The sequence below is a fragment of the Saccopteryx leptura genome, chromosome 3 (assembly GCF_036850995.1).
Source record: "Saccopteryx leptura isolate mSacLep1 chromosome 3, mSacLep1_pri_phased_curated, whole genome shotgun sequence".
Classification (NCBI taxonomy): Eukaryota; Metazoa; Chordata; class Mammalia; order Chiroptera; family Emballonuridae; genus Saccopteryx; species Saccopteryx leptura.
In genome coordinates, this window is record NC_089505.1 from 168370502 (window position 1) to 168442590 (window position 72089).

A 72089-nucleotide genomic window follows, 5' to 3' on the forward strand; every position below is an offset into this window, starting at 1 on the left:
GTTGGCAGCACTGGAGAGGCATTCCTGTGACACCTGAAGGCTTCCGTGCTTGATTTCTTCACTTCTCAGAGCAGCCTCATAGAGGGTAGGAAGTTTTTGGATATTTTCATTGGTTTTTAAGTTTTGTCTCATGAATTAACAATTTGTGACAACTTCTCCCACCTCCATGTCGTTCGATAATTTTCTTCAAACTGACTATTAAGTTTAGTTACAGTGCTTTTTAATCAGGCCTCTGAGTCAGTTCTTCTTCTTCTTTTTTTTTTTTTTTTTTTTTTTTTTTTTTTACAGAGACAGAGAGAGTGTCAGAGAGAGGGATAGATAGGGACAGACAGACAGGAATGGAGAGAGATGAGAAGCATCAATCATTAGTTTTCGTTGCGACACCTTAGTTGTTCATTGATTGCTCTCTCATATGTACCTTGACTGCGGGCCTTCAGCAGACCAAGTAACCCCTTGCTCGAGCCAGTGACCTTGGGTCCAAGCTGGTGAGCTTTTGCTCAAACCAGATGAGCCTGCACTCAAGCTGGCGACCTCGGGGTCTCGAACCTGGGTCCTTCCTCATCCCTGTCCGACGCTCTATCCACTGCACCACTGCCTGGTCAGACCTGAGTCAGTTCTTGTGCCTCCTCTGCTGCAGCCAGATGCTGACAGCAATAATTTGGTGCCGGGTGGTAACTCTAAGATACAACAGACAGTGGATAAAGCGTCAACCTGGAATACTGAGGTTGCTGGTTTAAAACCCTAGGCTTGCCCAGTCAGTGTACATATGAGAAACAACTGCTTCTTGCTCCTCCCTACCCTTTCTCTTTCTCTTTCTCTCTCTAAAATCTATAAATAAAATCTTTTAAAAAAAAGAAGAAAAGATGCAACAGTGCCTGGAAGATATGCCAAAGGCCCTGAGGAGCCATGAGTCAGACTCAAGAGCCAGGGTGTGCCTCTGTGCCTGGTGAGGGGTTGTCCTGCTCCACCAAATGAAACTGACTTTTTTCCTTTATTTTTTAATTGAATTTATTGGGTGACATTGGTTAATAAAAACATATAGATGTCAGGTATACAATTCTATAATACATCATCTGTATATTGTATTGTGTGTTCACCACCCTTAAAACTGACTCTTATCCTAAGAGAGAGAGAAAAAAAATTAACACCTTCTCTCCCTAATCATTCTCCACCACAGGTACCTGTCCCATCCATCACCTAAAATACTATTTTGCATAAAAATTTCAATTATTTTAGTACAATGTCCAGTAAAGATTCTGCACTTTGAAGCTAGAAGACTCAACAGGATGATCTCTGTGTTTTCTTCCTGACCATAATTTTCCCAAATTTTGGAATATGTACAATTTAAGAGAAGTCTCTAAGGCAGACTTGGCCATGCAGTTGATGTGTGAAGAGCTGTGCAGTGGGATGACCTTTGACAGTGTTCTCAGGCTTGTCCTCTACCTCCTCTTGCTGCTCTTCTGTTCCACCAAGAACATTAGGAAGTTCTATCAGAAAGTTTGGGAGGGTGAACTCACTTGAGACATAGCAGTAGTTCCCCTCTCCTGAAGGTAATAAGGCTCGTTAGAGACCACTGGGGGGACCAGTGTTAAAAAGTGATATGTAGTCCTACTTGCTGGAAATGAGGAATAGTAAGGGCCTTTTGTGCTTCAAGGGTTGAAAAGGAAAAGTTGCCAGGCCTTCAGTGGTATGCTCCTTGTGGAGGGAAAACATACAGAAATGTGAGGTCTGTAGGGCTGGACAGCCTGATTAGATCTGTTGCAGCCCTCTTGGGTGACAGGATCTTTGGGAAAAGGTCACAGAAGGGATTAAAAATTAACACTAAGAGCTGCAATTCTGAGAACCTAAACAGGGGGCACTCTAGGCTGAGCTGAGCACAAGGTCGAGAGTCATTTTTGGAGGCAGACATGCCGCAGCCTGTGCGGGTGTCCTGGCAGCAGCATCTGAGGACTCGTGTGGGGACTCTTTCCCAGCCATGCAGCTGTGAGCAGCCATGCTTCTCTAGGGAGTGGGAGTCAGGCTGACCCCTCTTTTTGGATTATGGAAGCATTTGAGATTTTGGACAAGTCATAAGGACAGTGACAATCCCAAGATAGGAATGCTGGACTTCCTGCTAATCTCAGTTTGTTAAACCATGGGAATTTATATAACAGTACATGTCTTATGGGTTTGTGGAGCAATCCTACTGGTTATTAAATCCAGGATATGTATATATCTCAAAATTTTGAAAACTGAGAAGTTTTTACCACCAGGCCCAAATTGAAAGTTGGTGAAGGGGCTGACCCCATGCTTCTGTCTTGATGGCTCTGAGATTCACTGAGTCAAAAACAAACAGCGGAAGCCACTTGATGTGTATTCAGTGTGAATAATGAGAAAGAAAAATGGTCACTCTTGTGGAAGATGGTGCTAAAAAAAAGCAAAATGAAAGTCTAAGCTTAAGACAAGGCTTGCCCATAGTCATTTTGCATTTAATAAAAACATCCATTATACTTGCTCTTTGCCATGCACTATGCTAAGTACTAAAGAATGAAATAATATGGCAGACTTTATCCTTTTCCTCTGTTATAGAGATAAAGAATTCCATTAATCAAATAATCATTCAAATAGGTAACTAACTGTAGTTAGCATTGAGGACTAACTAATATCTGTTTTCAGGCTGATTAATTTTCAGCTAAGAGATGAAATAGATGAAACTCTATGTATAACTCTCAAGATAGGAAAGAGTTAAACCCTACACAGGGCCTTGCTGAGGCTGTCTCAGGGGAAAAGAGGGTCCCATTCATTAGTCCTTGGGCAATGAGTTGGTTCTTCCTTCACTGTCATTTCAGAGAATGTATGCTCCCTCTGGCATCCTGGCCCAGAAGGTCACTGCAAGCTTAGGGTCCACAAATGCAGGATTGTTCACTTTCTCTGGCTGGAGAACTGGGCCGGGGACCAAACTGGCCTGCAAACTCAAGTTTTCCCATTTCATTTCAAGGGCAGCCAACTTTGGGGCCATGAAAGTGGCTTATGGCAACACTGAGAGTGATGATGAAGGGAGCCAAAGTCAATGCCATCAACAGGTCATACTGCCTTCAGAATAATTTCCCAATCTTTGGAACAACCAGTGAGTGATCGTCAGTGATGCTGAAGGGAGGAGAGCTCGAGTCTTTGTCTAGGAAGATTGTATGTTGAATAATATGAAATAATAAGAGTATTTTCCTAGGGATCCTCAATCTAGTCTATTTTTTTTTTTTGTATTTTTCTGAAGTTGGAAACGGGGAGGCAGGCAGACAGACTCCCACATGTGCCCGACCGGGATCCACCTGGCATGCCCACCAGGGGGCAATGCTCTGCCCATCTGGGGCGTTGCTCTGTTGCGACCAGAGCCACTCTAGCACCTGAGGCAGAGGCCAGGGAGCCATCCTCAGCGCCCAGACCAACTTTGCTCCAATGGAGCCTCGGCTGCAGGAGGGGAAGAGAGAGACAGAGAGGAAGGAGAGGGGGAGGGGTGGAGAAGCAGATGGGCGCCTCTCCTGTGTGTCCTGGCCAGGAATCGAACCCGGGACTCCTGCATGCCAGGCCGACGCTCTACCACTGAGCCAACCGGCCAGGGCCAATCTAGTCTATTTTTGAGCAATATAGTTTTGTTTATTTCCTATAATTCTAGGGCATCTTATGACTTAATACAGAATTTTCTATTAATCAGTTAATCAATTCAACACATATTTTTTCTAGTTTACTTATGTACCAGCTGTAAGACCTTAGATTACAATCCATCCATTCTTCCTACTGTCCAACCAATAAACATTTATTTAGTGCCTAATGCAAATCAGACTGTGAGCTACATCCAGGGAGGAGAACCTAAACCGGAGTTTCCCAAATCTCATATCATTCATCTCTTTCCCAAGCTCACAGTGAAATTATATTTCACAGACACCCTTGGGCACCCATATTAGGTAGGGATCACATGACTGGGTTCTACTTAATAGGATTGGGTACAAGTGATGTATGTTACTCTCAGGGTTGGCCATAAAATTTTTGGTGCAATTATCCAGGTTCTCATTTTCCCTTCTGCAGTGAATCGAGATGTCAGCAATATATTCACTACTAAGAGGTGGTGTGGGATTTATTTGTGATACTCTAGCCTCGCTTTCCCTAATGTAAGTATACCTTGAGATATTGAGGGTTTGGTTCCAGACCTCCGCAATAAAGTGAGTATCGCAATAAAGCAAGTCATAATCTTTTGTGCTAGCAGAGAGTCTTGCCTTCAATTTGTAAAAAACACAACACCTATGAAGCACAATAAACTGAAGTACAATAAAACTAGATAGCCTATACTTACTCTCTAACTGGAGAGATGTCTAAGTTTAAGACTGAAAGAAAAGAAGAAATTATCTAAGTTAAGTCAGGTAATGTATTTTACGTTATCTTCTTCTCTAACTATAAATATATTAAAAATAGCCAGCTTACCAAACAAAATATCTTGGTCAAATACCTGAGTCTTGATTGAATCCCAGGTTTCTACTTGAATAATTAAGCATAGTGCTTGCATTCATTAAAGTAGAGATTGTAGAAATTTTCTGAAATATTCTGACTCACACTTTAGAAAGTTTTAACAAGACTGAAGGAGATAGCCTGACCAGGTGATGGCGCAGTGGATAGAGCGTCAGCCTGGGACACGGAGGACCCAGGTTCAAAACCCCAAGGACACCGGCTTGAGCATGGGCTCATCTGGTTTGAGCAAGGCTCACCAGCTTGAACCCAAGGTCACTGACTTGAGCAAGGGGTCACTCGCTCTGCTATAGCCCCAGGTCAAGGCACATATGAGAAAGCACTGAATGAACAACTAAGGTGCTGCAACAAAGAATTGATGCTTCTCATCTCCCTCCCTTCCTGTCTGTCTGTCCCTCTCTCTGTCTCTCTGTCTCTGTCACACACACACGAAAGTCTGAAGGGGTAAAGTTTTAGTTGAAGGAATTCCTTTCTTATCATAAGAATAGATCATTCTGTGCTAGACTACTTTAAGTTTACAGTTTCATATGTTCACTAGAGAAGAGCAGAGAGAGAATGTCAAGTTCATTCAAGTCCCAGAGCCTTGGGTCTGGGTCATTTTCCCCTTCCAGGAAGACTGTTGTCATTTGCTTCCTCAGAGAGTGCTTTGTTAACAGCTTGATATAAAGTAGTCATTCAGTTGTTCTCTATTAAATTTCTCTATTCTAATTCTCTCGGAAGTGTTCCCCACTATATGATAGTTTTCTGCTTTATTAATTTTGCTTGTTTTATTATTGGCTGTCTTCTCACTAGAATGAGGGAAAGAATGCTTTGTTCAACATTATCTCTAGCATAGTGAACAGAGGCTAGAACACAAGAGAAACTCCTTAAATGTTTATCAAATAAATGAATGGCACAGGGCCGAACAAGAGTAAAAAGCAAATGTTTCATTTTGAAAGAGATTTGCAAATATGCTAAATGGCCAAGCTTGGTATGTGCCTCAAATGAGAACTATAAGGAAGCCATATTTATCATTCTGCGTCGGAAAGAACTAATGTCAACTGGCATGTTTCTTGCATCCTTTGAAATAAAATTTTATGAAATGACGCATGAGAACAAGTTTATTCTTGGAGAATTCCTTCTTTAGACTTGACAAAGTCTTAGAGGTGTAAATAGTTTTGAATCTAATGTGATTCATATCCATTAAACCCCTGTTGCAACGTGTTTCAGGTCATTTGATTCCCAAGATGCAATTTTATTTATTTATTTATTTATTTTCTGTAGAGGCTGAAGGAAGCAAGATCTCTCTTTCAAAGAGACAGGAATTCTTGGGTTTAGGTGTCCTCTACCTGACCCAACTGCTCTGGAGCCTGAGGCTAGGCATTTCAGACCGGCATTATCAGGAAATCATAAGAACATGTAGGGGGACGGTTCTATGACTTAGTATCGCCCTCAAACAATCGACTAAAATCTCAGTTTTGAAAGTCATGTCTGAAATGAAGGTAAAGATGAAAGAGATGTGGCTACAATCTTGGAGCTAGATCTTCTAGCCAGAAAATAGGTCAAGAAAAAAACTGACAAACACAAACTGTGTGGAACTGAGCCCTACGAGAATTGGCTTTGCTGGTTCACCAAACAAGGAGGGCTCCTCAGGAAGCCGCATGCGTGGACTCATGTGAAGTCAAGTTGGGCTCACATAATAATAGCTTCAGTAACAGTTGCAACAACTAACATTTATCATTTACTTAGTCCAAGTGCTTTAAATGCATCGTCTCATTTAATTATTCATAATTTATGTCAGTGAGGGGGGGATTAGTAATTTCTATCTACAGGCCAGGGAACTGAGCTTAATGAACTTGCTTAACATTAAGTACAGACAGATTTTCCTGACTTTAAAATTCAAGGTTTTAACCACAATCTCACCAACCTTAGCATTTATTGTGAATGTTATGAAAATGGTGATGCTTCTAGAGTGGCAAAAAACAAACAAACAAACAAACAAAAAGCCATGGAATACAAAAGCATATAGATATATTTTATTTGCATTTTCTTATCATTCTGAGAATCAAAATGTTCAATTCAATTCAGGTGTACAAGTAGTATAGTGGAAAGAGCAAAACATGTCAAAGCCTCTATGTCCTGCCTTGTCCCTGCATAATTATTAGTATGACACCAGGTCCCCCCCTTTTCCCTCTCTGGCTCAGTTTCCTACTCTGTAATATGGGACTAATCCCTGCCTTATACTTCCCAGTCCTGAAAAAGCTCTCTGAAAGGCCTAACAAGGGAAAGATTCTAATTGAGGTTGGCTGAACAGTTTCCATCTATTTCAGCCTCCAGGATTTTTTTTCACTGCCCATTAAGTACACAAAAAAAATGAAATGCTACAATACAATCACAATATAATCAAAATCTTATATGCACCACAGAAAACCTAAACCGTTCTCTGTGGCCTATATTGTGCTTTCTCCCTTTAGAGAAAAATAAAAGGGAAAACCTTATAACCTATGCTGAGGAGGCAGCATGAGGTTGCATAGAAGAGGGGTGGGGACATGAGGTTCTCATGTCACAGCTGTTGCCAGAGGCAGCTGGCAGAGTGTGGCAGCCTATAAAACGCCAGGAGAGCACAGATTGTGCCTGTCTAGTACTTAAATTCCTTCAACATTTTTATCACCTACTATATAAATGACAAAGCTTCACAATAATATTTCTTCGGTGTTTTCTAGGCAAAAATCTTGGATTAACTCTTTACTCAGCCAAGATAAAGAGGGGTGTCTTGGTCTGGCTACAGGCCCCTGAGAGGTAGAGGTAAAGCAGGGAGGTAGGGCCCCGGACAATAGGCTGGGTCTGCGAACCAGGAGGACGATAGTGCCCAGAGATGCTAAGGGGCCTCAGGGTTGGCACTGAGGAGGCTCCATGGTTGGAGGGTAGAGCCAAGAGATAGTTCAAAACAACACTCTTCCTTCCTTCCATAAATGGTGATTGTGTGACACAAGCCCAGGCATTGTCCTGAGTACTGGAGATACAGGGATTTTTTAAAATAAGACTTTTGTAAAGTTTGGTTCAAGGCAGGCTTTCAAAGCAATCAGACTTGTGCTTAAATCCTGCCAATGTCACTAATAAGCTGTGACCCTGGGGAAGTTACTTGACTTTTTGAGCTCAGCTTCTTCAACTAGAGACTTCAGAGTTCTGACTGTAAAAATAAAGTTAGATTAGATAAGTGAAACATTTAGCACAGTCCCTAGTGTGCAGTGAGGTCACCCATGCAAAACTGTGGGCCCGATGAGGTAGGAGCAGTGCCTCAGATTCAATTTGGATCCTCAGTGCTTAACAGAGTACACAGAAGGTGCTAAAAAATTGTCTGTTGAAGATTTGACGGTTAATGAAGGAGTCATACTGGAGGCCAGGAAGCAAGCTAGGGGTCTGGAACAGGAAAAAGGAGTCAAAATGTCAAGAACTAGAAAAAGCCGAAACAGGATGTAGAAACAGAACGTTCATAGGATCTAAGGTTACTGAGGAGCAGATGGTCTCTTCTTCTCTCTGCAGGAGGTGGAGCATGCACGGCAAGAATGGAATGCAGGCCCGGGGCATGCTGGGTCTCGCTCCCAGACCAGCCCCTTAGGCTACTCTTTGCTCTCACAGATATATTCTGTCCCCTTTCTAGCAACCATTGCTGGTTATAATAATAATAAACATGACTAACTAGTAGAACAAACAGTTCAGTTTTTACATAGTTGCCCATTGCAAGAGCTAGGGACAGAAAGATGGGCTCTTGAAATCATATTCCCAAACCAGAGCTGTGGCTGCTCAAACTTCCCTTCCACCCCCTCTAGCCCCACCTCCCAGATAGTGTGGTAGGGTGACCACAAGTCCTGGATGCCCAAGCTTAAGCTTGTGCCCCAATGCAATCAACAGAGAAGATATTCTTACACTTTAGTGTATGCACCCATTACCTGAAAATTTTGTTAAAATGCAGATTATGATTTAGTAAGGCTGGATGAGGCCTAAGATTCTGTATTTCTCCCATCCAAGTACTAACCCAGGCGGAAGATTCTGTATTTCTTACAAGTTCTCATGTGAGACTGATGCTATTTGTCTGAGGCCCACACTTTCAGTAGCAAAGATCTACGATCAGTTCTAAAACATAACTGTGTAGCAGCATCGCCTTGCTTGGTTGTTTAAGTTTCAAACTCCGAGGCCACAGTCAGCTATCTGGTGTGCCCAACGCCTTAGAAAGTCTTGCTCTGAAACAGTTCTCCTTGAGGAATTTGCGCTTACCCTTCTTTCTTTCTTTCTTTCTTTCTTTCTTTCTTTCTTTCTTTCTTTCTTTCTTTCTTTCTTTCTTTCTTTCTTTCCTTCTTTCTCTTTCTTTCTTTCTTTCTTTCTTTCTTTCTTTCTTTCTTTCTTTCTTTCTTTCTTTCTTTTTTCTTTTCAATTTCGTTTTCTTTCTTTTTTCTTTTCTCTTTCTTTCTTTCTTTCTTTCTTTCTTTCTTTCTTCCTTTTTCTTTTTCTCTCTTTTCCTTTTTCCTCTCTCCTTCCCTCCGTCCCTTCCTTCTTTCCTCCTTCTCTCCTTTCTTCTTTTTTCGCTCTTCTTTCTTTTTTAAAGTGAGAGGAAGGGAGCTAAAGAGACAGACTCTTCATGCGTCCCAACTGGGATCTACCCGGCAACCCCTGTCTGGGGCCAACACTCAGACCAATGAATCTATCCTCAGCACCCTGGGCCTGATACTCAAACAATTGAACCACTGGCTTCAGGAGAGAAAGAGAGAGATAAGGGAGAGAGGGAGAGGGAGAGAAGCAGATGGTCTCTTCTTCTCTGTGCATTGACTGGAAATTGAACCCGGGACATCCATTCATTGGGCCGATGCTCTTTCCACTGACCCAACCAGCCAGGGCCCCGCTTACCTTTTCCACCAAACCTTTTCTTTGGGTTAAGAGAATACAAACAGAAAAATCAACCTGTTAACCTCACTAAAGACATACCTTGTCTACACAGAGGGGAAGGCATCAGAGGATCTGGCAGGGTATTTTTGTTTGGCTTGTTATTGTTGTTGTTGGTTTTTCCTTTTTACTGAATTTATGAGGGTGACACTGGTTCACAAAATTATACAGCGACCTAGCAGTTTTGACAGGGTGAGGGTGGGGGTGGAGGGAGGTAGCAGCTCTCCCAGGTCCAAGAAGCCAAGAGTGTTTCCTTCAGACATCCAAGGGCTTAGTTTTGAGGTGCGTGTGAGGTTTCATGGGAGTTGGTCAATACAAACACACTTTGGAGATATTGCGGGGTGAGTTCCTGAACACTGCAGTAAAGAAGGTGGTAATCTTTTTGCTGGTGGAAGGTCTTACCTTCAATTTGTTAAAAAATGCAACATCAGTGAACCACAATAAAGCAAAGCACAGCCTGACCAGGCAGTGGCACAGTGGATAGAGTGTCGGACTGGAATGTGGAGGACTCAGGTTCAAGACCCCGAGGTCGCCAGCTTGAGCATGGGCTCATCTGGTTTGAGCAAAGCTCACCAGCTTGGACTCAAGGTTGCTGGCTCAAGCAAGGGGTTCCTCGGTCTGCTGAGGGCCCATGGTCAAGGCACATATGAGAAAGCATTCAATGAACAACTAAGGTGTTACAACAAAAAACTGGTGATTGATGCTTCTCATCTCTCTCCATTTCTGTCTGTCCCTATCTATCCCTCTCTCTGACTCTCTTTCTGAAAAAAAAAAAGCAAAGCACAAATGAAGTCTGCCTGTATACTGTGGGCCAAGAACTGAAGGGGGCACTATGGGGGGGTGGGGAAAAGAGGTGGAAAGGAGCAACCTCTGGCTTTAAGGAATTTAAAATTAAGGGATAAGATTTCAGATTCTTTCAAAGCCCCAACCAAACACATGCAAAAGAAATCAAACAGAACTTCAGGGTGCTAAAAAGAAAAGGCAGGGAACTGAACTGCCTGGGGTTAAAAGAGAGAAATTTAAGGTAGACATGAATCTCACACTGGTTTTACAGGAGATAATCCAGGGGAATTAGTAGGAGTGGATGGAAAAGGCCACTGAGTTGAGGGACTGAAAGGTCGAGGGACTGAAGGGGGAAGGAACAAGCTCTAGGAGTTGCCTCCCTTAAGAGCCATGGGATTTTTGAAATCGAAAAGAAATACCTCAATTTGTCAAGGGCCCACAGGGCACTCTCCTCCAAATCTCTGATGGTCAGACCTGGGACAACCACCAGACCACATCCTGCCCTGTAGCACCAGGTTGTGCCCTCAACACATCCTGCTTGGACTTAGAGACCTCCCCATGGGTGTTATTTTGATCACTCCTGCCCAGAAGTAAAATAACACCCAACTAGAGAACAGTCAAGTGCAAACTGTTCCAACCTACTTCACACCTCCCTGTCCTTATTCCCAACCATCCTGGAGTGGCAGAAGTGAAAGGTGGAAAAAAATTGATTTTCCACACACTTCAGAGCAGCGTCAAGTGAAAGGCACAATCAGGCTTTTGAGGGAGAGAAGGGCAGGGGAAAGAGCTGCCTTGCTTTAAGACAAAGCTGAGTGAACAACTGAGTCTCTGCCTCATTGACTAAGGAGAATGAGGGATTCATGCCAGGTTGCCTTGAAATGATTAGAGAAAAGCAACTTTTGTAAGTCATGGCCCTCTGCGTGCTATGGGGACACTGGCAAGGCAGTGAGACACGCATGCACCCCGCAGGCAGAAAAAGCATGAACCGAGAGACAATTTCAGCTTAGGTTCTGGCTCTGGCTCCCGCTCCCGCTCCCGCTCCAGGGTCGAGGGTGGAGTTGCCCAACGCCTCAGGGCAGCCTTTGGGAGACTGGGACTGCCAGGGAAGGGGACTGGTTGACTCTGCAGGCCTCGGGATTTACTGTTTTGCAACACCTCCAAGTGCTCTAAAAAGGCAGTGCCAGCTCCGCCCACTTCCACAATCACATGGGTCTAAGTTAGCTAATCCGCAGTGGCCACTGCAGAGTCCTATGCCAAGTCAAAGAGGACGGGCAAACTGCTCTGTTTGGTAGGAAGGCACAAAAAATAAGTCAGGAGGTAGCAGTAGGGAACTGAGAACAACATCTGTCCGTTTGTCAACAAGGCTTCATTGGCTGGTTGCCCTGAGCTCAGCATGGCAGCTGAACTTGGCTCCCACTGCATAACAATGGGCTTTGGGGAGTAGATGTTGAATAACTTCGCAGAGTTGAGTGTACTGAAGACTCTCCCCTCCAGCCACTACACGAACCTGAAGTAGGTGGAGACATCCTTGTTAATGGCGATATTCGATTTCTCTTCAGTGTTGATGGACGGAGCCAAGCCAGAGGTTATGATTTAGCAGAAATAAACGTAAAGTTTCTTACATTCAAGTGGTCTGGGAAAATCCATACTAATTACATGGTATAAACCGGCTGTGCTCATGTACTAACTTGAGTGGCAGTTGAGTACAGCTGTGGAGAGATCTCTAGGGACCAGAGTGATCAGGGAAAGTTTTGTGGAAGAGGGAGAACTGGAGTTGGGTGCTGATGGATGGGCAGGCTATGACCAGGCAAAGTAGAGTGGGAAGGCATTCCAGGAGGGAGGAGGCAATATAACCAAAGACCCTGAGATGAGCATGGTGGGTTACGGGGCTTCAGGAGGGTGAGGCTTTTTGGAATTTAGCAGGTGCTCCATAGATCATGGGACAGAAGAGAGCACAGGCAGCTAGAGTTTAGAGAGGAGCTCATTGCAGGAACCCACAGAGCCTAGGAGGGTCTCAGCTGTCAGGATCTTCTCTTGAGATTCATTCTCAGCTCCTTTTGGGGTTTAGAGAGTGCTTTCATCAGAGTTCCAAGCACTTCAGTTGCTTTTCAGCTCCCCCTTGCCGAATCCCTGAGGAAGGGAGGCAAAGAAGTCTGTGCTACTCCTCTGAGTTTCTAAAATCCAGATGGACCTTGAGAGAGAAATATAGGTTTTTTTTTCTTTTTCTTCTTTTTTATTTTTTAAGGGAGAGAGAAAGAGAGAGAGAGAGAGAGAGAGAGAGAGAGAGAGAGGGAGAGAGAGGAGAGACAGAGATGAGAAGCATCAACTCATAGTTGCGGCACCTTAGTTGTTCATTGATTGCATCTCATACATGCCTTGACTGGGGGGCTCCAGATGAGCCAGTGACTCCTTGCTCAAGCCAGCGACCTTTGGACTCAAGTCAGAGACTTTAGGGTTTGAACCTGGGTCCTCAGTGTCCTGGGTTGACGCACTCTCCACTGTGCCACCACTTGGTCAGGCTGAGAAATAGAGGTACTTTTGTGAACTTGAAATCTTTTAGTGCCTGACCAGGTGGTGGCACAGTGGATAGAGCGTCAGACTGGGATGCATAAATCTTTTAGGCATGGAGTCAAGAAAGTGGGAGGATATACTGAGGATTACCCTAAAGAAGCAGAAGGACTGGCTGTGGGGACAGGAAAAAGGTTCTTACGACAGGGAGCATGGTGTGGAGAGAAGAGAGATGGCAAGAGAGTCTCAGACCACAGCTGGAACATTGCTGTCCTGTGACATCCTGGGTATCAGCAATACCTTCTCCTTTTCTGGAAGAGACATCAGAGCTCATTTTGAAAAGACAGCATCAGGATCTGTCCAAAGAACAGGGCAGAAAAAAACAAGAATGTTTGCTTGCACAATTTCATTTCAACTTTATACAGGACATTCTATTCAGTAAAATTGGCAGGAAAAAAAAACATTAAAGACAGACAGATTGGAGAGGAAGAAGTAAAACTGTCCTTATTTGCAGATAACATAATTTTGTATGTAGTAAAGCCTAAGAAATCTACAAAAGTGTACTAGACCCAATAAGCAAATTTTATAGAATTACCTGCAGGGTACACATTATTAATGACCAAGAAACAATTCCATTCATAATAGTATAAAAAATGCTTAGGAATACTTTTAACAAAAGAAGTACAAGATCTATAACTGAAAACTTTAAAATATTGCTGAGATAGATTAAAGAAGATGTAAACAAATGCAGAAATTCCAAGTTCATGGATTAGAAGATTCAATATTGTTAACATAGAAATTGTCCCCAAATTGATCTATCATTTAAACATTTTGTATCAAAATTTCAGCAGGCTTTTTTGTTTTTTGTAGGACTTGACAAACTAATTCTAAAATTTATATAAAAATGCAAAGGGCTTAGAGAAATAAAAATTATTTTGAAAAATAATGATTATTATAAAGCTACAATAAACAGTATGGTATTGACCTAAATATATACATATGGATCAATGGGACAGGATAAACTCCAGCAATAAAGCCTTACATTTATGGTCAATTGTTTTGTTTTATTTTTGCAAATGTGCAAAGGCAATTCAAAAGCCTTTTCAATAAGTGATGCTGGAACAATTGAATATCTGTATGCAAAAAACAAAAACAAAAACAAAAACCACTTATATTCTTTTCTTACAACATTGACTCAAAATAAATCAGTTACCCAAACTTAAGAGCTAAAACTAAAACTTTTAGAAGAAAACATATGAGAAAGGCTTTGTGAACATGGCTTAGGTAAAGATTTCTTAGGTACAACACCAAAAACATAACCCTTTAAAGAAAAATATTGATAACTTGGACTTCATCAAAATTAAAAATTTTGACTTTTCAGAGATACTATTGAAAAACTGAAAAGGCAAGCCACACAGACAGTGAGAAAATATTTGCAAATTATATATCTGATAAAGGACTTGTATCCAAAATATGTTAAGAACTCTTACAATTCATAAGAATAAAATAATTTTTTTAATGAGCAAAAGATGTTAATAAGCCTTTCTCTCAAGTAGATATGCATGATCAATAAGATGCTCAACATCATTAGTCATAAGGAAATACAAATTAAAACTACAATGAACTACTACTACCCACACTAGAATGGCTATAACAACAGACTGACAATATCAAGCATTGGCAAGGATATAGAGAAATTTGAACTCTCATACATTGCCTTTGGGAATATAAAATGGTATAGTTAATTTGGATAATGGTTTGGTAGTTTCTCAAAATGTTAAGTATATATTTACCATCTGGTCCAGCCATTTCACTTCCAAATATTTACCCAGGGAAAATTATCTGTATCTACATAAACATTTACATGCAAATGTTTACAGCTGCATTATTTATAATAGCCATTAAGGTAGCAGAATATGCTATTTCAAAATATGCCGCTTTGGCATACGAATTATTTTGAGTAACAGAAGACACTGGAGAAGCTCTGAAAACATGATAGAAGTTAACTTTGTGTCAGGGAAATTATAGATGTAAATAAAGAAAATCTCCATTTTTGAGGGTGTCTTCCTTTCTTTACTAGGAAGAGAAGGATGACTCTAAATCACAAGAGAATCATATCAATGGAGAAGGCACTGATTTAAAACTGCATAATAAACTTCTCTTTATTTATCCTGATTTTCCTAGTAACTTCTTATAAATGCCCCACCCACACCCACACACACACACACAAAACTTTGTTTTTTAGCTGAAAATGGTATGTAAGCCAGTGGCTTAGGCCAACTCAGGTAGTTACACATTTTTCTCTTGGATATCTTCTGTGTATACTTCTCAAATTTCTGTTTGTTTTTCTCTTGTTAATCTGTCTTTTATTATAGGAATCGCAGCTAAGAACTCAGAAGTGGAGAGGTAAAATTATTTTTCCTCCCCTCTACCCCAAACTGGAGCAAAAGCTAGTATATCTATACAATGGACTATTACTCAGCAATAAAAAAGGAGTGAACTATAATACATGCAACAATGTGGATGAACTTCAAAAACATGCAAAGTATAAGAAGTCAGACATGGAAGACAATACTTTGTATGATTTTGTTTATATGACATTTTAGAAAAGGCAGAGTATAGAGACAAAAAGCAGATCAGAGGAGAGGAGGTGAGAACCAGGATTATCTTCATAAAAATAGGAGAGAACTTTCTGGTGGGATGTGTGGACAAAAACAGGCCACATACTAAACCTGACAAGCTCAGTGGAAACCAGCATAATGAACCTTATACAAACTCAGACTGAAAGTAACCACATAGTATGGTCCGAACATAAAAGTTCCTAACTAAAAGTGGGTCATAGTCATATTCCAGGCTTGTAGCTTCCTCAACAAAGGTCAATCTTTGCCTAAGTGTATCTGTCTATCGTCTTTTTGCATTACCTTTGAAATGTCAGAGTAATCTTTTCCAGACCCCTCAGAATATAACCGCATGTCAGAGTGGAGACCGCAGAACCCCATTCTCATCTTGTTCCCCGAATATCATCTCTATGTGCTGTAAATGTTAATTACTAACTATCCTGTACCCACCAATGTAAATGTGTCTCTCTATTTTGCCTTTTTATCCAATCCCCGAGATTCCCCACTTTGCTTTCTTCCACCCCCTTAATTTACCACTAGTGGATTTCATGTAACCTTCCCTTACGTCTCCTTCTTTTACTTTAATGTATAAAATAAGCTGCAAAACTGCCATTCTCTGGAATGCTTTTTCAGTTTGTTGAGATTTTGCTTCCTGGCAATTGTCAGTTTGGCTCAAATAAACTCATAAAAATTCTCTACAGGTTTGGACATTTCTTACATTGACAGATGGAAGTGTTCTAAAACAGATTATTGTGATAATTGTGGTGATTGTACAAGTGTATAAAGTTACTTAAATGATAAAACTGTACACATATGATGGATGAATTTATAGTATGTCAATTGTACGTCAACAAAGTTGTTAAAACGAAGAACCAGGAGACTCCTAGAGAGGTCTTTAGGGGGAGAGAGAGAGTATAGTTGTCACAGGAAAAGAGAAAACATCTATGAGAGACAGTTATGAATTTAAGTGCAGCAGAAAACAGCAAAGCTCTGGAGTCAGACTGCTGGGTTTGAATCTTGATTCTAGCACTTACTATCTATATGAACTTGAGACAGTTACTTAACTGCTTTGAGCCTCCGTGAAGTGAGGCTTATAGTAAATACCAAGGCAGTTGTGAGCATTGTAGGTAATGTATACCAAGTGCTTAGGCCAGAATCTGACAATATAGTAGATACTTGCTAAGGGGAAATTTGGACTAATTAGTTCTTTAAAAATATTAGGGCCTTGTTGTAAATATAGAATTGCAGGCTCTCTGTATTGTAGCAGAATTACAAGCCTCTCACTGACCTGATTAGCATTTTTATTAATGAAGACATTTGGGACCATGGACCAAAACCTTGGATTCCAAAATCATATGACTATCCTGGGGCTCCTTAAATCTCTCTGGGTTCCTAAGAAATGCCCCAATTCCCAAGTGGGGTTGCTGTGATGTTGAGAAGTCAGAGCTCATGCCAATGTTAAATGTATCCTGTGTAGGTAATCATGGCACAAAGCACATACTAGAGATGGGGCCCAGCATGAGAGGAATGTAATCTGGCCAAGGTTACTATGTCTATGGGCTGGGATATGTAAACACCAGCCTAGCAGGAGGCCATGGAAATTTTCACAAACCAAAATTGGCATTTGATGCTGAACTGGAAAGCTGCGAACACAGGATGTGGCTGAAAACGGTACTGGATAAGGCTGCTACCTGAGGTTTTGGCAGGCTTCGCCCCTGCTAGTTGATTGCAGAAGGATGTTGGATCATCAGGAAATGGGGATTTGAAATGATCCCACAGGAAGGTGTGAATAACAACAGAAGCAACAAACAAAGCCAGCCAGTCTAGGTCAGAAGGGGGTGTTGGATTGGGAGACAAGTGAGTTCTCATTTTCTCCAACACTTCAGTAACTTCTAAGGAGGCCAACAGGCGTTCAAAGGTGGCTTCGTGATAGATTGCTCTACCCTCCCCTGCCCTTCCCTCCTCCATTAAGACCTCCTCCTGCAGGAGCAGAGGTAAAGTAGCACCTTAATGGGACAACTCATTTCTGCCTCAGGATGCTGGCTCTCCTCCATGTCACAATTTGTAGTGGTCCCTTGCTATATTTTTGATTGCCCAGCACACCCTTCTACTTTTTTCTAGTAAGATCACTTGGGGGCAAAAATATCATGATGGTACTATTTCTTGGGGGGGGGGGCAGATTTCTTCTCCCAGTTATGTACATTCTTGATAGAGCTGTCAATATAGGTACAACCGCCCTACTCTGCCCAATTAAACTCTGCCCCTGGACTCTGAGTTGAGCTGAGTGATGGGTAAAAATGGGGACAATCATGTTAGGAATGATCTGACTCCAAGGCTTTCTTCACCCAACCTTTATTTTGTCAACGTAAGAAATGTCCAAACCTGTAAGAATTTTGATGAGTTTGAGTCAAACACAATTGCTGGGAAGCAAAGTCTGAACAGACTGAGAAAATGCTTCAAAGAATGGCAGTTTTGCAGCTTATTTTATACATTACAATCAACAGAGGAGGTGTAAGGGGCTGACATGAGATGCATTGGTAATAGATTAGGGAGACTGGAGAAAGCAGGGTGGGGGGTGTCTCTGGGATTGGGTAAAAAGTAAAAGGAAAACACAATGTTTTTTTTACATAGTTATCAGTCAACAAATGACAAGATAACAATAACAGGAGGGCATTTGTGTTTTATGCTCTGGTGTGGTGGTGTGGTGGTGCTCTGAAGGGTCCCCTCCAAAAAGGAAATTACCTTGACATTCCAAAGGTATGTTATCATAGATGCAAATAGGCCGGGTTAGTTAGGGTACAGATTGACCTTTGCCAGGGAAGACGCTGGACTGGAACATGACTACCTGCCATGACCTGCTCTAGCCAGAAAGTTTTCATTTCAGATCATCTTATGTGGTTACTTTAGATCTCTGAGTTTGTTTTTTTTTAAATTTTTATTTATTTATTCATTTTAGAGGAGAAAGAGAAGGGAGAAAGGAGCAGGAAGCATTAACTCCCAATGTACCTTGACCAGGCAAGCCCAGGGTTTCAAACCTGCGACCTCAGCATTCCAGGTCGATGCTTTTATCCACTGCGCCACCACAGGTCAGGCTACATCTCTGAGTTTTTAAGGCTTGCCATGCAGGCCTCTCTGAGTTTGTCAGGTTGAGGATGTGGCCCCTTTGTCCTCCATAATTTGTACCTGCTATTTGAGTGTCAGCTCTGCCCTGCATGCCATCCCTTCTATCCCAGTTTCTCAATTATTATTCTATTTTATAAGCCTGTGATATCATTTCTTTTCTTTTTTTCCTTTCTTTTTTTAAGCGAGAAGAAGGGAGATAGAGAGACACACTCCTGCATGCACCCCACCCAGGATCCACACAGCAACCCCTGTCTGGGACTAATGCTTGAATCAACCAAGCTATTTTTAGTGGATCAACACTATCCTCAGCACCGGGTGCCAATGCTCAAACCAATGGAGCCACCAGCTGCGAGAGGGGAAGAGGAGAGAGAGGGGAGAGCAGAGAAGCATATGGTCACTTCTCATGTGTGCCCTGACCAGGAATCAAACCCGGGACATCCATACTCCAGGCCAACACACTATTTACTGAGCCAGCCAGCCAGGGCCAGATAGCATTTCAATAAATCTCTTTTGATTCAGATAGCTGTAGTCCATTTATGTTTCAAAGAACACACATAGAACATGGAGTGGCCCTCTTGCTCGGGCAGTTTTCACAGAGGACATGCAATGAGAGGTAGAAAAGCCCAACTTTATCACCCATCTTCAATAATCTGATTCCTGAATGTTCAAACCCTGTGACTATAGGCATGCAAGTTACTGCATACCTCTGAGCCTCAGCCTCTTCTGTATAATGGAAATCCTATTAATTTGCAGAACTATTAGGATTAAGCGTAGCTATTCCTTCATTCATTTAATATTTACTCAGCAGCCACCATTTTCTTGGCACTCTGTGAAAAACCAAATTAGAGAATTGAACAAGATAAACATAGTATAGTCCTTGTCTTTGTGGAGCATACTTTCTAATGAAAAGAGACATTGCACGTACCGTTATAGTTTTGATGATTTTACAACAGTTCAAAGTACTGTGGGAGTGGTTAATAAAGGGATCCAAGGAACCCAGTAGAGGGCCCTTAATAAATATTCATTCCTTTCTTCCTCTTTATCTTATCTGTTTTCTTCTTCATCATGGTACCTTTGTCACCAAATAGCCCACTTGTATCCATGTACTTACAGTAGAATTAAGACACTCCAGAGATGTCCTGATTTGATTCAGTGACTGATCATCTGCCTATTGTGTTTGAAGTGGAAATTGGAAGCCTCTCACCAGTAGTGGGATTCAGCTGGTTTACTCTGGTTTGGCAGAACCAATACCTAATTTGTTGGTGAGTTCGGTGAACCAGTTGTAAAACGGCACTTATAATCAGAGTTCACTCTAAGGTGGGCACCTGGGCAGCTGCCCAATGTGGAAATCACAAATTTACATTTCTTATTCTTTTTTAATGTTCATCAGTGAAACAACGTATTCTAAGTGCCTGTAGAAATGTTCATTCAGCCCACAGGTGAAAAAAAATTTGATGGAACTATTGTTGTAATATTTATTTATTCATTTCATAAAACTTACTATACCTTTGATGAAATACTGTACTACATTTTAATTCCCTCACTTTTGTTACTTCAGTAGGAAGTGAGGACATCAATCAAGAAGCAATATGGAAATATCTTAAATAACAGTTTTATTGGTTTTTTTCAGTTATTATTTAATATTTTTTATTAATATTTTAAAACTTTCTTATAACAATATCTAGTTTTGTATATATCTTTTATTGTTCATATTTAAGTATTAAATGCATGAAATAATAAACTTCAGTATATCTTTTTTTATACTTAAAAATGGTCATTAAGACAAAGAATCAGTTGTTTAATTATTTGAATCCCACTACTACTTCTCACCCCAACAAATGGGCCAACTTGGTGGGCATAAGAGGAGACCAAGATTAAGAGTATGGGAAGGAAACTAGGAAGGCACTAATACTTTAAAATTGACTGCTTCTCAGGCTAACAAGCCCTGGTAGGAGTCGAGAGGGAAAAGGCTTGCCTTAAGTTGATATTGTCAAGACAAGAGGGAGCAACTTCCCTGATCCACTAGATACCTTTCTAGCATCACAAAGTCTTAAAAATAATTCATAAAATTTTAGCACCAGAAAAGACTTTAGATAACATTTAGAAAGCTTCTTCATTTACAAGTGAGGAAGGCCAAGTTCACTGTAATTAAGTCTCTTACTTGGACACTGTGTGTTTAAACTTTGTCACCCCTTTAGACCTCTGCTATGTAATAAGAGAGCCCAGATTGGTTCCTTTTTCATGGTGGATGTGCCCCTCTGAGAAATACTCTAGGCTAGCATCCCAAAGGACAAGGACCAAGGGATTAGGGCTCTGTACTAGCTATTGGGAGGGGCAAAGACAAGAAGTCCTTCAGGGTTCTTCTAACCTAGTTGGGAAGCTGAGACACACACCATACCCTATAACCACACAAAGCAACAACACATGGGAACTGCCTGTTGGTCATGGCCACATGAATGTGCTGGTGCCACTTCTCTCTCGACATCTCTGACATCCACCTCATCATTTCTGCCCACTTTTCTCCCAAGTCTCCTCTGGGAGGTGCCCTCTCAGATTCCTGTATTGATTAGGAGTAATAATATCTTTCAGTTGCAAATATTGGAGCTATTATATGTCTCTACATCTACCATATTTCCCCATGTATAGATGCACATTTTTTCTGAAAAATTTGGGATCTAAAAACTGGGTGCATCTTATACGGTGGTTGTAGTTTTTTTACTTGCATTTCCCACTTGTTTTTGTGCTCATTGTTGAAGACAGTGATCATCATCAGATACAGATGAGAACAAGCTAATGGATGGGAGTTTTGACAGTGATGAGAATTTGTATGAATTTTATGATGAATAAAACTTGAGTTCAATAACTTTATGTAATACATTTTTTTCCCAAATTTTGGGCCCCAAAATTAAGATGCATCTTATATATGGGAGCATCTTATACATGGGGAAATACAGTAGTTAATCACTAAGTCCTATTAATCTGATCCTTAATTTTTACTTCCTCCTGTCCAGAAGTACCAGGGTAATTGTCCCAATATACAGCTCTTTCATCATTCTACTACTCAAAATGCTTCAGGGGCTGCAGAAGAATTTTCTTTTCTTTCTTTCTTTCTTTTTTTTTTTTTTTTTTTGCATTTTTCCGAAGCTGGAAACGGGGAGGCAGTCAGACAGACTCCCGCATGTGCCCGACCGGGATCCACCCGGCATGCCCACCAGGGGGCGATGCTCTGCCCCTCTGGGGCGTCACTCTGTTGCATCCAGAGCTATCCTAGCGCCTGAGGCAGAGGCCACAGAGCCATCCTCAGCGCTTGGGCCATCTTTGCTCCAATGGAGCCTCGGCTGCGGGAGGGGAAGAGAGAGACAGAGAGGAAGGAGGGGGGGAGGGGTGGAGAAGCAGATGGGCGCTTCTTCTGTGTGCCCTGGCCAGGAATCGAAGCCGGGACTCCTGCACGCCAGGCCGACACTCTACCACTGAGCCAACTGGCCAGGGCTAAAGAATTTGAAGAATAAAACTCTAGCTTTTTATTTTTTTAATTCTTTATTTCTTGATATTAGAGAGAAAGGAAGGAAATGGGGGAGGAGAAATATTGATTTGTTGTTCCACTTATTTATACATCCATTGGCTGACTCCTGTGGGTGTCCTGGCTGGGGATGGAAACAGCAATCTTGGCATTGTGGGACAACACTCTAGCCAACTGAGCTACCCAGCCAGGGCTGAAACCCCTTAGCTTAACATCTGTGGCTACTCATGATCTATACCCAACTCCTCCCTCCTCCCTCAAGTCCTGCTACTTTCCTATAGGAACGTATCAACCATGTGTTTTATTTTTTGTATTTTGATTCTCTGACATCTGGGGTTTTGCTGACCCTAGAGGGATTGCCCCTTCCAGATTAGCCAATTCCTAGAGATAGTAAACAGCTAACCATTAAAAAGTTCCTCTCAAAGGCAAACCAACCAATTCAGAGCCCACACCCCCAACTACCTCCTCTATGGGACTCTCACACATAGAGCCACTCTCCCCTGCTCAACATACCCCATGGTTAGACCAGACAATGAGAGACAAACCATATGACCCTGAGCCCACTGAAATTACCCAAACTAGCCAGCTCTAACCCTGCTTACCCTATCTTGCCTGTTCTGTTCCATGCAAACCACAGTAAAGTCTCCTGCCCATGTTTCTCCTACTCCTTCTGCTTCCTGCCCAACTCTGACGCTTCCCCGTGTGGCCCCTTGGCATGCATGCTCCCTTCTCCTAGGATCTGTGGGTATAGCTATCATTACAGTGGCAGTCTTCTCCTACTCTGCTGGCTTTGTCATGCCTAAATGGTAATAAAACCTATACTTTAAAACAAGGAACCTCATGTTCCAGAGGGGATCTCTCTGTGTACCAAACAGGCCTCTGATTTCCTATACCCACGTCTTCACTTGTACTGTTCCTTGTGCTCAGAATGAACTCTCTATGCCATTTCTGCACCCTACAACTTTGTCCATTCTTCAATGTACTCTTACCAGCATTGACTTGAATCTCTGCTGATTTTAAGATGAATCTGTGAGGTCCAGAGTGGTTTGTGACTTGTACTATATCACACATTAAGGAGAAGACAGTGCCAGGCCTCAAAGCCCAGTAGGCTTTCTTTGTGTCCATTTTAATCTTTGTGTTGGCTCAGGTCTTTGAGTATGTGCACAGAAACTGACCCTTGTGAACTTGAGCACAAAAAAGACTTTTTGGGAGAATGCTGAGACAGCTCCCCTCACTGGAGGAACTGAATGAAGGACCAGAGCCCAGGTGAAGTGGGAACAAAAAGCAACTCCAGCAATACCTCTTTGAATCTTCCCTGAGCTCAAGCGCACTCCCTTAAAGTTGCAAATACCTAGAAGTTCAAGTTTGTGGGCCCCACCTGGTCAAGTGTAAGCCTTGAGTCTATCAGCTATGGTGGAGTATGTTTGGGAGGGACAGGATAACAGAACACTGATGTGATCACTTGGGGGAAAGACCTGTGCATTAGATAAAAGAAACTGGAAATCTGGCACACACTCCACTTCAGTCTCCTACAGCATCTTTCTAATATTTTAAACACTAGTTTCCCCAAATAAAATTGGGTAATGGAGCGGTTGGGTGAAAACAGCTCCAAAGCAACTTTTAACATTCTAACAAATAGTTATTAATGCTTATGCTAGACGCAGGGTGGGGAAAGGGATGGGGTTGGAATGCGGAAATCAATTAAGAGCTGGCCTAGGATGAGAGAGGCATATATATCACGACAATGCAAGGCAGGATAAAGGAAGTGATGCTTCAAAAGAGGTACAGAGTGCAATGAGGTCTCACATTATGGAGAGATTCCCTAAAATTTATATCCAGAGGGAAACAAAAACACTGGAGTCCAGATTTTCCTTCTTATTGTCATTTCATCATCTGCTGGAGAAGCTATACATGACTCCACATGGAGAGGAACACAGTGTTCTTATTTCCACCTATTGCAGCCTAGCTGCCAATTCAAACATCTGCACCCCTTAAATGTGCGTTCAGGGAAGCATCAGGTTCAGGGGCTCATGTGCCACTGCCAAGCCCCCACCGAGATGGACTATATAAACTCAGTGTCTGGGAAGGAAAGGGGAATTGCTGGAGGAGTCCTGCCTACACTCTGGTGAGGATTTCAGATGTTTGTTCCATCAGGCGGGCACTTCTGAAAATCTGTAAGCACAGACTAGGAGGGAAGCCTTCTAGAATTGTCGGTGAGAAGGTTAAAAGCCCTTTGCCGATAACATTGTTGTATAAGGGAGTTTGCTACAATATTTCCTACCTTAAGAGTTGCAGGCCCAAGACCATGGTGTTGCAACATACTTGGCTCCATCTCGCATTGTGGTGGTGAGAGAGTGAGAAGAATTTAAGCATCTTGTTGAAAACAACCTTGTTTTACAGAGCACCAAGTGTACCTCATGACCCCTCCAGGTCAGGGAAGATGAATTAGGATCTGATATGGGGGGTGGGGAACACCATGGCTTCTTTACATACTACCAGTCCTTTTGGCTTACTTTTAGTGGGTGGTTACAGGAAGCAGCAGGGGCCAAGGGGACCCAGAGGAAGGGAAGGAAGCAGGGAGCAGGGAGATTAGTGGGGGAGGAGAGTGCATACAGTAAGGGGAGGGGGAAAGGGAAAAGAGACAGAACAAACCAGAATCAGTCTCACCCTTGGCAGTAGAGAGCGAGGAGGTGGTCAGTTGAGGAAAAAACATGAGTCAGTCAATTGATATTTCTATAGACCCACTGTGAGCGAGGCATTACTGCATTTTCTTTGACTTAGAAACAGAGAAGCCTACAGGAGATGTACAAAGGTATAGCAGACATCTCTTCTCCCTTAATACTTATGTAGGCTCCCATCTCTGGAAGGTAGCTTTTTTTTTTTTTTAATTTTTAATTTTTGTGAAGTGAGAAGTGGGGAGGCAGAGACAGACCAGACTCCCATATGCACCTGACCAGGATCCACCCAGCAAGCTCACTAGGGGGCGATGCTCTACCTATCTGGGATGTTGTTCCATTGCAACTGGAGCCATTCTAGCACCTGAGGCAGAGGCCATGGAGCCATCCTCAGAGCCTGAGCCAACTATGCTCCAATGGAGCCTTGGCTGTGGGAGAGAAAGAGAGAGACAGAGAGGAAGGAGGGGGGAGAGAGAGAAGTGGGGGAGGGTGGAGAAGCAGATGGGCATTTCTCCTGTGTGCCCTGGCCAGGAATAGAACCTGGGACATTCACACACCAGGCCAACACTCTACCACTGAGCCAACCAGCCAGGGCCTGGAAGGTAGCTTTTTTAAGCCAGGTATTCTGCCTTCACCCTTGGGTCTGAAAGCTTAGAATAGTTTTGTTTGGAGGTTGAAAGATCACACTCACACACAGATGAAATGGCCTCAACCTGAAGGCCCCAGTCAGTACTGGGGAAGTGAAGGTGGGCAGGGCTGTACTTAGGTCAGTCCCCATAGTCATGACAAGGAATAGCAGGGCCTCAGATGAATATTTCTGACATTTATTTACAGGTGAGTTTGTATTAGGCTATACAAAATCATTGTTCTAGGTCAAAAAATGATTGCATACTGACAATGTCATGTGGCTTGACTTGGTATATAATAGTCATTATAAATTATATATATGTTAAAGTTGTTAATTCATTAGATTAAATATTTTTTAAAAATCATTTTTTTGTAAACTTTTGTCATCTTGTCATTCTTTTTAAAACAATATATTGGGATCTTTAATTTAAAAAATGGGCCTGACCAGGCAGTGGCGCAGTGGATAGAGCTTCAGATTGGGATGCTGAGGACCCAGGTTGAAAACTCCAAGGTCGCCGACTTGAGTTCGGGCTCACCAGCTTGAGCATAAGATCACTGACCTGAGTGTGGGATCATAGACATGACCCCATGGTCACTAGCTTGAGCCCAAGCTTGCTTGAAGCCCAATGTCACTGGCTTGAGCCCAAGCTCGCTGGCTTGAGCAAGGAGTCTCTCACTGCTGTATCCTCCTGGTCAAGGCACATATGAGAAAGCAATCATTGAACAACTAAGGTGCCGCAGTGAAGAATTGATGCTTCTCATCTCTCTCCCTTCCTATCTGTCTGTCCCTTTCTCTATCTCTGTCAAAAAAAATTTTTTTTAAAAAATTAAATGACCTAGGCTTTTCTTGACTCTGGCTAAAGCCGAGTTCTACCCTTATCTTGGGACCCTGATGAGCAGGCCTCTGACTCATGTGGACATGAGCATCATGTGCTGCTCGACACCCAGAGCACATCTTTAGAAGTGCTTTTCATGTTCAAATGTGTCTTTTTCTTTCCTGAATGTTATGCCTCAGCCTCATTTCCCACAGCTGTCTAAATCCACATGGTTCTCCTGCTGCATATATGCACATCACCATACTGTTTGCTCCCCAGATGACTCCTCACAAGTATCTTTTCTTTCACTTCAGATCTTTCATGGCATCCCAAACTCTTGCTCTGCAAACTATGTTTAAATGCCTACAAAACTTGATGTTAATTCTAAGTTCATTCAAGAATTCAGGTCAACATAAAACATATTGATTTAGTACAACCACTCTCAAAGTCTACCTGGTTAACTCTGAATGTATAGATGCTGTTGCAGCAAAAAAAAAAAAAAAAAAAAAAAAAAAGGTGGAAGGTGGCTATAAAATCCTGTTACCACTTCTCCTTTGCTTCACTGAGTTCTTCAAAGAACAAACAACAAAATCATTTGTTTCATTGTAGTCATGCTATGTGTAATAAATATTTGAGGCCTGATTATGTGCCAGACACTGAAGATACAATCGTGCATAAAATAGACATGATTCTTCTTGTCATAAAGTGTACAGACTAGTAGGTGGTATAGGTAAGACAGACCAATGATACAATCTGTGCCACATAGGAAGCTATTAGTGCTATGAGAGTAATCACTCCTTACCATGGGCTCTGAGTGTCAACTTGTCCCTAGCACACTGTTCTAGATTCTAGAGGAAGAGATGACAAATGAATAAACTGGGAGGCCTGTTTGAGGAGGCAACATCTGAGCAGGGTACTGAAGGAAGAACAGGATCTGGGGACCAGAGAGAAAGGGTGTGGTACACTGAACTCAAAATGAGGTCAAGGAAGTCTTCCTTAAAGGCAGTGGTGTCTGACCTGAATCCTGAAGGATGAACAGGAGTAATTTAGGTGACAGAGGCTGGGGTTAGGTGCAGTGTTCTAGGCAATGAAAGCAAGATACACAAAAGCTCAGGGGAGAAGGAAGAACATAGTATATAAGTTTATGGCTGGAAAAGATGAGGGTGTAGTAAATGATCATCAGCTCCCCCTCTGCCTGGTAAAATTGTCTTAATTGTGTAAGGGCCAGTATTTTTGTGTACCTTTTTTGTTTTAGTAGCTTTATTGATACACCAGTCCAAACCTGCCCAGACAGCTGATAGAACATGCCAAAGGAATTCCTGCCATCTGGTGGACACACAGAACACCACAGTGCATAGAAAATTTAGCATTACTAGTGTCAGGATCACAGCATTCCAGATTATGGCAATTTTCCATTCAGTGGTTTAAAAACCCTAATGAGCTATACAAAAAAAAGTTAAGGAAGAAATATATAGAATATTCTCAGGCCATGCTTTCCTCTTGGGGGAGGGGGTAGGTAGATGAAGTAAAACTAGGGGAAGGAAGGAAGAAAAATAATTATGTGTTGTGTCAACATTATACAGTACTTAGGAAGCATGCTCTTGCTCAGTCCTCCAAACAACGAGGTAGGCAGCCAAACCCCATTTCACAGTTGAGGAAACCAAAGTTCACTGTCCAGGGAAGAGCCAGACTTAGCTGACTTCTTTATTCTATGTTGCCTGTAGTCAGGGTTTATTTTTAATCAACAAAGGGTGAGTAAGGGGCATTAGTTCCCAAGTTGTTACATCTATATTTTGAAGTGTGATAATCTCAGTGAAAATCCTTTATGCTCTATTTGGTACTCAATAGACATGGGAAGCCTCTCCCCTTACTAGATAACATACATCCACTAGTTCCCAAAGGAGAGGGAGCCTCAGGTTACAGTGGACATATTTACAAAGCTAACGAACTAGAACACACTTCTAACAATTTCACACTTTCTAGTTGAGAGACATTCTCAGAAATGCAATTTGGGTGCAGAAATGTTGAAATTCTCAGAACACATCAATGAGGGCTGACATTTTGGAATTAAGTTGTTTCAGAAAAATCCAAAATGAATGGGTTTCTTCTGTATATATGAAGATGAATTCCATAAGCAAAGAATAATCAGGTGTGTATCTAAGAATTTCCCATAGTAGCCTATACATTCCTATAAGTTCTTACAACAAATTGATTTGACTTTTATGATGCTTAGCACACAGGAGCTAAAAACATGATTATGAAATTTTGCTCACTTGCCTCTTATGCAAGGATGTGAAGGGTTATTACAGACAGAACATCCCCCAGCTGTTCTGTTTGCACCGAGGTCAGAGCAATGAGAAAGGAGCATCAGCAAACTGGAGAGAAATCAGAACTCATAGAGCTGGGGTGGGGGCGGGGAGCTGGGAAATCTTAAAACAGACTACCAGGGGAAAACAGTTTAATCCTGTAGATGTTTGAGGGTGAAAGGGACTGTCCTTAGGCTGGAATTACTCTGGTGAGGTTTGGAAACTACCCCTGGTTTCAGATTCCTAGTCAAACCAAAGTTTTGACTGAGTACTTGAGTCTCTAATGTAGTGATAAATGTGTGAGGGATGGGGGTGGGGGTTCTACCTTTCAGAAGTATTTAATGTGGGTACAGGAATCAAGGAAGTGGTCATTTGGATTGATCAGAGACACAGAGTTAAAGGCGTCATAGGGAATGACAACTAAAGGTCTGGAGAAAGAGCCAGTTAGAGCGATTTTGAATCTAAAGCCTGGCATCAAAATCTTGCCTTTATTTAAATTACATATTTATTGTGGGGGGGAGAGACAGTCTACTGGAAAGAGATTATGTAAAAAGTTATGAGTCATTTCATTTCTTTTACCATTTGGTAAGAAACTTAGAAAAATAGACACCCTTAATTAAGAGCTTTTTGGCTATCTTGCCAAGAAGGTTAATTAATTAAATGTAACTTAAATGAATTCACTCGACAAATATTCTTTGAACACCCACTCAATAAATTCCAGGCACCAGTCTAGTCACACTGTATAGAGACAAACATGAAAACGATTCCTCATAATACACAACAGAAATGTAAGATGCTGCTGCTTACTTTTACACATAAAAGTGATAACGTTTCTTTTGTGAGTACACATTTAATATGGACACTTATTGATGGAGTTTTGAAATAAGAAAATAAATGACACAAAGGACAGTCACAGACCACCAAATATTCACATCACAAACCTTGGGGAAAAGAGGGGCATTGCTAATACTTGTCTAGATTCCTCATATGCATACAAATACAAAGGGACTGGTTCGAGAAACTCCGAGGGGGCTGGCTTCCCCAGCCCTTTGCGCCTTTTGCTCATGGAGAGAGCTAAAATAGGAATGTGAGGCTCCAGAGCCATACATCTGTTTCTCATTTACTGTCTTGGTCCTGTCCTAGTTGGCGTCATTTCTAGAGCACATGCTACAAACTTCAGAGAAGCTACAAAAGGAATTTACACAAATGGTGAATACATAATTTAATATACATGTATAAAAAGGCACCCATAGACTGTATATAAGGAACATATATAAAAATTCTGATTAGAAATTACCTGATGGCTTTATTTTCTGATTTGTGCTATCTCCCACCCCACACATGCTCAGCTGACAGTGTTAATCCTGTTCATTTCAGGATGTCAGGAGCCCATCCCTGATTCATCCCTGGTTCCCCACTAAAGTGAATGATATTGGCCTCCTCTAAATCTAGAATTGGAGATAAATCTAGAAGCTATTTATTATCTATTTAGCTTCATAAAATGGCATTACATTTCTTGTGCTAAATCTGTTACTCTCCTCAAAAAATTGCTTCAGTAGGATCCAAGATGGAATGCAAGATGGGTTTGGACAATATATGTTAAATTTAAAAGGACATTTTACACATGGTATATACTTAAATTGAAATTCTAAACCATTGACATCTGTTTTCTAGTCATCTTTCTTGCCTTATAAAAGCTATGTACACACTTGACAAATAAGTTTTTGCTTATACTTTTGAATTCTTTTCCATATATTATTTAAAAATTTTTTTAAAGCATTCAAAACAGACATCAAGGACAAGGCATTCTTTTAGATCACTTTTTTTCTGAGAAAATAAATTGGGTCAAACTGAGCTCAAACTATTTTGCAATAGTTTTTCTAAACTTCACTTTATATTTTCACCCAACTTGCTACTGCTTTCCTAATATCATGACTTTTCAGTTTAGATATCTCAAATGTGATTATTTACTAAATACTTGCCTTAGCACTGAACTCTGTGATTACTCTGTTAAAAAATCTTGCTGCAATTTAACGCAGCATTAACTACTTATCTAGTTACATGGGTGATAATATCCACCTTTCAAGAAGGGCAGGCAGTTCAGACACAAATTGACAAAATCAGGATGCAGCATCAGACCTAACAACATAGGGAAAACTCTGAACAGAGTTGACATTTTTGCTTGGTGTTAAATAGTGTTCCTAGACCACAGACAGCATGCACAAATGTAGGTGGAAACTATTATATATCTGCAGACACTGGCAAACAGCATTACCTGCCAAATTTGGCCACAGTTTAAGATAAATAACTTTTCAGTGACTTGTAGGGCTGAAATTATATAAACAGCAGAAATTACAAAGATCTAACTAAGCCTACGAGTTTTGTGGGTTTCAGAAGTTTATGCAATCAATACACTGACATCTGTAACACCCTTTTGTTCCCAAAACGCAGATGCCAAAAATGCAAGAGATTAACATCACTTGATGGCTTTTGTTCAGATTTTGAAATAAACTAAATTTAATTCTTTGGAATAACCATTCTTGAGCCACATTCTCATTCTGGTCATTAAGACAACCATAATCTTCTCCTCAAAAGGAAATGTTTTATTACAAATACAAGATGGGGTCCTGGCCAGGAAGTTCAGTTGGTTGGAACACTGACCCGATACACCAAGGTTGTGGGTTTGATTCCCAGTCTAAATGTCTAAGGCTTATTAAAACACTCTCAACAGTTTTTTTCAAGTATTCTTTTAATTGATTGACTTTTAGAGAGAAGGTGAGGGCAGGGAGAGACAGACATTGACTTGTTCCACTTATTTATGCATTCATTGGTTGGTTCATGTATGTGCCCTGACGGGGGATCAAACCCACAACCTTGATGTATCAGGTTATGTACAGGTTTGGGGTATACAGTTTAGTAGATAATCATATATTTTACATGGTGTTTCCCTTGATAGTGGTGTTTTGGGATACCACTCTAGCCAACTGAGTTACCCGGCTAGCACAACATCCTTAATAATTTTTCTCAAGAGTTTGAGCAATAAGAACTTTAAAAAGCTGAAAAAGAAAAATAGCTGAATATTCTAGTAACTTCCATAATAGAAAATGGCAATAATTACTTACCTTCTTAATCTTATCTAAAAATGACTATTTTGCCTAATATCTTTTAGAGATCACTACGTTACAAAATGGTATTCAGGTTGAAAAACCCGAAGAAGATGCATATGAAAGCTCCTTGCACACTTTTATCTGTATAGCACCAGACCCTGAAGCAACCTTCTCTGGTGGGACTGAAATTCCCTGAGAACCAATGTCATACTGGGTGTCTCTTAAAGCACTAGCTCCCTTTACAGCCCCTGCACATGGACCAAAATCACATTAATGGAAAGTTGAAACAGCCCTGAATATTAAGCTTTCATAGACAATGTCTCCTTACCTGCATCTTGGTAAAGTCTTCTTCCTGTTAATTTTCTGAGAATACATTAATTTGATTGTAAATTACATTAAGAAAATCTTTTTTTAGCTAATACTTCATTTTAGTTATTGATATGGTTTATTGCTTTAATATTTATGATAAACATCCTATAAATGAAGTCAATGAGCACTTTTTTTATTTAAAACAATCTACTTCTATCTTTCATATATTACCTGGGCCAGGGATTGTTTTTTTAATCTGCTACTTATTATTTGCTGGAGAGCATTCATCAGTCTCAGGAATATACTCCCAGAGGTCAGCACTTTTTTTTAAAGGTATATTTCAAATGAGTAGACTGACATAAAATATATAAAAGGATAACTTTATTAAACATACCAATTCAAAAATATTCAAGTTTTATTTTAAAGATTACAGCGTAAGAGCAGATGAATGGTAATGGTTGATATACTATACATACTATACTTACCAAATAGAGTAGGTTGACGTACTGACTTCAATGTTCAAAATAAAATGTTCTATGTCCTAAGCTGGTTCTATACCCTGTGACTTCTAATCATGGGAAACTTCTTGACAGATCCCTATCCCTAGACTTCTCATAGAGTTTGATATGCTGTCACTGACAAATAGCACTGTGGAATATATACACATAAACCTCTTTCTTTGGTCCTTTTCTACTGTCTACTTTATTATCTCTTTCCACCCCAGTCAATACTCCAGTAATCAACCTTCATTGAGCAGGACCAACTAAGCCAAAACAGAATATAGAGATCTGGATGGCTCCTAGACAGAGAAAAGATCTCCAGTAATGTTCTCAATTCTGTGTTCACTCTTCATTTTAACAGCAACCTAATTATACCTAAGATAGTATTTTAAAAAAGAAAAAAAAGCATATACTTTGAGAGAAAAAGAATTCTGGACTATCCATCTTCACCTTGGTCCTGTGGCTTCCCTTTATCAACCAGTGTATGCATTATTTTGTTTCCAACTGTAAACATAGATAAATGGACAAATTAAATTCAAGTTTAAGTGATCTCCCCCCTAAACGTTTTTCTCATTAATTGTTTTAGTGTTCATAAAAGGAATAATATATGCCTCAGAAGGGGAAATTATCAACCTACACTATGGTTAGAGCACCCGTACCAGGCTGAGTTTTCCAAAAGTACACATAGCTCATGGTTCAAGAAAACCAATAAAGACTTCTGACTCATTTAATACCCAACACATCCATTAATTTTAAGACTTGCACCTTGAACCCCTACATACTAAGCTGAAACTATTTTTTCTGCAAATGGCAATGTTAATTAGGGAAACTAAAGAGCTGATTCTCCTTGGGTAGATCTAATTCAAAGACCATGTTGTTAGTCCAAAGAACTATCCCAGGCACCTTAAGTAGTCTTAATCCATATTTTATAATTTGCCAAGAGAGCAAATGCTAAAATTTTAAAATAAATTATTCATCCTGCCCTGGTCTCTAATCAAGAACTTATAGCTATACAAAGAACTCTTTCACCCATCTCACAATAGACTACAGCAAACATTAAATGAAGAACAATAATCACAAACTCATCTCTTTAAAAAAAGGATGTAACAAAGCTTCTTCTGCTGTTATTCTTGAAGCTGGATTTAGATCTAGAAGTTTATCGAGCAGGTCATAAGCTTCATCAGGTACCTTGTCCCAGCCTTCTAGATTGGTCGTGTATGTATCAAAATGACCACCACAGCCATTTCTGTTCCCTTTATGCAATGAATTCCCTGAGTGCTGTGCTTGTGGCATCTGTATGAACTGAGAATCTCTATGATCAGTTTTCTCTGAAAAAGCTGGGTCAGAAGAAGCAGGCCCTTGTACATCATTTGTTAATTTGGGAGCGTTTGTACCTATGCCTCTGAGCTTCTCACACAGTCTTCTCAAGTCTTGTGCTGGGACTTCTTTGCTACACAATATTGATTTGCCTAAAACAAAAAAAATTACATATATTTTATATTAAGCCTCTCTCACAAGAAATACGCAAGTCCAACCACTGCTTTGTGGATATATTTACACTGAGTATGAGACAGAGTAGCACACGCTATTTTAAGTTGTGTTTTGCACTACATAGCTGAAGGTCAAATCAAAGTGGGAGATACTAAGTAGAAAGCAGTGACTTACAAAGCTAAGGACTCACTTGACTCTGCCAACTTCTCCAGCTTCATCGTATCCTTCCTTAATCTAATAAGCTACAGCTTCTACATGAATTTGACTACACGGTTCCCGTCTTGGCCAGGATGCCCTGCACGCTACCTTGTGCCCATGACACTCCACTCAGCTCAACAATTATTTCTGTGAGGCCTGACATTCTCAGAGTTGATCCTTCCGAATGTCTACTGCATTCTGTGAAGATTTCTACTATTACTTTTCCTATCCTGTGTTGTAACTGATAAAATATGTATCTGTCTTACCTACTTGAATATGAGCTCTTTGAAGATAGGGACTAACTTATTTATCTTTGATTCCCCAAAACCAAAACGATGTTTGTTGCATACTAGGTTCTCTACTGCCTGTTGGACTGGACAAAAAAGCATTACTCAGCCCTTCACAGCATTGTTCAAATATCACATACTTACAGATGCTGTTCTTGATCAACCTATCCAAAATAGCTGAGCCCTCTTAGCTCACTTTCCCCTTTTATCTTCCTCAATACCACTGATCTATATGACCATATGTATGTGTTTATTTTGTCTTCCCCTTTAGAATTTAAGTTCTATGAGAACAGAGACTCAACAATAGCTGGCACACATAAAGTCCCAATTAACGTTTCTGAATGAATGAATAGACAAACAAGATCTCAGCTTTTCAAAATATCTTTGAAAATTTCCAACAGGATTATTATTAGACAGGCAAAAATAAGTTAAAAGTACACAAATAGGCAATAAAAAAAATTATTATTTTTGCCTTATATTTCCTATTAAACAGAGATGTGGCTCTAAACAATGAGTAGCACAGCATACAGATTCCTTTCTGGGGCATTTGTTAACAATGTGGATTGTTAAAGCAATTAATTCCTCTAGCTCAGGATAATACAAAGTTATTAGGTATACACATTCTGGTCTAACTACTGGATTGGTTGACTGAAGTAGGGGGGTGGGAGGACAAGTCAGGCAGGGAAGAGACAAAGGAAACAAATTACCAAAAACTAAATTGGTTGAAGATACAACATATCAATCTTTTTTTTTACTTTTAAATCTACTTTATCATTCTTACTCTCTCTAGAAAATTACAGCCAGAGGAGAATAGTCATATAATGTTATTCCTACATATGTTATTTACAGGCTACTCTGAAGTCATGAAATAATTATTAACACTATGTATTATAGTATCTCAAAAGTTACACAATATGCCCAAGTAATTTTTTTATATATCCAAAGAGTGGACTCATTATTCAAGGAAAATAATTTAAGCTGATACATTCTATCAAAAAATATTTGTCTTTTGAATTTATCAGACACACTCAACAGGCACTTAATGACAATCTATCATAAGGCCTGATCTAATGGTTAAAGACACTGGAGCAGGTTACTCAACAAGAGAGAGAATTAGAAGAATTTTCACTGATAATCTTAGGCAAGTCATTTCTTTGAATCATAAAGGATAATACAGTCATGGCTGCTAAAGTTTTGAGTCCTGGATTCAAAAGTTACAGTTAAGATTTGACTGATATAACTATAGAAGTCACAATAACAAAACTGAGACAAGAGCTACTATATATAGCATTTTTTAAATAGGAGAACAAACATTACAATAACAAATCTCTAAAAGCCCTTGCCTGCTACAGGACATTTGCTCTGGAATGTTTGTGTCAGATGTACTTTCACTGTTGGTCCTCATTATAACTGCGACTACAGATGGGTTACTTAGCTCTTCAACAAAATGTTTTGGTATTCTCTGATAAACGTCACATTCAAAAACTTCTCATGAAGTTATTCAATAGTAGATGAAAGTTTTCTCAATGGATTGAGAAGAAACATACTCATGTAAGAATACAATTTCCAAGATATCAATCTTGTTCTCCATTCATGGCCACTTTTCCCATGTATATATGTACATAGTACTTCACCTTATTTTCCTTAGATAAAATTTTCTTTTACAATTCAATTAAAAAATGGGCAAAGGACCTAAATAGACACTTCATCAGAAAGGGCATACAGATAGCTAACACACATACGAAAAGATGCTCAACGTCACTAATCATCAAAGAAATGCAAATTAAAACCACAATGAGACATCACTTCATACCTGTCAGAATGGCTATTATCAATAAATCAAAAAACTGTTGGCAAAGATGTGGAGAAAAGAGAACTTCCCCTCATGAACTGTTGGTGGGAATGCAGGTTGGTGCAGCCAACATGGAAATCAGTATGGAGTTACCTCAAAAAATTAAAAATAGCACTCCCTTATAACCCAGTGATTCCACTTCTGGGAATATACCTGAAGAAACCTGAAACACTAAATCAAAAGAGTATATGCATCCCTATTTTTGTTGCAGCATTATTTACAATAGCCAAGATTTGGAAGCAGCCAAGTGCCCATCAGTAGATGTGTAAATAAAAAAGCTATGGTATATTTATACAATGAAATCCTACTTGACCACAAAAAAAAGAAATCTTACCCTTTGTGACAGCACTGATAGACATAGAGATTATGCTAAGTGAAATAAGCCAGTCAGAATAAGACAAATACCATATGATTTCACTTATATGTGAAAACTAATGATCAAAATAAATTAACAAAATAGAAACAGACTCTCAGAAACGGAGAACAGACTGACATCTGTCAGAAGGGAGATGGGGGACTTAGTGAAAGTGGTGAAGGGATTAAGGGGAAAAAAAAGCAAAATTAAAAGACATAGACCACAGCGTGGTGATTACCAGAAGGGAAAGGGGGTTGGGGGAGGTAGACAAAGGTAAAGGAAAAAAATGTCTTTTCTTTTAATAGGTGCAAGAAAGGTACAAATTGCGCACTGATTTTGCTGCAGAAACATTTTTTGGTAAGTCTCTATTACGAGGCTGTCTTTATAACCACTACTAAGTTTTTTTAGTGAATTAGACCACAGTACTGGTGCTAAAGCAAGGGACAATTATTTTCTTAGTCAGAAGTAGGTCTTGGTCCAAATAACTTTTTTTTTTTTTTAACCAACAGCCTGAACCCTTCCTACGTAACATATTATTCTGAATCATATTTTCCAGGAAGGGATGGGATGATACAAGCATATGTAGGTCTTGAAGTTGCTCAGGTAATTCTGATTTGCACCCCTCATTAAGACCCATTGATCCTGGGTTGAGCACAAGGCAGCCAAGCCACTCTTGAAGTGGGCTGACTAAAATTATGTCCCCAAGGAGTGTTTTATATTGTGTGGTAACGTGTTGACTCAAATCATACCCATCCACTTTGGAAAGTATTAACAAAATTGTGCATGCAGAGTAAACACAAGGTGGGCATTTGAATTCAAGTTTTTGGCCAAGGTAAGGCTGAGATGATTCCCAAGTGCCCGATGGTACACACTGTATACACTAGTGTTGAACTACAAGAACTTTGTGTTGCTAAGAAGATAACTTCCCATGTCCAATATATGCGTACAATAATACTACATCAGTAAAGGTGTTCTGTTCATTTTCTCTTCTAAACTAACCCTAAGAAACCTGACAACTAACACACATTCGATTATTGTCCCTACTGTCATCCTTACTGCACTGTATTATACTTAACTGTTTACTTGTTAGTACAAAGATCATTTAAGGCAGGCCCCAAAGCAACTGATGCTTAATAAACAAATATTAAACAAATTTTAAAATATTATTAAAAATATTTATGTAATAAAAGTCAGACCACAACTACAAGGAATTAAGATTTTATTCCTATTCTTTTATTTAAACTTAAAGAGTTAAATCTTAAATATTGGAGAAGAGTAGCATTTTGTGCTTTCTAAAATTAAAAAAAATATGTATAAAAGAGAAAAAATTTTCTTATACAATGCAATTCATTTTTAAGTATTTGAGAAATTTTCTACCTAGCATGAAAGAACTTTATAAATACAGAATATTTATTTGTAAAGAGAAGTTCATAATAATTTATTAGGTAACTTGTGGAGGGAACCAAAAGCATTTGTTTTGGTCTATAATATAAAACTGCTTACCAAATGTTTTAGCAGCCTGGATAGTTTCTCTGGATCCACGAATTGTCATAATTTGAGCCAAAGCCGTTAAATCATCACTTGCTTTATAAAATGGATATCGTCCACTAAGCAAAGAAAGAAATATGACACCTGCAGACCACATGTCAATTGCTGTAACAGAAAACAAACTTTTTAAAAATTCTCAAATCTATAATTTTATCATCTACATCAGTAGTTCTCAGCCTTTACTGTACATTCAAATCATCTTGATAGCTTTAAAAAATTCTGATGCCCAGGCCCAAACCCTCAGAGAGTCTGACTTAATTTTTCTGGAGTAGAGCTCAGGCATCAAGATTTTTTTAGAAGTTCCCCAGATGCTTTTAATGTAATTTCAGAATTTGAGACTATCTAGTCTAATATCTTTACTACACAATAAATTTGTTTTTCTTGAGTAACATTCTCAGTAAATTTAAAAGGACTTTCATCATTAGAAAAACACTAAGTAAATGTACACTATAGAGAATCAAAAGAAATCCGAAAATAGCCATGTGGGAAAAAAACTAGATGCTCCTCAAAAATTACACACCACAGTAGTTTAAAAGTGGTTCATTTTAGTGAAAGGTAGTGAACAGTAGTAGCTCTTTTTCACAGCCAGGTGCTAACAACCCTAATTTTCACTACAGAAACTTTATTCTTCAGAATTCTGGCAGTTAAAATTAAGACCAGCTAAGCCTCATACTCAAACATTTTTTTTTAGGGACATACACTCTCGTAATTATTGACCTCCCAGAATCACCAAATTTGCTCTCTATTTGCTTGGCCACTCCTGCCTACTCCTTCAGAGTTTTCTCCAAGTCTTAAGTGCTGAGGTACCCCAGCATTCCAACCTCTTCCTCCTTACATGTTCCCTTATTGGCCCATCCACTTCATGGCTTCAGCTGCCATTTCTATGATGACACTTAACTGAATTTCCAAACCAGACTTCCTTGAGCTTACAATCTACTTTTATTCTGTTGGATATCTCTATCTGGATGTCCTCAAAATGATCTCAAACCAACTACACCTGAACCTTTTCTTTCCCTGTAAATCAGCTGCTTCTTTATTATTCACCTTGATTACTGGTACCCGACCAAGTCTCCCAAGCTAGGAATCTGATAAACCACCCCACACCCAAATCCCACGTCTCCTTACTCACCAAGCTCTGCCTTCCCAAGCCTTCACTTTTCTTCTCAGTCCTATCATTAATGCCCTTTCAGGCTTTCCTCCTCTCACCTGGACCACTGTAGGCCACCACTCTTCAAAATCTATCCTCTGCACATATGCGAAATAATCCATCTGGAAAAAATAATTACTATCTCTTTCCCTTCGTAACTTTCTAACATCTACAGCAGGGGTCGGGAACCTATGGCTCGCAAGCCAGATGTGGCTCTTTTGATGGCTGCATCTGGCTCGCAAACAAATCTTTAATAAAAAAATAATGTTAAAAATATAAAATATTCTCATGTATTACAATCCATTCATTTCCTACCGCTCATGTTCATGGTTGCGGGTGGCTGGAGCCAATCACAGCTGTCCTCTGGGACAACAAATTTTTATTGGATAATGCATAATGTACACAGGTCATTGTATGGTTCTCATGGAATTACATTTTAAAATATGTGGCGGTTATGGCTCTCTCAGCCAAAATGGTTCCCGACCCCTGATCTACAGGATACAGTCCAAGCCATTTAACAAGTATGATCTCACCTTGTCTACCTCTTTACAGGCTTATTTCTCATCATTCCTTGACTTCCATCTTACATTCTAGCTACACTAAACTCCTGTTTCCTGCATGGCTAGACCGTACTGTTTGAGTTCCTCTGCTCAGGCCTCAATGCCAACCCCCACCTCGATTTATACTGTCTTCTCTCTCCATAAACTTTTTCCAAAATCCCTTCAGGTAAGGATAGTTAGGTATCCCTAAAATACCTTGTATAAAGTTTTAAAACCATACTCACTGGGTTATTTTAGAATTATTAGAGAATATGTCTTGACTAGAGTATAAGCAGTTTCATTCATTTTTTTTGTATCATTAGCAAGCACAGAATACACACAATGAATGAATGCAACTCTTTAACATCCACAATCCAAGTGAATGGTAGGACAGTTATTCAGTCAGATGTTTCCAGGGTCGAGGTCCATGTGAGCTTTCCTGTTTCCCTATCTTTTCAAAAATCTTTGTAATGCTATTACATTGTTTTCACAATAACAAAAAATAACTTTAATGAAACAAACAATCACACCAGCATCACAGAAAACTTTTGTGGTGTTAAGCAAATAAAATTTTGCAAATCTTAAGTTAGCAAAGAGTACTAAACACAATTTATTCCCCCACAAAGATGATATTAACAAAATTCCTGGTAAAATCATCTTGTAAGTAGATAACAAAAGGTGATCTATTAAAAATGTTTTTTAAAAAACATACTAGAATTAGAAACTTTCATAAATAGTATTATCTTTAAAATGGGAACACCATACTGCTAGAACCACTCACACAATTAAAAACTAAAGAGTTCCAATACTTGTTATAAATAGATAAGATCATAAAATAAAATATACCTGGGATAATCAAGTTAACTGGGTTCTGTATTTCTAGTTCAACATACCTGTAGTTTGATTGGGGCACTTTGTCAAGACCTCTGGTGCTCTGAATCCTGGTGTACCTGCCCTAGGGGCAACCTGCTGCCTCCTGATGATGTCAAAGTAAGATTTTTCTAGTTATGTTAAAGTTCAATTATTTAAGACCAAAAAATAACACATCAATTTAGTTCACAGTATATTCTGCCTAGATATCTATATAAATAAAAGTTATTAGAAGGCCAATGATAATCCAGTGCAATGAAAATCCTTAATTTTGCTTCCACAATCCTCCACCATATCTCCTAGTTCCCAGGCCTTACTCCAAAGGTTTTTAAGGTAACTTCCAAGTATAAAAAGAGATAGATTGTAGGAGCCGTAACAGAAAAAGAGAATTCAACAGGAATTCAGAGGTTTAAAATTTATTTCTATTTGGAGTAATATACTTATTCGCTGCTATACTTTTAACTCATTTATTTGTTAATTAGGAAAGGTTCAAGAAAGCCAAGACCTAAAAGAAAAGAAAAATTTATGTGGCAAGGAGCTGGTGATGGGTGTGAGCAAAGAGCTCTACTATTTGGTTCTGGTTATTCTACATTGGCAGGAATAAAGAAAACAAAATATTAAATCATCAAGCACAGCCTGACCAGGAGTGGCACAGTGGAGAGAGTGTTGGCCTAGGATGAAGAGGATCCAGGTTTAAAGCCCGGAGGAGAGCGGGTTGAGCGCAAGCTGACCAGCTTGGACCCAAGGTCGCTGGCTTGAGCAAGGGTTCACTAGTTCTGCTGCCGCCCTGGGTCAAGGCACATTTGAGAAAGCAATCAATGAACAACTAAGGTGTCGCAACAAAGAATTGATGCTTCTCATCTCTCTCCCTCTCTCTGGCCAAAAAAAAAAAAAAAAAAAAAATATCAAGCACAATATCACAATATGTAACTCTAAGATTCCAAAAAGGTTATTCTCCCACCAAAATTATTTACATATAAGAGCAAGTATGTTTTCCAAAGAGCATATACATGTCAAATGAACAATACAGCAACAGTTATTTTCTTTTCAAGATATCAGTGCCTATGTGTTCACAGAACAGTGGTATTCTCTTTCACTCACTAAATCAATTGTCCAACAAACTTGACTCAATTTCTAATCTTGGCTAGCAGCATGCTGGTGATTTTATAGTACCCTCAAAACACATTACCTTGAAAGGCAAATACTGCAAACTTTATCTGTTGCATAACAGTCACAGGTCAGGCTAGCTGGGCAAGAACTGGTAGTTTTCTTCAATACACCACTATTCAGAACTTTTGTGGAAACAGCCTTCTTCTTTGTTGCTAACTTTATAGATGACACATCCACAGTCTTTGACTGCTTCATAAGCTGTAAAAGAAAAGCCATAGTTTCTACTTTCATTCATGACATTTAACATGATGCCTTCAAATGCTAGTATATAAAATGCATACATAGCTTTTAAAACTACCTAATCTGCTATTGGATTATAAATAAAATAATTTTCTTTTATTAATTTTTTTTTTTAGAGAGGAGAGAGAGAGAGAGAGAGAAGGGGGAAGGAGGAGCAGGAAGCATCAACTCCCATATGTGCCTTGACCAGGCAAGCCCAGGGTTTTGAACTGGCAACCTCAGCGTTCCAGGTCGACGCTTTATCCACTGCGCCACCACAGGTCAGGCCTAAAATAATTTTTTATTAAAACATTTAAGGTCTTTTAGGTTTTTCTGTTGAATAAATACTAAAATTTACTAATTAGTCCTACTTTGGTAAATATTTGATTTATACTTTATTAGAACTTTTCCTAATATGTTGCAAAAATATAAAAATTAGGTTTTAGTGTCTAACTCCATTTCAGAACTGTAAACTGCACAATTACACTGGCTAAAATAAGAGTTTTATTTTGTTGCTCATGCCAGCTATCTGTGATAGGCCATCTTAAGACAATTTAAAACATTTAACATTGGTGACAATTTTATAAACTTTACAAACATCTTTATGCTATCAACTATGTCAAAAATGTGTTAGCTATTGCCATTCTATCCAGTGAGAGAAAAGGCCTTAATGTTCTAAATGTTTGTTCTTTTAGGGAAAGAGTAACAACAATCACCTAATGAAAAATTCCATCAGAAAAAGGAAACTGGAGAAAATAAGTGTTGATTAGATACTCAAAGCAAGTAATACCTTCTAGCAAAGCAAAACTCTACTTTTAAAAAGATCCTGATAATAAATGCGATCTAGCCATTCCCTAAGTCCCTTCTGTGTATGACTAACTGATGACTGCACTAATAAGCTACATTACTTACTTTCACTGCAGGGCTCTCATGTGAAATGGAGCTGTGTATATTGAAATTTCTTTCTCCAAAAACAGAGCGCTGGACAGAAAGGCCTACAGATCCATCCTACAAAACCAAGAAAAACAAGAAAAAAAGGATTACATCTGTAACACTTTCTGCCAGCTGTACTCTGCCATAGTAGTTCTGAAAGAGTTAAGAGACCTGAAACAAAAAGAGCTGCATTCAAGTCATTCTCAGGCACCAAACACTTTTCTGTAAAGGAGAAAATAGTCTCGACAGAACTCTTAACACCTGTACAATGTTATCACAGTCCACAAATATATATAACTGAAAAAATTTAAAACCATCTGCATAGATGTTACATTTTGCTGTGCAGCTAAAATGGAGATAGACACTTAAGAATTCTTCCCTTGTAATTCATGCTTTCTTGTAAAAAGGATAACTAATCTGAACTTTAAACCATGAAGGGCAATTTTATTATTTTCCATTTTTGCTATATAACGTACTTATTAACAGCAAAGACATCACAAATCTACCAAGTAAATTTCAGTTTTAAAATAGAAAAACAACCCATTACAAATCTTAGTAAAAAAATCTAGCCAACTGGATATATAAGAACTGTAAACAATAATCTTAAATTGCAAGTATTATTCTAGTAGTATATCTCCCTCTGTAGGATGAAGAAGTACATTTCTAACACTGTGTTAGTACTTTAGAAATAAAAGAGGTAGAACCTTTCCATCTTTTCCTTGTTTAATCTGAATCTGTGTACTTGTGTAGGGCCTTTTAACAGAAGTTTTAGTGCTGGGCTGCTGATCCAGCTCCTTGGGTGCTGCTGGGCCACTCAAGGAAATCTTGTTTCTGGTGATTACATGGGGTTTATTTTGTGAAGAACTTTCCTGGTAAGATTCTGATTGGATAAATTTCAGAAGCTCTATTTTCGTATCATGGGTTCCTTGGGCCAAACCAAAGTCTACCAAGGCATACCTAAGAAACAAAAGTAAGTTTTTAGTTCTCTGTGACAATTAAAATTTAGTAGCATCATAATATACTTAGATAACATGCATGCAAAAACTCATTCTTTTGGTAATTAAGAATTTATAACATTGAGGCCCTGGCCGATTGGCTCAGTCACAGAGCATCGACCTGGCATGTGGAGGTCCCAAATTCGATTCCTGGCCAGAGCACACAGGAGAGGCGCCCATCAACTTCTCCACCTTTCCCCCTCTCCTTTCTCTCTACCTTTCTTCCCCTCCCTCAGCCTAGGCACCATTGGAGCAAAGTCGGCCTCAGGCGCTAGAATGGCTCTGGTTGTAATGGAGCAACGGCCCCAATGGGCAGAGCATCACACCCTGGTGGGCATGCTGGGTGGATCCTGGTTGGGCACATGCAGTAGTCTGTCCCTCTGCCTTGCTGCTTCTCAGTTCAGAAAAATACAAAAAAAAAAAAAAAGAGGCCCTGGTCAGTTGGCTCAGTGGTGGAGCATTGACCTGACATGTGAAAGTCCAGGTTCAATTCCCAGTCAGGGCACACAGGAGAAGTGCCCATCAGCTTCTCTTCCCCTCCCCCTCTCACTTCTCTCTCTCTCTCTCTCTCTCTCTCTTCTCTTCCCTTCCTGCAGCCATGGCTTGATTGGAGCAAGTTGGTCTCAGGCACTGAGGATGGCTCCATGGCCTCCGCCTCATGCACTAAAAAATAGTTCAATGGCCCTAGATGGGCAGAGCACTGACCCCTAGTGGGCTTGCCAGGAGGTTTCCGGTCAGGACACATGCCAGAGTCTGTCTCTGCCTCCCCTCCCCTCACTAAAAATAGAAATTAAAATAAAAGAAAAAGAGAAATAAGTTTTACAGACAAAGTAAGGATTTAATAGCTAACTAGGATTAAAAACAAGAAAAGATGTACCCTCCCAACACACACACAGATCTTTTATCCCCTTTTTCCAGTGACCTGTAATGACAAGACAGATAAGGAATTCAGGATATAAACATAATCCTTTCTTCTCCGATGATGCCAGATACATCATCATAGCAAATAATTTTTCATTAAACAAGTTTACCATTTTTTTTTTTTTTTTTTTTTTTCATTTTTCTGAAGCTGGAAACAGGGAGAGACAGTCAGACAGACTCCCGCATGCGCCCGACCGGGATCCACCCGGCACGCCCACCATGGGGCGGCGCTCTGCCCACCAGGGGGCGATGCTCTGCCCATCCTGGGCATCGCCATATTGCGACCAGAGCCACTCTAGCGCCTGGGGCAGAGGCCGAGGAGCCATCCCCAGCGCCCGGGCCATCTTTGTTCCAATGGAGCCTTGGCTGCGGGAGGGGAAGAGAGAGACAGAGAGGAAAGTGCGGCGGAGGGGTGGAGAAGCAAATGGGCGCTTCTCCTGTGTGCCCTGGCCGGGAATCGAACCCGGGTCCTCCGCACGCTAGGCCGACGCTCTACCGCTGAGCCAACCGGCCAGGGTCATTAAACAAGTTTAAAAGAAAGATAAAGTCATGGTATTAAAATCTGATTTAATTAAAAAATTAAAGAGAAAACTCAGCAGTAGAAAGGCCTATGGAAAAAAGTAATAGTTCTATTCTTACCACACCTTAATATGATCCATTAAATGAAGAGCAATATTTAAGTTTTTAATGTTTCTACATATACATATAATCAGCATAAAAATATACATAAATACAAATTTAGGGTTGAAACAGAAAATTGGCTATAATGTGGTACAATCCCCTCATTTACTAGAAGAGAAAAATGAAGTCCGGAGATAAGAGAAATGTGTAATGTCAAAGAGGACTAGACCCTCTCTAAGTTTCTTTCAGCTGAGTGGCATTTCCACTGAGCAATGGAACATCTAATGATGTAAACTGTTTTTTTGTTTTGTTTTGTATTTTTCTGAAGCTGGAAACGGGGAGAGACAGTCAGACAGACTCCAGCATGCGCCCGACCGGGATCCACCCGGCACGCCCACCAGGGGGCGATGCTCTGCCTCTCCTGGGCGTCGCTCTGTCGCGACCAGAGCCACTCTAGCGCCTGGGACAGAGGCCAAGGAGCCATCCCCAGCGCCCAGGCCATCTTTGCTCCAATGGAGCCTTGGCTGTGGGAGGGGAAGAGAGAGACAGAGAGGAAGGAGAGGGGGAGGGGTGGAGAAGCAGATGGGCGCTTCTCCTGTGTGCCCTGGCCGGGACTTCTGCACGCCAGGCTGACGCTCTACCACTGAGCCAACCGGCCAGGGCCTGATGTAAACTGTTTTAAGAATACAATTTTATCTTCTTCTTTACTATATTTCCTTTCCTTAATCACAATGAAAATCTGAAACAGGCAAAATCTGTGCACGGCTGTTGCAGTGTACTCTGTGCCTGGAGATGGATCCCATAGCACAGATTCACTCTAGTGTAAATATTTTCTGTTAACTTTTCATACTTACTTTTTCAGGCGCCTATTATATAAAAAATTGCTGGGCTTAACATCACGGTGAACAATACCGAACTGGTGAATGCGTTTCAAAGCTTTGAACAGATTAAACATATATTCCCGTACTTCTTGAAAGGAAAGAGTATGCAAGATGTCCTAAAATAAAGTTAAAAAAAGTTCATAATTTTTATTCTCAATTAAATATTTAGTTAAAAAAAATTTGAGAAAACACCAAAACCTACCAGAAAGGACTCATGTTCCAGATATGGCATAGCAATAACCACATGATCATTTTTCCTAAAGCAGTATTTAACTCCCATGACATTGTCTTGCCCCCTAGTGGAAAAATGCACAGTGAACTTTAGAAGAAAGGTCAAATAAACTGAAACTTTATGCTTATTCTTTTTTAAATGCAATTTTAGCAATGCATGAATAAAAGACTAGCTTAAAACTGTTATCATATAGGACAGTATATACATTTAACTGATTTGTACAAATTTTTAAAAGATTTTATTTATTGATTTTACAGGGCGAAGGGGAGGAACAAGAAGTATCAACTAATAACTGCTTCACTTTAGTTGTTCATTGATTGCCTGTTGTATGTGCCTTGACCAGGAAAGCCCACGGTTTAGAACCAGTGACCTCAGTGTTCCAGGTTGACAGTCTATCCACTGTGCCACCACAGGCCAAGCAAGACAAAGTTTTTTTTAACAAAAATAGCACCAGATATGAGGTGACTATAATTCAAACATGAGATAATTATAGTTTTAAGTGACAGAATAAGAAGAAAAAGATGAATCAGAATGAATTAACAAGATTAGTAGCAGATAAGACAGTAATATTAATAAATTAAAAAATAGCTAACATAGCCTGACCAGGTGGTAGCACAGTGGATAGAGCACTGGACTGGGATGCAGAGGACCCAGGTTTGAAACCCTGAGGTAGCCAGCTTGGGCTTATCTGGCTTGAGCGCGGGGTTGCTGGCTTAAGCATGGGATCATAAACATGACCCCATGGTTGCTGGCTTAAGCCCAAGGTTGCTGGCTTGAAGCCCAAGGTCGATGGCTCAAGCAAGGGGTCACTTGCTCTGCTGTAGCCCCCAGGTCAAGGCACAGATGGGAGAGCAATCAATGAGCAACTAAGGTGCCGCAACAGAGAACTGCTGTTTCTCATCTCTCTCCTTTCCTGTCTGTCTATCCCTATCTGTCCCTCTCTCTGTCACAAAAAAAAGTAGGTAACATATATTGAACATTACTATATGTCCAGCTCTGATCTAAGCACTTCACACATATTAACAAATTCATTTACTCCTCACAACAACCCTATGAGAACAGTGATATTATTTCCTCCCTCTTTTCTATAGGTAAAGAAACTGAGGCACAGAGAGGTTAAGAAAGTTCCCCATTAAACTTGTATGTCATGGAACCGGGATTTGAATCCAGGCAGTTTGCTCCAGATTTATGCTATTAATTACTATGTGAGATTGATAGCATCTCACAAAAGGAAAATAGGGTAAAGTTGATTTCCATGACTTGGAGCCTAAGTAAAACAACATAGATATCAATACAATAAGTACAGAAATCAGAAAAAGAAGCTTCAAAAGTAAGACCTTATCATGTTGATAAAAGATTTATAAACATAGGACTTAATCTCAGTAAAAACTCAGTGACAGTACTGGCAGAGAAGTGATACATAAAGTAGTGAAAATGACTAGAGAGAAAACTGAACCTTGGAAAAGTCTCTGGTTGGAGAGCAAATAAGGAGGAAGAGGAAGAAGCCCAGACAGAGATGTCACCCAAGTGAGGAGTTTTGAAGAAAGGGGCAATCAACATGCAGGTCAAAGAGAGGAAGAACAGAGGGAAGAATTTTAGTTTGGCAAAAAGAAGTTAATTGGTAATATTTCAGAGAGTAATTTAAGTGGAAAGAAAGAGGTAAAACAGTATTTAATGAGGGAAAATAGAATCAATAGAATTAGAGCACTAAGACAATTTTCCTGAGCCTGACCAGGTGGTGGCACAGTGGATGATTAGCATTGGCCTGGGAAGCGGAGGACCCAGGTTTAAAACCCTGAGGCCACTGGCTTGAGCGTGGGCTCATTCAGCTTAAGCAAGGGGTCACTCAATGGCTTGGCTGCAGCCCCCCGGTCAAGGCACATATCAGAAAGCAATCAGTGAACAACTAAGGTGTCGCAACTATGAGTTGATGCTTCTCATCTCTCTCCTTTTCTATCTGTCTGTCCCTCTCTCTCTCTAGAAAAAAAAAGGCATTTTGCTTGAAATATCTGTCAAAGAAAAAAAAAAAACCAGTGTGGAAACTAGAAGAGAAGCAGGATCACCTAAAGACTTCTTTAGCGTGCACTGTTTTGAAGTACAGGGAAAGAAAATGGGATAGAGAGAGATATTTAAAGTTGTGAAAAAAGAAATGTTCTTATTTAAAGTTGTGAAAAAAGAAATGTTCTTATCATGCCTTAGAGAAACCATCTCATCCTCATCTTCTATAATAAACAGAAGGGTGAAACAAGAATAAGCTTGTTCATTCATTCTATAAATATTTAGTGGGCACTGTTATTTGCTAGACACTACATTAGACATTAGGAATTCAATGGTGAAGTAAAATTCACACCACTTCTGCCCTCATGGAGTAGACTATCAGATAATAAAAAAGGTAACAAATAATGGCAAATTATAAGAGTTTCAAAAAAGATCAAAAGGTGCTGTGACAATAAAAAACAGGCGAGTTTAAATGAATTCAGGGAAGACCTCTTGGAAGTGGTGCCACCCTTGCTCAGATGAGGAGTCAGCACTGTGAAGGGTCTTCCCAAATGGAAGAAACAGTATGGGTAGTGGCCTTGAGCTAAGAAAGCTCTTTAGACAAATTTGAGGAACTAAAAAAACTGGAGCACAGCGAGGGAGGTGGGGAGACTGGCATGGGACAAGGTTGTATTATTTTTCAAAGTACCCCGGGAAACCACTGAAGGATTTTAAGGGAAGTAACAGTATCCAATTTATATTACATACATACATATTTTTATATAAAATATTTTATTTTTAAATTTTATTTATTTATTTGTATTTTCATTTTAGAGAGGAGGGGGGAGAGAGAGAGACAGAGAGAGAGAGAAGGGGAGGAACAGGAAGCATCAACTCCCATATGTGCCTTGACCAGACAAGGCAGGGTTTTGAACCGGAAACCTCAGTGTTTCCAGGTTGATGCTTTATCTACTGCGCCACCACAGGTCAGGCTATATAAAATATTTTAAATATCACTCTGGCTATTTTGCAACCATAGGATTAATGGGGGGTGGGTGGGAAAGAAGCAGGTTACTAGAGTAATCTAGGCTTGGCATCTAGTAGTGGTTGAGAAAATAGAAAGATGTGGATGAGTTTTCAAATATAATTTGGAGGCAGATGGCCAGGACTTGGTGATGAATGTGGTTTAAAAGAAAAATAGAGAAACTGAGGATGATTACTAGGTTTCTAGGTTGAGCAACTAAATAGAGATGGTGTGCCATTCGCTGATACTGGTAGATGAAAAACAGTTGTTACAATATGATTTCTTTTTGGTAGGTGAAGATGGATTAAAATTTAGTTTTTGGCATATTATGTTTGAAATGTTTATTCTGTATCCAAGTGGAAAATGTCAAACAGGCAGGTGGATATACACAAATCCGCAGTTAAGAGGTCTGAGGCTATATATATACATATGGGAATCATAACTATGTATTTAAGTCATGTGGAAATACAGGATACTAGAGTTTAGCAAGAGTCTAGAGAAGTGAAGTCCTGGATCGAGCACTGTGTAACTCCAACATTTAGGGGTCAGGTAGAGGAAGAACTGGCAAAGGACACTGAAATTGAAAGGGCACATAAAACAGGAAGAGAAAAAGAAGCATGTGGCAGAACAGAGGTCAGAAGTTAATGGTTCAAATCAGTTATGTTAAATACTGCCTAGAGTTCATGTGAACAGAGAGAAACTGGAACAAAGAAGTCATGGCTGACTACCAAAAGGAGTTTCAGTTGAGCAGAGAAGAGCAGCCACACTCTGTGTAATGAAAGGGGAGTGTGGAAGTGAAAACAACACATGTAGATAATTTTTGAGAAGTGTCTGTGAAAGGGAGCAAAGAAATGACAGAGCAGCTAAAAGTGGGTCGGCTGTACGCGGGATGAGAGATAATACATCATGTCCGCATGCTGATAAGACTTACCTAGCAAAGAGACACCAATGAGAAAGACAGCCAGATAATTCTGTTGCTCAAAATAAAATATGAGATGAGGCTGTCTATAGCAGGGGTGAAGTGAAATATGAGTTCCCACATGTTCTTTAAATATCTAGACCATGGACACCATGGTTAAAGATTTGGCAGGAAGATGAGAAAAAAAAGTGATAAAAGAACAGGGAGTAGAGTTTTGCCAAAATTAGTATAAATTTAACTAACCATTCCAAGATTAGAGGAAATGTACTAGCAAATTGCAAACACCTGATTAAAGAATGCATGGAATAAATGGACACTCTCACCATCTCCATTGATAGCTACTTAAAATTGCATATATTATATACAGCCAGTTCAAATAAAATGTCTTTAAATTACTTACCCAGCCACTGTTAGGCACTGAAGTTCAGCTGCAATTCTTACAGGATGACTTGTTGGAATTAAGTGTTTTAGAGCAATTTTTTCTTCAGGTCCTACTTGTAACTGTGCTGTGGCCAAATAAACAGAGCTGAAAGTACCTATAAAACAATTTATTATATTTTTCAATATTTGGTTTTTAAAAATTTTAATAAAACAATGCTAAAATAGATCAAAACTAGAACCCATAAAATTATCATAATCAGTCACTAATATTTTAATAACAATAAACACAAAGAGCAAACAGATCTGTGAAACAACTTATTTTCAATTTTTAATAATTTTAAAAAAAATTTTTCTTCTTTTCCAAGTGAGAGGAGGGGAGATATAGTGAGACAGACTCTCACATGCAGCCCAACTGGGTTCCAACCAGCAACTCCAATCTGACGCTGATGCTCTGCCCATCTACAGCCATGCTAGCAACTGAGCTATTTTTAGCACCTAAGGTGGAGACTCCAAAGCCATCCTCAGTGCCTGGGGCCAATGTACTCCAAGCAATCGAACCATGGCTACAAGAGGGGAAGAAAGAAGTGGAGGGAGGAAAAAGGTGGGGGAGGGAGAAGGCGGGTGGGTAGAGAAACAGACTGTTGATTCTCTTGTGTGCCTTGACCAGGAATAAATGCACTTGAATCAACAGAGCCAGGGCTGTGGGAGGGGGAGGGAGATGGAGAGAGGGGGGGAGGGGAGGAGAGAGAGAGAAAGGGAAAAGGGATGGAGAAGCAAATGACTGCTTCTCCTGTGTGCCCTGAGTAGGAATCAAACCGGGACTTCCACACACTGGCCTAACACTCTACCAGTTAGCCAACTGGCTAGGGCCATTATAACAACTTAACTGTCCTCAGTTCTTTAGGGGATCCTATACTGCTCATAAAAATTAGGGGATATTTTATAGCTTCATTTTTATTTTGAAATAGCCCCTAATTTTTGTGAGCAGTATATATTAATTTAACCAAAGCTCTATAGTAAATCTGTTTGACTGGGTTAGCATAATGCCATGACCCATTCTAATAAGTATTCTTCTATAATAATGTCATTTGAAATTACTTTCATAAGACTCGGATACTGGTTTGTTAGAAATAGAAATGGTAGCAGTCTTAGGGGAAAAAAACTACAGAAATACCTGGGCTTTAAATTTTAGCATTAAACTAAAGAGAAAAAAATAAAAGATTTGGTAGTCAATTAAACTTGAGAAATATTGAGTAAAAACAAATTGATAGATTGTTTTACTACAAAATTTTCCAGAGACTTTAACATGTTCATCATGAATAACCAAAAGGGAACTACACTACTCACTATATGCCTTAGAGCAGTGGTCCCCAACCTTTTTTGGGCCACGGACCGCTTTAATGTCAGAAAATATTTTCACGGACCGGCCTTTAGGGTGGGACGGATAAATTTATCACGTGACCGAAACAAGTGTCAAGAGTGAGTCTTACACGGATGTAACAGAGGGAATCTGGTCATTTTTAAAAAATAAAACATGGTTCAGACTTAAATATAAATAAAACAAAAATAATGTAAGTTATTTATTCTTTCTCTGCGGACCGGTGCCAGTCCGCGGCCCGGGGGTTGGGGACCACTGCCTTAGAGCACACTCCTTCCCTCACTGCTTCAGAAACAGCTATCAATTTACTAGGACACCACTGTTTTCCAGAACAAAGTTTTTGTATACTCAGTGTTCAAAAAGACAAGGAAAAAAGATGTAAAGATCTGCTTCTTACATCCCAAATCATATCATCTTCTAATGTCTCTGCCCCCACTGACCCAGACTTTTCTCTTATGACATTTTTTACTTATGAAAAGCAAGCAATGAAATATACGAAAGTTTTTAAATATTCAGGCAGTTCTCTACATAACCACCAAAAAATTCTATTATCTTTTATCCTCAACCCGTTCACGTCATTCTGCCAAATTCACCCTTCATTCAATCAAAATAATTGTCAGTCTTTCAATTTATGTTCACACTGACCATCCTGTAAATATTGTACCACTTTATTTTCATCATTTTGCTATCTTAGGTTTCATGTATATTTCAATAAACAATTCTACCTAACTGCAATAGAGAAAAAGGAAAGACTTGGCTTCCTTTTATAAAAGCTCTCCATCTGAATCTTAAATTTTTCATTTTTAGTAATTATCATTAATAATGTATTTTTAATATATAACACTCTTAACAGCATAAAAGCATAAAGATTAAAATAGGACTTCAGCCCTGGCCGGCTGGCTCAGTGGTAGAGCGTCGGCCTGGCGTACGGAAGTCCCGGGTTCGATTCGGGCCAGGGCACACAGGAGAAGCTCCCATCTGCTTCTCCACCCCTCCCCCTCTCCTTCCTTTCTGTCTCTCTCTTCCCCTCCTGCAGCCAAGGCTCCATTGCAGCAAAGATGGCCCGGGCGCTGGGGATGGCTCCATGGCCTCTGCCTCAGGCACTAGAGTGGCTCTGGTCACAACAGAGCGACACCCCGATGGGCAGAGCATCGCCCCCTGGTGGGCGTGCCAGGTGGATCCCGGTCGGGCGCATGCAGGAGTCTGTCTGACTGCCTCCCCGTTTCCAGCTTCAGAAAAATACAAAAAAAAAGAAAAAAAAATAGGACTTCATTTTCCTGTAAATATTTATTTATTCTATCATTCTTTTCAGGTGAAAAAGAAAATCTGTTACTATTCCATTACTACTAATAGTAGTAATATAAACATGGTCTTAATATTTTAAAAAGCAGTACATTTTTCAATAAGAGATAATGAACATCAAGATAAACAAGGAAATCAGAAGGGGGAAAAAAAGCCTTAAAAAGATAATAAAATATATCCCCAAATTACCTTCTCCAATTTTGTCCTTAATCTTAAATACATTACCAAGCTGTGGTACAGCTTCATAAAGCTTCTCAATATCTTTTTTAACACCTATCAAGTAAAAAACAACTTATAGTTACAATTAATAAGTATATTTCATACTTTCTTAAATTAAAATATTCAATCAAATAAGTTCTAAGATACGATTAAGTTACAAATAAGTAGGAATATATTAAGTCTTAAAATCATTAAGAATAATTAAAACCCCATCAAATTGTGTCTTCTTGAACAGACAGAACTAATAAGTTCCAGAATCACACACACAATTTCTACTACTCTGGAATTAGTATAACAAACCAATAACATTGTTTTTGCCTAAAGTACAACACAATGAAGAAGCTAAATTTAAAAATTTGAGCTATGATCACTAGATGGCATGACAAAGACATAATGCAATCTTCTTGAAAACTACATATTTCCTTTCTCCGAGGATACAAAATCTTACAAGCTTGGGAAAGTTTTCTGTGTTGTTATATTCACAGCATATATAAGACCCTAAGAGAGAAGAAGGTCTACTAAGGCTCTTGGGATATTAAAAAAAATTTTTTTGAAAACTGTCCCATTACTAGCGGTATCCTCTATCTGAGACAGCAGACAAATTGTTACTTTAAATAAATACAAGCTCTTTACAAAAATATACAGGGTTAAAATAAGGAGAAGCAATAATACAAAATGCAATAAACTACTGGATACAAAAGAAAACTACATAATTGAGTCATCAGATTTTATCTCAATATCTAGGCCAAGCATCAGCTACTTTTAAATTAACACAACACTCCACATAATATAACAGTTTAAGATATTTTCAAACCACTTTCACATGTATTACCTTTTCAGATCTTCACAATAGCACTGTGATACTGGCAGAATAGAAAATATTACCATGATTTTTAGGTAAAGAAACCCTATACAGGGAATTTAAATCATCTGCCCAACTTCACAGAGGTATTGCTGGTAAGTCCCCAGACTCATTCACACAATAAACACTGTATTTAACAAATGCTCAGCAATGACCACATTTTAAAAAATGAACAAATTTGGTACAGCCTCTGTTTCCTAAGAGCTTAATCTAGTGGAAGAAACAAATGTTCAAAGCTCATTCTTAATACAAGATGAGAATTGTAATAATAGAGGAATGCATATATTACTAGGTAGAAGGGGGGAGGGGAATGAATACTTTTGAAGGTGCCAGGAAGCTTAAGCTGTATTTTGAAGCATTCACCAAGTAGAAAAAGTGGAAGAAGGCATTTTAGGAAGAAAGAACTATGTATGCAAAGACGTAGAAAAGGTAAAAGGCATAGATTATTGTGAGGGGAGAGTAGGGTGGGGTGGAAAAACTGAAAGTCATACAGTTTTTAAGGAGGAAGATGACAAGTGGCTAATTTGAGGGGGAGGAAGAACATTACAAGCTGGAGAATAAATAAGGTTAGTTCAGTATTCTTTCCACTATATCCACCCATTAAGGAAATATTAAAACTTACTTCCTGTCTACTTTATAAGGTGGACTGGAGAAGCTTCATCATTTCAATACAATATAATGGTAATTAAGAGTACCATTTTTGGAGATGGGAGGCCTAAGTTAAAATCCTGGCCCCACTATTTACTAGCCTGTCCGAACTTTCTTGAGCACACAGCTTTATGTGAGCCTTAGATTACCCATCTATAAAAAAGGGAATAACAGTACCAATGCCATTGAGATATTGTGAAGATTAAATATACTGCTCACAGAAGTTAGGGGATATTTCAAAATGAATATAAAGCGATAAAATAACATGTTAGAAAAGCTTTTAACACAATGCCTGGCACATCATAAATATTAAATAAATGATCATGGTGACTCTTATTGTTGTAGTTGTTATTAACATTATTTCTTTAGGGCTTTTGCTCTTGTTTTGTTCTTTGCTTAAAATCCTCTTCCCTTATAACTTCATCTGGCTGGCTCAACTGTCAGTCTTCTCTGAGATCCTACTTAATTAGCACTTCCTCTATTACTCAATCCATCCTGCTTATTGTCTTTGGAAAATTAATCTACTATAAAAGTATCTGGTTTATCTATTTGTTTGCTGTCTGCCTCCTCCCACTGGAATAGGAGTTCCACCAATAGAAGTTCCAGCACAGTCCCTGGAACACTTGTTGAATGAATGATTACCATCATTATGGCCATTCAGAAATAGCTATTAAAAAAAAAAAAGCTAAAGTTTAGAAGTTACAGTTTATTTTTTTTATTTTTTTTAAAGGTTTTATTTATTCATTTTAGAGAGAGGAGAGAGAAAGGGGGAGGAGCAGGAAGCATCAACTTCCAAATGTGCCTTGACTGGGCAGGCCTAGGGCCTCAAACCAATGACCTCAGTGTTCCAGGTCAACACCCCATCCACTGCGTCACCACAGGTCAGGCTAGAAGTTCAAGTTTAGAAGCTTTAGTGAAGTTAAAGACAGTAGCAGCTACCTCACTATCAGCTATCAACTTACTTCACTGAAAGAATGAAAAAATAAACATTTGGTCCAATACTATGCAGGTATTTTGTTCATTGCAGCATTTTTCTTAATAGAAAAACAATCTAGTAGTTCAATAAAAAAAAGCAGTTAAATAATTTATAGCACACTATGCAGTGCAACATTAAGCATCTTACATCAAGCTGTAGAATATTTAATTACACACAAAATGTTCAAGATATATACTGCTAAGTAAAAAATGGAGACTAAAAATAAGTTGATTATAACCCCAATTTAGTTTTTTTTTAAATTGTATCTCCAGAGAACAAATTGATGGTTGCCAGATGGGAAGAGAATTGTGGGTTGTATGAAAAAGGTAAAGGGACTAAGAAGTACAGACTGCCAGTTATAAGAGTAGTCACAGGAATATAAAGTAGAACATAGAGAATTATGGTGTCAGATACTAGACTCACTGGGGTTTTTCTTATTTTTTTTTCCTAAGAAAGAGAGAGAGAGGGAGGAAGGGAGAGACATAAGAAAAATCAACTTATAGTGTGTCACTTTAGTTATGCATTGATTGCTTCTCACTCATACCTGGGGGAGGCGGCTCAAGCGAGCAACCTTCGGGCTTGAGCCAGCAACCATGGGATCATGTCTATGATCTCATGCTTAAGTCGGTGACCCAATGCTCAAGCTGGCAAGCCTGCACTCAAGCCAGCAACTGTTGAGTTTTGAACCTGGATCTCAGACTACATGTCAACTGTAATTTAAAAAAATTCTTTTTGCCATGGCCAGATAGTTTGGTTGGATCATCAAAGGTTGCAGGTTCAATTCCTGGTCAGGGCACATACAGAAACAGATTGTTTCTGTCTCTCTCTAAAATCAATAAATAAATTTAAAAAAATTTTTAAGTATATACTTATATACACAGGAAAACTAAAATATATAACAGTGGCAATATTTAGACAGTAGTATAATATTTTCTAAATTTTCTTCAGTAAGCATGTACAATTTTATCACACCTAAAGTTATAAAAAGATGACAAATACCCCAAAACAAAAGGTCATGCTATTCACCCATTACACAGAGTATTTTACTTTATATCCTTGCATTAAACCATTCATTCATTCAATATTTTCAGCACCTATTATGTGCTGGACACTTAGGTTCTGAAAATATAAAAACATAGAAAAAGTCCCATTATCCAAAAGTAATTCCATCAAAAGAAAGTAAATCACACTAGATTTACTTATGTGCCTGGATCCCCTCAGCTTTACTCTACTTACTGGTTATGTTTTTGATATAACCTTAGCTTTTATTCAGGGTTTATAAAAAATAACTGCATGAAAAACATTTAACATGTCATTAATTATCAAAGGCATTGTTTATAATGTTCAATGCTGTTACATAAAAGCCATAAAACTTTAGAAATCTGAAATGAAATTCATTCCACTTTTTATTTCCCAAATTTCTAAAAGAATATTAGAATAGTAGCTTTTACCTGAGCATAATGCTAGAACCAAGTCAGATTCATTCATTCATTCATTCATTCATCCATTTCGCCTAATGCACATGTATTAGGAGCTATGAGATACTGCCTTCAAGGAGCTCACAGTATAACTGAAGAAACAAAATACACAGAGTACTAAACAATACAAGGAAATAACACAATGACTGTATTACTGTATTATGTGTCCAATGACAAGGGAAAGGTGGACCATTAAAAAAAGGCAATTCCAAGAAAATGAAAGAGAAGAGGGACAGCATCCATGAACCTAGATCAGCGGTTCTCAACCTGTGGGTCGCGACCCCGGCGGGGGTCGAACGACCAAAACACAGGGGTCGCCTAAATGTATTGTATAATAAATATGTATTTTCCGATGGCTTTAGGTTGAGAACCGCTGACATAGACGAAAATGGCATTTTAAGATTATTCTAGAACCAGTGTAAGCATACACCGAATAAAAAAAAGGTAAAAGTAGGCAGTTCAGGTAAGAAACTTTGTCATAATCCAAAAGCAAAGTGAATATGTTGGAAGTGGGAATGGGAAGAAGTAATGCCACATATCAAAAAAAAAAAAAAAAGTAGATAAAGTTGGGAAGCAAATACAAGCATTAACTGAAGACAATTCTAAAATTTTAAGCATAAATAAATGGGGTAATAGTGGCTTTTATCACCAAAAATAGGGACATCAGGAAGGGTACTCATTTTGACAGGAGAATTAAGTTTTAGACAGAAATCAAAAGCATATGATGTCATATTTTTCTAGGATAAGGTAAAGTCTATTTTGTAGTGTATACATATATGGACGAATAGTCAAAATTAGTATCTTTTGGTCAAGAACTAAATATGGTTAAGACAAAGATAGAAAAGATTTAGCTATCTTGTAGGAAAAAAACCTGTTAATTGGCACTCCTCTATTTAACAATAATAAAGATCTACTATGTCCCAGGCACTGTGCTAGAGCAGGAATGAAAGTGTACATTTTAGTGTCCAAGATGAGGATTTGTGTGACACGGTCCTCACGTCAAGGTCTGGGGTTAGGGTCAAATAACATTTTATGTATACACTGAGATTTAGTGCTTTATTACTACTACAAACATTTCATTTACTTTTATAATTGAACACTGCTTTTGAATACTTAAGTGAAAATCCCTCCGATATCAATTTCTAAATCCAGGCGTAATATAACATGGTGAGAAGACATAGGAACACAAGGGAAGAGAACTAGTTTGAGTATCAACAAACTTGGTGTTCTTAGACAATCACGAAAATTTAGAAGCAACTTCACCTGGAAAATGACGACTGAACTACAATCTTCCTTCTGAAATGCAATTCAGTCCTAAATCTAAAAATGCTTTGATTTATATAATACATACAACTCACTTTTAGACTCAGGAAGTTTTGTGTGTATTTTTTTAAATAATCGAACATCTTTGAAATTAAACACATACCTGGCAGTTTAAAATTCTGCTCATGTTTTTTTAACGAGGCCTCCGACTGCAACCGGCCCCGCAGGGGAGAAAAAGCCTTAGGTTCATCCACCTGAATCCCCAAAGACGCCTCCATCACAGAAGTGGGATTCCAAAAAACAGCTAAGGGGTCATGTCCACAGGGGGAGCAAAGTAGCTGTGAAAATTAGAATACCGGAGAAGGGCACAAGTTTAAATCACTCACTGAACCAAGCACTGCAAAATGCCACTTCCCCAAAGGGGTAAGCACATAAAAACGAATCATAAGTTTAAATCTCTAGAGGAAAACTGTGGGCCATTTTTAAGGATTCCATTTGCTTCACTTTCAACTTCTAGAAATACCGCAGGGACCGAAGGGAAGTTTCTAACCGGGGGAGCCTCCGGGTGGCGGGCATGCAGAGGCAGCGTGCCCGGAACCGTCCTCGCCCCGGCACCAGGCTTCCAGGGCACGGGGGCTGGGGCCAGGCCTTCCTGGGGGATAAGCGTCTGACCCGAGGAAGAGGACAGGCGGAGGAAATCGTTTGACTACTTTGAAGGGAGCGCCAGGAAGCTCGCTCAAGGCCCCATGCAAGTTGGTGGAGAACTGATACCACACCGGCCACGAGCGCCAGAAAGCGGACGGGAAAGGGGAATGAATGGGCTATTCCGGCAGCGCGGACCGCAAGCAAGGCAGAGAAGGGCCTTCCTCCCGCAGGCCCGAGACAGCACGGGATGCTTAGTGCGCAGGCGCACGACTTTCCTGCCGCAGACCAGCGGGAATCCTAGGAGGTGCCGGGACTACTGTGGTGCGACAAGACCGAAGTCACGATCCAGGATTCTTTTCTAATCCCTCACCATCCCACGCCAAGGAACAAAGCGCCGGAAAAACTCACGGTTTAAGGGAATATGACATCTGTGCCTACGTCGCCACTTCTAAGCGCCCACCAGCGAGCCTGCCAAACGCGCCTGCGCAACACTTCCCGCCTTTGGTGCTTCTATTTGCTCATGCGCAGTGCAAATCCCTCGGCGCCGCCTTGATTACGCGGCTGGGCGCTTGCGCAAGGGTGTTAGGTTACTTTTCCAAGGCGGTCGCTGACCGAAAGCGGTTACAGAAATAAAACCCGGAAATAATCCTTGACTAAAAAATTAAGAGTGAACTAGAAAGTTAAGCATCCTACACAATTTTTAGGGAAGAAAGATAAGAAACAGAAAAGTCTCAGGTTCCTAAGTCTATACATCCCCATATACAGTGGTCACGCAAGGCATTGGGCACTCTATGTAAAGACTCACTTTAACTCCCTGCTTTTCCTCCTTTCTGTTGAGCCCCTGGCCTGGTAGCTCAGCTGGTTAGAGCCTTCTCCCAATGGCCAAGTTGTGGGTTCAACCCAGTCAGGGCACATACAAGAAACAACTAATGAATGTATAAATAAGTCAATAAATTGATGTTCCTCTTCCTTTCTCTAAAATAAATACGATCAATTTATTACTTTTTGTTGAATGCTCTGGTTCATTTAAAACAAACAAAATTCAACTGCTGGTTGTCTATGACTGTATTTACGGAAATGAGCCAGTGACAGTCGGTTTGTTTGTTTCTTTATTTATTTTGTATTTTTCCGAAGTTAGAGACCAGGAGGCAGTCAGACTCCTGCATGTGCCCGACTGGGATCCACCCAGCATGCCCACCAGGGGGCAATGCTCTGCCCATCTGGGCCTTGCTCCTTTGAGGCTGGAGCCATTCTAGCGCCTGAGGCAGAGGCCATGGAGCCATCCTCAGTGCCCTGGGCCAACTTTGCTCCAATGGAGCCTTGGCTGCAGGAGAGGAAGAGAAAGACAGAGAGGAAGGAGAGGGGGAAGGGTGGAGAAGCAGATGGGCGCTTTTCCTTTGTGCCCTGACCGGGAATCGAACCCAGGACTTCCGCAGGCCGGGCCGATGCTCTACCACTGAGCCAACCGGCCAGGGCCAGTCAGTATATTTATTGAGTCCTTGGCTATGAGGCAAGTTTCTGGGGGCTGGGGTTACAGTGATGAACACAATAGAGAAAAATACTTTATGGAACTAAATTCCAGTGAGAGGTGACAATAAATAAATGAATAAATGAACAACAGTCTTCCAGATATTGATTAATGCTCAGAAGGAGGTGACTCAAATGGAGGCACCATGATGGGAGCTTATAGGGAAAGAAATGACCAGGTAAAGGATAGAGAAATTGTAAAGTCAGGAATGAGCATGGTATGTTTGAAGGAGGGGAACTTTCACAGAACATCAACATCAGACAGGGCCACTCTGATCATGATGGATCAAGACAGAAATAAGTTCATTCTGTAATCATGTCTGAACATAGACAAAACAAACATTGTCCAAGCACTCACAAAATGAGCAAGTATTTCCCTATCCTGGCTAATATGAGTGACTGGTGCTTTTTCATCAATTAAAGTTTTAGACTCAGGCCTTCTAGATAATACTTATTAAAATACCAAATTATAGGATTGCCCCTGCCTCCTTACAGCTTCCAATCCAGAGCAAAATTCCTCTTCTTTGAACCCTTCCCTAAATCATCTAACACAAGCCCACATTTCTAATACCCTCTTGCTGAGATGCCCCATGGTTCTCCATAGTGTGCATTCTTATTAAAACAAGTGATAAACACAACTTTCCCAACTATAGTTTTGTTCCTAGTGGTCTTTGGCTAGAGGGCATTGGCAATAAGTCCAAGATACCTATTAGATACCCAAGTGATAATGTCAAGTAAGCAGATGAATATATTGGTCTGTAATGGGTTGAAACATAAATTTGGCAGTTATGAATTTATATGTGAAGTTTAAACCTTGGGACCAAATGAGATTATCTAAGCAAAGATTGTAGATAGAGAGCTGGATTATGAAAATTAACAACATTTCAAAGTTAAACAGAGAGGGAAGAGCCAGTAAGAGACTGAGAAGGAACAACCTGTTAGGTAAGGTAGTGCTATCATAGAAGATGAGAGAAGAAAGCTTTGTTACAATTGAAAGGAAGTTGTCAACAATGGCAAATGCTGCATGGAAGTCAAGTAGTGAGGACACAGAAGAGACTAATGGATTTGGCAATATGGCAATCATTAGAGTCTCTGGCAAGCGTAGTTCCAAAGGTGTAGTGTGGCACAAACAACGAGTGTATTGAAGAACAAAAGATATATATGAATGTAAGGACAAGTCTTTAGGTTTTGTTTCTTCTTTTGGTTGATTTCTTGAAGGGGGCGGTGTGGGAGGGGGAAGATAAGAAAAATAAAATGGTGTCTAGAGTGGGTCAAGTAGAGCAAGGGAAGTATTTTGTTGTTAATGTTGTTGTGTTGGCAGATAAAAGTTTATATTATGATGGGAATGAGCTTGTACAGAAATAGAAATTTTTGATGTTAGAGAAAAAGTGAATACCAACAGGAATGGAATTATAGAGGAGGATGAAGGAATGGATCTAGAACATGGGAGGGGAATATAGGCCTTTGAAAAAACTCAGATCCCCATCATTGAGGGAAAGACAAAAGATGAATTAAGATGAAGTTGGTTTGTTTGTGGGTGAAAGGATAAGGTAGTTCCTACACGATCACATTGATATTCTTAATAAAATATGAGATGAGGTCTTCAGCTGAGAGTGAGGCAAAAAAGTGGGTATTAGTGATTAGAGGAGTAAGAAGATCAGAGGTATATTCTGGGAGTGAGAAGTGAGAGGAAAGTGCGGTATTGCCAGCAGGGTTTAGTGCTTGTTTTCAATTTGTGTCATGAATTTATTTTAATTTTTAAAATTTTTATTTATTGATTTTAGAGAGAAAGAGAGAAAGGTGTGAGGGCAGAGCAGGAAGCATCAACTCATAGCTGCTTCTTGTCTGTGCCTTGACCAGGCAAGCCCAGGGTTTCGAACCGGTGGCCTCAGCATTCCAGGTCTATGCTTCATCCACTGCGCCTTCACAGGTCAGGCAGTGTCATAAATTCAAAGGGTGTCCATATGGCATAGCGGTATGACTTTCTCAAGTAACCTTCAGTCAAGAGAATACAGACATGGAAAAAGATAGTTGGATCTAACTAAGGATGACTAGACACAGAGAGAAGGGCAAATAAGGCTGTTTACAAGAAAGTTATTGTAATGATGCATAATGGAATCTTTAGAAGGCAAGAAGGAAAGGTTTTAGAAAGGTAATAGATATTGATATATAGATTGATTGATCAATTGATAGATTAAAGAGTGCTGGAATGAAGATTGAAACTCTGTAATTTAAGAATTGGTATAATGGAGGTTCTTTGAGTTAGAAGGCTAGAGATAGTAGATGGTGCATAGAGTAGTAAAAACTGGGTTTCAGAGATAAGAGCATTCCAGAGGGTAGTTAAATTTGCTGGGGGAAAGAACCATTTTGGTGTGAAAAGAAAAGGTTATTTTGGTTCTAAAACCTAGTGAGGGCCAGGGAGAAACCAGTTGTTCTACTTCATTCACTTTCTCCCCAGGCAGCAAGCAGTATCCCTTCCTTTGGCCTCTATTAGTAAGTACGTTATGCGTGCCTCCATTTCAGCAGTAGGAAAGACAAGCAGAATCTTGGCCCACCCCAGTCCTCCTGAATCAGAATCTACAGTACAATAGGGTCCCCACGTGATCTGTATGAACTTTAAAGCCTCAGAAGCACAGATCTAAAACTTTGGTCCTTAACCTTACCAACACATTAGAATCACCTGAGAAGCTGTTAAAAACCGAGAACCCCACACTGTTGGGAAAACAGCTGTGTTAGGATTGCTCACTTGCACTTTGCATGATTAATGCATGAGCATGTGGCAGGGCCACATGTGCATAGCCTGTGGGTGCTTTGACTCAGGACAGATTGTGGATTGCCTGCCCACCACTGAAAGGGGCCGTTTTGCTGATTTGTTTGCCTGCTGCTGTGAGAAGTTTTTTCCTGCCTGTTTGCCCATCCACTGTTGTGAGACTCTATTAAATGTCCCAAACCTTTCTGGCTCTGCAGTTCTACTGCCTGCCTGAATCCAATGTGAACCTGCCTGGCCTCAGCCACCGGCATTACAGCACCTCAGATTATTACAGCACAATTTCTGGAAATGGAATCTAAGCATCATATCCTTTTAGAATCCCCACCTTTGACTCTACAATAATGTGAAATAAGGGTGATAATTATTTAGAAGTTGGTGACATTCACTTGCAAAGTCTATTATCATAATCTTTGACAAAATTATTTCCCCCATTTAATCATGTATTTATTTGTACAGTCTTTAACTTATTTGTATCTTTTATATTAAGTGCACAGTAAGTACATATTGAATGACTGCATCTTGTGTTTCAAATTGTTTATAAGCTTTAGACTAGCTGTATAGCTTGGACAAGTTACTCACTATCTGACTATTTCAAAAATGTAAAATTGACAAAATGCATGCTTGATTTTGCTAGAGGGATTAAATTTGATTATGTAAGATAAGTCACCTAAAGTGCTTAGGCTTGCCGGCTTGATATTCTTAGCTCATTTAATGTATAGTGGGTAATTCCCCCTTTCCCTATGTACTATTCATAATGCTGTCCACATAGTAGTTTCAATAGATGTCTATGGGATTAATAAACAATGAAAATTTAGGTTTCTAATGATTAGTTGCGCTTATATCTCCAGTAGCAGATTGAAGATGGGTTGATTGTTGAATTCATAATCATGTACTTACTACAAAACACAAATTTTTACTTGGGGTCAGGCCATGCCTTCACTATTTTTCCATCACAGGATGTTTATTCTGCCTCTAGGTATGTGTGCATGTTACTTGTTTTGTCTTTTCTTTCTATCTATGCATCCTCTGAGGTCAGTGACGGGTCCATTTCTCTAAACAGCTGAGGCGAGGATCCTGTCCCTTCCATAATTCATGGTTAACTCTTTATAGACTGATGAAGTAATTCTACCACATGCAGTTTTGTTTTCTTGTCATTTATTTTTTAATTGAATTTATTGGGGTGATGCTGGTTAACCAAATTATACATGTTTCAGGTGCATGATTGTACATCTTCTGTGCATTGTATTGTGTGTTCACACCCCTCCCACAGTCAAGTCTCTGCCCCTCACCATTTGTTCCCGCCTCTAACTTCCTGTTTTGTTTTCTAATTAACTGTATTGAACAATTTAGTTCCTTACTAAATATCGTGTCGTATCCTTTGCACTATACTGCTCTTGTGTGCATTTCACACTCCAGTTAGACTATGCTCTTATGGAGAAGGATGTTTTCTTTCAAAGATTTCTTTCTACTCTTCATAGCACTTAATGCTTACATAAGATTAAAAAAACCAGCAAGATTTTTGTGCAGTGGAGACTTTTAGTCCTTTGCTCAAGTGCCTGGCCAGAGCCAAAAGTGATTTGAGCGTGACAGGGCGAAGGAGACAGTGAAGACGGATAAGAGGCGCCTAGCACGGAAGGAGGAAGGAATGCCCGATTCCATGGAGCTGTGTGGTGTTTTCCCTTTTTTTCTTTTTAAGTCATCTCTGTAGGCAGGGTTCCCAGAGAAAGAGAGTCCATACTCCTTTCACCTGCCTGGGTGCAGGGCACTTCCACACAGTTGGGACAGGAGAACCTACCATCTCAGGTTCTGGGCAGAGCAGGATGGAAAGCAGAGTAAAAAGAATAGTGAGTGATAGGAGACGATGTTGCTTGGGGTGCTAGATGGCCAAGGTTCAACCAGTGCAACCCTCCCCTCACTTGTCGATGGTGAAAAAGTAGTCTGGTTAAAGAACCAGCTGCAATCACACCAGTTTCTGCTACCTTCATGCTGATTGTTAGGAAAGGATTAACGTGTATGAATTTACTGAGCTGTTAAATCCTGGGGATTGCTTTATTCTTCCCAAAAAACTGTTTGCTAGTAAAATAACCCCTAAAGACTAAAAGCTAAAACACACCAGCCCTGGTCTGTAGTTCCTTAAGAATGGACTGGCCATGTGGTTGAGCTGATAGGGAAAAGCTGCACCTTTCCTGCAGGAACTCAGCTGACCTGCCCTCCCACCCAATCTCAGCCTGAAGTGTAATCCAGTAAAGGCAGGTAGCAGTGCCTCTCAAAGCAGAAAAACAGCAGAAAGGTAGAAAAAATCTAGTAAAGAACCTCCTTGATACAGATTTATCCCATCATGTGGGTGAGAGGGCAAAGAACCCAGTGGCACATCGCTTATCCAGTAATTTCTGTCACTGTGTTGACCAACTCCATTCTATAACATACTGAACTGCTCAAGGATAGGGAAGTCATTAAAGTCATCGCCTTCGGTAGTAACGAGGACATTCGTCTCAGAAGATTTGGCATTGACTATCTCTCAATCCAGAGAATTCTTGCTTAGGTAAATGTGGCAGATATCGGTTTTGTTGGTGGAAATGGTTGGCCTTTTACCTGTTACATGAACGTTGACATCCCTAATATTATCTCCACAATGCCCACCATGCTGTCAAACACCAGACTGTGTTTCTCACAGTCATCTACTATAATGGAGTTAACTCTGCCCTTGATTTGCAGAGTTGTGTTGACAACCTTGACTTGTTTCAGCTCTGTGTAATCAATCACCAGGCCGAAAACATTCTCCTGATTATCCACTCTTCATTTCTTGTCTTCCAGTTCAAGTAGTGCTGCCTCCTTCTTTGCAGCTGGTTTAGGGAGTAGGCTGACTCCTGGTTTAGGTGCAGAGAATGGTTTGGGGCCACTTCATACAGGACCACTCTGAGCCTTCAGGGAAGGGTTCTTGTGAGTCTTCATTTCATCAGAGACATGTTTCAGGGCATGTGTGATGCTGTCTCCCTGGATAATCTGTGCAAACAGTACTGAGCATGAAGCAGAGTCCTCTGATGCTGAACTGGGAGGCACTGGTGGAGGGAAATAGGCCTGGTGGGGTGGGAAAAGGACCTGATCCAGCAGAGGGTCCAGAGAGCAAGCCACTCAGTTCTTTTGCCACAGGCCTCATTTTGCAGAGGTATGGGTCTTTTTAATGAAAGTCTGCAGCTCTGTCCATATACTGAAGTAAGTTTAGACCCAGTCCACATGCTTCTTATCCATACTGCTGTACTTCTTGAGGACTCAGTTTGTATAAAACACGGCAGCATCATTCATTTCTTTCACATAAGGACCAGGCTTAGGAGCCATAACCTGTATATGGCTGGATACTTTCACTGACAGCTAACAAATGATTGAACAACTTGCTTCCTTGGTTCTTCTCCCGAAAGGTTGTCACTTCTTGGATTTGCTCTAAGATGGGAGCCAACAAATAAGAAAGCTTATTACCTGCTGATGGCTGGCACTGAGAGATTGTAACCAAGAGATCTCACTTCAACTTCAAACTTGTATGGACCATTTCCACATGTTTCTGCCTTTCTTTTCCAATCTCGTTGCTGATCATCTGATACTATACTCTGCCACAGGACCAGCAAGCCAGGAGTCAAATGCTTGCACTTAGGTAACTGCTCCTGTTTTTGGAGCACTGTCTCTGTATCCGCAGTGCCTGTCAGAGGCATGGGATACTGCCTCCAGGCGGCCTAGGGCACTCTCCAATCTTTCAGGTTTTGCATGTCAGCCATAATGCACCACCTTGGGCCTACAAATAGCTGCTCTCCAATGATTTTGAACCTTCATCTTCAAAGGTAAGTGATAGGGAATGGTAAGGAGAAATTAAAAAAGAAGAGAAAGTGGAAGTAGAAAAAAGAGAACATGTAAAATACAAATTGCTGTGCTCATTCTAATCTTATTCTAAATGTTCTGTGGGGCTTGACCTGTGGTGATGCAGTGGATAAAGCATCGACATGGAATGTTGAGGTCACCTGTTCCAAACTCTGGGCTTGCCTGGTTAAGGCACATACGACAAGCAAGCAATGAACAACTAAAATAAAGCAGCTATGAGTTGATACCTCTTGCTCCCTCCCCCTTCTCTCTCTCCGTAAAAATCAATAAATGAAATCTTAATAAGTAAGTAAGTAAATGAGTAAATAAATTAAATGTTCTTTGGGGAAGGGAAAAAGTAAATGGAAAAGGGGATGAGGTCTTTCAAATGGGCACAAGGACAGAGCTTGGTAGCTCCTGTCCCCTGGAGGCAAACATGGAAGACTTGAGTGGAGAAGTGACTGGGTAGTGCTTACAGGAAGACTGGCTTCCTGTCCTGCCAAGATACCTGTCTCCGTTGGCACAGGAGCATGACCCAGGTGGGCTGAACAGTCTCCTGAGTGCTATGGAGCTGTGTAAGACAGCTTCTTTGCATATCCCTGCTCCTTTGCATAATCCTGGCAAGAGCTAGAAGGAATGCAGAGAATGAAATTCCCTACTATCTCAGAAAAATGGTGGCTCAGAGGTAAATGAAATTGATTCAGTTACATAAACGTGGCATTTTTTTTTTTTTAAAAAACAACAGCTGAGTTGAAAGAAGAACCTGATATGTTCACACAACAGTAGTTGTGATTCAGGACTAACAATTCTACTCTTTATGTCCCAACACTTGTGCATTTTCCAGTTAAGGCAGTAGTGAGAGAGAGGGACAGTTATCCATTCTCTACCTGGGCAGGGGCCTGTGAGCATCTGGTTGTATTTTAAAAAAATCCCTAACTTGTCCTGAAGCAATTGTCAGCAGAACACATCCCTCTATCCCTAACACAGCACCCTTTCAAAACCTCCTACTCCTGATTGCTAAGTAAAGCAAAAATTTTCATTCAAAAAAAAAAAAAGTTTAGTGTTGTCCTCCAAGGTGGCTAAGAGTGAATTCTACAGTGTTGGAGTCACATAGTCTGGGTAAAATAATTAATTTTATTGGGGAAATTTATTAACTAAGGTTAGCAGGAGAAGCCACAGATCTGTTGTTGCCAGTGAGATTGTGGGTCTGTGCTGTAGTAAAGGTTTTCCTGCCCTCTTATTGTTCTCTTTTCTTATAGGGAACACATGAGAATAATCTTATTAGTGGAGTTCAAACTACTTGGGCACCAGGCAATCTGTATTTAGATGCCAAGTGATTACAGACAACTCATCTAGGGTAAACCAGGTATCTAGCAAATGGAAGCCTTGGAGCCTGTGGAAATTTGAATTGGGTGCAGCCTCTCACTCTGGGGAAAGTGGGGAATTCCTGGTCAGTTGTATAGTCAGCAAAGAATAAGTTCCTAGCACAACTTTCAAGTTTGCCTCTCTCTCTGTAAAGGCACCTACTAATGGAAGGAAGGAAGGAAGGAAGGAAGGAAGGAAGGAAGGAAGGAAGGAAGGAAGGAAGGGAGGGAGGGAGGGAGGAAGGAAGGAAGGAAGGAAGGAAGGAAGGAAGGAAGGAAGGAAGGAAGGAAGGAAGGAAGGAAGGGTGTATAAAAAAGAAAAGTTATTTGAAGACTTATTCCCTCCCCACTTTTTTTTTACCTTTACTGTTAAGCTGAGGTACTCTCTTAGAAACTCTTCCAGGATAGACAATCTAGGATAAAGATAAAGCAAATATATAGCTTTTGAGTACAAACAGAAATTTTCTCTTAGGACAATTGCTAAAAACAGAATGTGCATATCCCCCTTAAATTCACATTTTGACATTGAAACCTAATCCCCAATATGATGTTATTTAGGAGGTGAAGCCTTTGGGAGCTGATTACATCATGAGGGTGGAGCCTCAGAAATGAGATTAATGTCCTTAATAAAAGAGACCCCAAGAGCTGCTCACCTCTTCTGCTGGGTGAAGACATAGGAAAAAGACTGCTGTTCTTAAACTGGGAAGCATGTTCCCACCAGACACCCAAGTTGCCTATGCCTTCCTTTGGACTGTTTCAGCCTCCAGAATGGGGAGAAATCAGTGTTTGTTATTTAAGCCACTCAGTCTGGGGTATTTTTTATTATAGCTGCCTGAATGGGCTAAGACAGAAGTAGTCAATTAAATGAAATAAACACCCACAGTATAACATAAAATCTTAGCCTTTCATTGTAATATATATATGATACAACACTTAGAGTTTCATGGGGAAAATGTTTATTTCAAAAATAAAATTATAAATTATTTAAGAGTCAAAGAGCTGTCCATGAGTCGATTGGGAAGCTGAGTGGAACTGCAAGGAATTTTAGATACACAAAGGTCCATGAATGAAATGAAGTTCAGGTTCCCAATCAGTAATGTGGGAGAGGAAAATACCTGCCTTGCAGGATCGTTATTTACATATTAGATAAGAAAGTTTTTAAAGCCTCTGGTAGAGCTCAGAGAAGACTCCTAACATTTGAAGTTATTTATTCATTTAATAAATACCATCTCACACTTGGTGTGCCCACAATAGGATAGGTCCTGTGTAAGGAGATGACTAAGAAGAGTTCTCTCTCATGTAACTTGACAGTCTGTGTAAGAGTTGAAGTGGACAGTTTCTATACTCATCCTTCATGACCCAGCCTTAAGCACATCTTTCTCAGGGAAGCCTCACCAATTGAATAGGTTAGGTCTCCAGGTGCATGCTTCTTTAACATCCTATATTCCTTCTTTGGTCACCTTTTGTTATAATTGCTTGTTAATGTCAATCTTTCTCAGTAGACTTGTTATCTCTATTATGATATGAACAAGGTCTGTAAGGAACAGACACTTTAAATCTGGACTGCCAGGATAACCATGAGAAAGCTATTAAATCTCTCTGGATTCAGTTGCTTCATTTATATAATGGCGACAGCAAGAGTATCTACTTTATAGACTTGTTGTTCAGGTTAATGACTTAACAAATGTATATTATTTAGAACAGTGCCTGGCACCTGAGAGTATGAGCCAGAATGACAACAGTGGTTATGAGATTCCCTAGCACAGCACTTGACATATATTAAGTAGGTCAGTAAATATTTGTCAAATGTTATTGAATTTGTCAAGTAAATGAAAGAGTGAAATGGGAATAAGTGCACTTTTTCTGAGGCAATCAAAGTCCAAGCTGGGTTTTGAAAAATTAATAGGAGTTCACCAGGTGAACAGGAGAAGGAAGAGGCGTTCTCTTAAGCATTCTATGTGGACTGAAACAGACAATAGTGTTCCGGGAGCTATAAGTTGTTCAAAATTAGTTTTGTATGAATAGAGAAAGATTGGTAGGCATTGAGCTAGAAAGTAGACAGGGACCTCATCCTAAACCTTACTGTGTGCTATTCTAAAATGAGAGTGATAGAGAGCTAACAAAGGGTATTAAACGGGGAAGAGGGAAAAATAAACCTGAGTTTTATTAAGATCACTTTAGGGAGAGTGTATAAAATAAACTATAGGTGGAAGAGGCGATAAGTTGAGTGAGCTATTCAATAAATGTTTAGAGAGAGAGCAAGAGTGAGAACTTGAAATAGATCATCTGAAATGGTCTCCTTAGAAAAGCTTCAATTTTTTAGTATACTCATCCATGAGGCTTTACACTGTATACAAGGCATTTCTGTTTTGTTTATGTTTCTCTTTGGGAGATGTTGAAAGGAGAGCAAGTATCTAGTTTGTTTATGAACTAAAAGGTTTACAAGAAAGCAAAAGTAGCAACCCTGTTCTCATCATTGCTGATGTGACCACACGAATGTTGTTTCTAGTGTTGCCAAATGTGGTCTCCTTTGTAAAAGAAAACAGTTGAAGCAATAATAACTAGGTCAGTGATTCTAAAGAGTGGATGTAGAAACAAATTAGCCAATTAAAAAGACATCCCTTCTTCTAATGTAGCCATTGTGGGGAGAGATGCATTAGTGAGCAGTGGGGTCCCTGTTAAGGGTCCCTGTTGGGGAGTAGACAGCCTGAAACCCTGACACAGGAGGAGCTTCTTATGTGTGTCTTGCTTGTCTGGGTGATGGATTGACACTCAACTCTGCTTTTTTTTGGCTTCCTCTGAAAATGAGAGTTGGTAGCAGTCAAAGTCGTGGTCCTAAAAGGGTCACTATCATGGCACTTTGCTCCAGACACATCTCTCCTGTGAGAACACACCCAGCACAAGAGAGTATGCTCTGGATCAGGGGTCCCCAAACTTTTTACACAGGGG

At 39.9% G+C, this 72089-nt stretch overlaps 1 protein-coding gene and 1 pseudogene across 2 annotated transcripts; both read right to left on the bottom strand.

Annotated features, from left to right (window-relative positions):
* Positions 1–32161: 32161 nt before the first annotated feature.
* Positions 32162–60148, bottom strand: CDC7 (cell division cycle 7). 2 transcript variants are annotated; one of them, XM_066376807.1, is made up of 12 exons: positions 60042–60148; positions 59152–59326; positions 53732–53815; positions 50882–51017; positions 46532–46625; positions 46303–46445; positions 43616–43868; positions 42891–42986; positions 41779–41957; positions 40613–40695; positions 37989–38138; positions 32162–33771 (listed from the first exon to the last, which is right to left on the bottom strand). In XM_066376807.1, the coding sequence occupies exons 2-12, from the start codon at positions 59264–59266 to the stop codon at positions 33377–33379; spliced, it is 1728 nt and encodes a 575-aa protein (XP_066232904.1). In that variant the 5' UTR covers positions 59267–59326; positions 60042–60148; the 3' UTR covers positions 32162–33376. The 2 variants fall into 2 exon arrangements, with proteins under 2 accessions (XP_066232904.1, XP_066232905.1); XM_066376808.1 differs by lacking the exon at positions 53732–53815.
* A 6158-nt stretch (positions 60149–66306) lies between these two features.
* Positions 66307–67697, bottom strand: LOC136397734 (adenylyl cyclase-associated protein 1 pseudogene; annotated as a pseudogene).
* Between the last annotated feature and the right edge of the window lie 4392 nt (positions 67698–72089).

Excerpts from the sequence above, each read along its gene's own strand:
- CDC7 (XM_066376807.1), bottom strand. The coding sequence starts at position 59,266 with ATGGAGGCGTCTTTGGGGATTCAGGTGGATGAACCTAAGGCTTTTTCT. Across the intron at positions 42,987-43,615 it reads AACAAGGAAAAGATGGAAAG|GATGGATCTGTAGGCCTTTC; the intron begins GTTCTACCTCTT and ends TTGGTTTTGTAG. Across the intron at positions 41,958-42,890 it reads ATGAGAGCCCTGCAGTGAAA|CTTATGAAGCAGTCAAAGAC; the intron begins GTAAGTAATGTA and ends TTTCTTTTACAG.